This window comes from Meriones unguiculatus, chromosome 10 (genome assembly GCF_030254825.1).
Source record: "Meriones unguiculatus strain TT.TT164.6M chromosome 10, Bangor_MerUng_6.1, whole genome shotgun sequence".
Lineage (NCBI taxonomy): Eukaryota > Metazoa > Chordata > Mammalia > Rodentia > Muridae > Meriones > Meriones unguiculatus.
Genome location: NC_083358.1, coordinates 59496857 through 59557804, shown reverse-complemented (window position 1 = coordinate 59557804; position 60948 = coordinate 59496857). Strand labels below are relative to the sequence as shown.

Here is a 60948-nt window from a genome sequence, read left to right as displayed (position 1 = left end):
TTGACAGCCAAGTTGAGCGATTTGCCATAGGGTATCAATTTGCTCCTGCACGAGGTCAATCCTCTGATTGAACACCATCAAGCTTCCTTTTAGTTGAGCATTAATTCCTTTATGGACAACTAAGGCATGAGCTACATTGGCTAAATGATTGTTCAGGGTCTGAGCAGTCTGCCCAGTATGACTCATGGCTAGTGCCCCGGTGGTAGCTCCAACAGCCGCCAATGAGATGGTAGTAACAATGGTGGCTGTAGTTCCAAGATCCCTTTTCTGTCTGAAGAGAGTCATAGCGTGAGGGGCATCAATGGGCACAGGCACCCAGTGAGGCATGCGAGTAACCAGGGCATACCTAAATTTACTAGCATTCCAGCATTGGGCAAAAAAGCAAGTATCATCACCACAATTACTTGGCTCTATCTGGCTAATAATGAATAAAAATGGGGGATATAGACAAACAGGTGTGGGCTTATAGGAAATATTATGAGAAGCCTTAACAACCTCGTTGGAACTTCCTGCATCAGTTCTAGAACTAGCAGTGGTGGTGTCCGAGGTCTGAGTAGGTTCAGGAGACCATTGCCCCCAGGGGCAAGACGTGCTCCATGCCAATTGACTAACTCCATGTTTTCCTCCACTTTTGAAAGTCATTTAGGGTTCTTAAATTATTTTTTTTCCCTTTTTTTCTAAATTTTTCATAAATTACACTTTATTCATTCTGCATCCCCCCATAAGCCCCTCCCTCCTCCCCTCCCAATCCCACCCTCCCTCCTCCCTCTGCTTGCATGCCACTCCCCAAGTCCACTAATAGGGGAGGTTCTCCTCTCCTTTCTGATTTTAGTCTGTCAGTTCACATCAAAAGTGGCTGCATTGTCCTCTACTATGGCCTGGTAAGGCTGCTCCCCCCTCCGGGGGAGGTGATCAAAGAGCAGGCCAATCAGATTATGTCAGAGGCAGTCCCTCTTCACATTACTATGTAACCCAATTGGACTCTGAACTGCCCTGGGCTACATCTGTGCAGGGGTTCTGGGTTATCTCCATGAATAGTCCTTGGTTGGAGTATGAGTCTCTGGGAAGTTCCCTGTGTTCAAATTTTCCTGTTCTGTTGCTCTCCTTGTGGAGACCCTGTCCTCTCCAGCTCTTACTATTTCCCACTTCTTACATAAAATTCCATTCACTCTGCCCAACAGTTGCCCATCAGGCTCAGCATCTGCTTTGATAGTCTGAAGGGCAGAGGCTTTCAGAGGCCCTCTGTGGTAGGTTCCTAGGTTGTTTCCTGTTTTCTTCTTCTTCTGATGTCCATCCTCTTTGCCTTTCTGGATGGGGATTTGACATTTTAGTTAGGGTCCTCTCTCTTGCTTAGTTTCTTTAGATGCACAGGTTTTAGTGGGTTTGTCCTATGTTGTATGTCTATATGAGTGAGTATATACCATGTGTGTCTTTTTGCTTCTGGGACAACTCACTCAGGATGATCCTTTCCAGATCCCACCATTTACCTGCGAATTTCATGATTTCCTTATTTTTCATTGCTGAGTAATATTCCATTGTGTAGATGTACCACAATTTCTGCATCCATTCTTCAGTTGAGGGGCATCTGGGTTGTTTCCAGCTTCTGGCTATTACAAATAAAGCTGCTACAAACATGGTTGAGCAAATGTCCTTTTTGTGTACTTGAGCCTCTTTTGGATATATGCCCAGTAGTGGTATGGCTGGGTCTTGAGGAAGCGCTATTCCTAGTTGTCTGAGAAAGCGCCAGATTGATTTCCAGAGTGGTTGTACAAGTTTACATTCCCACCAGCAGTGGAGAAGGGTTCCCCTTTCTCCACAACCTCTCCAGCATGTGTTGTCACTTGAGTTTTTGATACTTGGCCATTCTCATGGGTGTAAGGTGAAATCTCAGGGTTGTTTTGATTTGCATTTCCCTAATGGCTAGTGAGGTTGAGCATTTCTTTAAGTGCTTCTCTGCCATTCGGTATTCCTCTCCAGAGAATTCTCTGTTTAGCTCTGTTCCCCATTTTTTAAGTGGATTACTTGGTTTGCTGCTTTTCAGCTTCTTTAGTTCTTTATATATACTGGATATGAGTCCTCTGTCAGATAAAGGGTTGGTGAAGATTCTTTCCCAATCTGTAGGTGGTCGCTTTGTTTTGATGACGGTGTCCTTTGCTTTGCAGAAGCTTTTCAGTTTCATGAGGTCCCATTTATTGACTGTTGCTCTTAGAGCCTGTGCTGTTGGTGTTCTGTTCGGGAAGTTTTCCCCTGTACCAATGAGTTCTAGGGTATTTCCCACTTTTTTTTCAAGCTGATTTAATGTGTCTGGTTTTATGTTGAGGTCTTTGATCCACTTGGACTTCAGTTTTGTGCAGGGTGATAAGTATGGATCTATTTTCATTTTTCTACATGTAGACATCCAGTTAGACCAGCACCATTTGTTGAAGATGCTATCTTTTTTCCATTGTATGGTTTTGGCGTCTTTGTCAAAGATCAGGTGTCCATAGGTGTGTGGGTTTATTTCTGGGTCCTCTGTTCGGTTCCATTGATCCACCATTCTGTTTCTATGCCAGTACCATGCAGTTTTTAAAACTGTTGCTCTATAGTACAACTTAAGATCAGGGATGGAGATACCTCCGGAAGATCTTTTATTGTAGAGGATTGTTTTAGCAATTCTGGGTTTCTTGTTATTCCAGATGAAGTTGAGAATTTTTCTTTCCAGGTCTGTAAAGAATTGTGTTGGTAATTTGATGGGCATTGCACTGAATCTGTAGATTGCTTTTGGTAAGATGGCCATTTTTACTATGTTAATCTTGCCAAGCCATGAGCATGGGAGATCTTTCCATCTTCTCATATCTTCTTCTAATTCTTTCTTCAGAGATTTGAATTTTTTTTTCATACAAGTCTTTGACTTCCTTGGTTAGGGTTACTCCGAGGTACCTTATGTCATTTGTGGCTATTGTGAAGGGTGTTGTTTCCCTAATTTCTTTCTCAGCCCTTTTGTCTTTTGTATACAGGAGGGCTACTGATTTTTTTGAGTTAATTTTGTATCCGGCCACTTTGCTGAAGGTGTTTATCAGCTGTAGGAGTTCCCTGGTAGAGTTTTTGGGGTCACTCACGTATACTATCATATCATCTGCAAATAGTGATAATTTGACTTCTTCCTTTCCCATTTGTATCCCTTTGATCTCCTTCAACTGTCTTATTGCTCTAGCAAGGACTTCCAGTACTATGTTGAAGAGATATGGAGAGAGTGGGCAGCCTTGTCTTGTCCCTGATTTCAGTGGGATTGCTTTAAGTTTCTCTCCATTCAGTTTGATGTTGGCTATAGGCTTGCTGTATATCGCCTTTACTATGTTTAGATATGTGCCTTGTATCCCTGATCTCTCCAATACTTTGAACAGGAATGGAAGGTTCTTATTTCATCTCACACATTACTCTCCATCATCAAGAGCAACCAAGGTAGGAACTCAAGGAAAGAACAGAAGCGAAGACTACAGAGAAACACTGCTCACTAGCTTGCTTTCCCTGCCTGGCTCAGTTACCTTTCTTGGCAGCACAGGCTTTCCTGCCCAGCGATAGCACAGCTCACAGAGGGCTGGGTCCTCCTACATGAATCAGCAATCAAGAAAATGTCACACAGACAAACCCATGTTCCAATTTGATGGAGACTATTCCTCAGCTGAGATCCCTCTTCCAGATGACTCTAGGTTGTGTGAAAGTATCACTAACAAGCACAGTTTAGTATTCAAAACTGTTCAGACTGGCCTAGAACTCCTGCCTCCACCTCCCAAGCAGCTGAGATTGCAGCCATGTTCCACCCTGCCAAGATGCTTCATTATTTTGTCTCTCTTCAGTGTGCAACTCATGAAAACAGTGGCAGAGTTCATGCGATCTTGACTGAAGTGCTAAGTGGTGGGAAGAAGAGCAGGATAAAGACAAACACACTCCCCATGCACATACGGAGAGTTTTGCTTAACTCTTGCTGACGAGCAATTGATTATGTGACCACACTTGTCTGTGGGGGAAACAAGGCAATGTGACCATAGTACTGTGTGAGACTGGGGATCAGAGGAAATGGATGCTAGCCTGGGAAATGAGCATGTTTCTCGAAAGGCTCTTCTCATTCTCAGTTCTACTTTTATCTAAGCATGTGTCCAGTAAATTTTCTTGCTTTGGCTACTCCTTCCTTTGACTCAAGAAAAGCCAAGAGTCTGGCTCAGTCAGATTTTAACTGAATGCAGACAAGGATAAGAAGGCAATACTGCGGTGCCCTGGAGGCATCGTGGCACATTGCTGCGGTACCATGCCACACTGTCTGGCCTAATCACCGCCCGTGTCATCATTTTCTGAGCCGTAAGACCTGGGAGCCCTTTTCCCCTAACCTCTCAAAGGTGTTCCCCAGTCTGCACCACCACAGGGCTGTCATAAACACTGAATGAGATGATATGCATATATGCCATTGTATGCATGACGGGCATGTTCCTGCACATCACTACAGCAAGCCAGAGCACACAGGGTCTGACACAGGCTTGGCCTTTAGTCTCTTGTAGGTGCCCTTTGCAAGAATAACATCCTGTCCTCGCTTTGCAAAGACATCTATGATGCCTTTGCCTAATGTCAAAGGCCAACCAATTCTTACCTTTATTCTTGGCGGCTTGCTCCACTGCGTGAGCAAGATTTTTATTCTTGCTGTCAACATGGACATTTTGTTTGCTTACCATCAGAACTACCTGCCAGAAACAAATGGCAGAAGTAAAATCCCACAGAGGAGTAAGGCCAGAGAAGGCGCTCAGCTGTGGGCTGCATCTGAATCCCAAGCTCACCTGTCACAGGTCAACAGTGCAGACAAGCTGCTAGTACTCATGCTTATCCACACAGCCTTATATAAACTCTAGAGCATGGACATGTATTAATGTTTCTTTCTACTTTTTAGCTTTTGAGGAAGCAGAGAGAAACACACTCAGTCGTTACTATGGCAGATGAAGCCTGCATAATAAATATAATATATACATATTGTATATGATAGACATACAGATATAAATCCTACTGTTTCATTGAAAGTTTTCAGTGTAGAAATAAGAAAAATAATATAGCTTGGCAGATGGCACAGTCCTGAATCCCCCACTGCTACTTGGGAGGCTGGTGCAGGACTGTGCCTTGATCCTAGGAGCTCCAGGCCATTTGGGTAACAAGTATAATAGTGTCTCAGAAGTCCAAAGAAACAAGCTACTCACTTCTGCCAACAGTGGTTGCTTCTGGTGCTGCTAGGCTCTTCCTCTCACTCAAAGGACCCACCTCCCTCCCCTCAGGCTCCCAAGCAGCGCAGGCTCCACTCCTAGTGTGAATGTCTCTGCCTCTGCACCCCAGATTCTCACTTCAGACCCTCAGCTGTTTCTGTCCTCAGCATGTGAGATGGGGGTTTTCCCTCTGGCTCTGTCTTCCTATCTAAGCATGATAAACAGTGGAAACTTTTATTTCCTTTGGGAAGAGGTTTTTTTTTTTTTTTTTTTTTTTTTTGCCCATCCTGGAGTACTGTCTGAATTTGATTGTCCTGACAAGACTATCGCAAAGTTTAGAGAACATTGCTCAGAAATCACTGTTGCAGCCTAAGTAATAACATGTGTGGGCTCCAAAACCCAGGCTAAATCCACTTCAGAGAAAGCACAGCTCCACATCTGTAAATGCTGGCATAGTTAGCTGTAGTAATATACAAAACACTTACAGTCTTGACCTACGACATGCAGACTTGTGTGATTTCACAGTTTTTTCCCCCTCGAATAAAAGCATGAGTTGGAACTGGGTTTATATCACTAATAGCCAAATTTCCTATTAATAGTATCAATCCTCTTGTTCTCAAAGTCTTGAGCTAAAAAAGAACTGAAAATTGTTAATCCCTCCCAAATAAATAGAAAAATAAAAAATTTGTTCCCAGGACACTAACTATACAAAAATATCTTGCCAATGTTTGCTTTTATGATAAATATTAAAACAATAGTCCATGTTTCTACTCGCTTTGCTCCAAAAATGTACATCCCATCACGTTTCATCAAGGACTTGTGGAGATAAAGATCACGATATTGCAAAAAATCAGGATTATATAAAAGATAAGAGCTACTTTAGCCACAAAAGACAGTCTGTAATGGAGTCTCCTTGCATCCAGGACAAAGAAAGGAACTATATTCCAGGTGTGAGATTAGACACACTGGCACTTCAGAAGAGCAAGGCTGTGTGCCAGTGTCCTCTATCAGCTGTTTCCCAGTGGAACCTTCTGTGAAGGCTGTGGGAGGCATGAGGGTAGGTAATGTCCTGAAGAGCAGGCCGAGGGAATTGATAGCAACACATTTCATCAACACGTTTCTTCTAAGAACTGAGAAACTGAAAGGCAAATTTGAGTAATTGGAAAGGCAGCTGGACTGAAGCAGGGCAGGGTCTTCTTGAAAGGAATCTTTGTCAGATGTCAGAATGTCCTTGGGCTTTGGGCCTGCTTCCTATGTATTGTTCCCGTTAGAAGTTACATGGTAATCTGCTGTTATGTAGAGGACAGAATAAGGGTCAGAGGAGTAACTGGGAGCTGAATGTGACAGTTAGAAATATGTTCAGTAAAAAGGGATTTTTTTTTTTACTTCTATCAATTACAGAGATGTGTATCACCATCTTAGTTAGGATTTTACTCTTGAAGATACACCATGGCCATGGAAACTGTTATAAAGGAAAACATTCAATTGGAGTTGCTTTACAGTTCAGAGGCTTAGTCTATTGACACCCTGGCAGAAAGCATGTAGGCATGCAGACAGACATGGTGCTGGAGAGGCGACTGAGAGTTCTCCATCCAGATCAGCAGGCAGCAGGAAGAGAGCCGCTCGGCATTTGAGACCCCAAAGCCCACTCCCAGTGACACACTTCTTCCAACGAGGCCATACCTCTCCATAGTGTCGCTTTCTGGTGGCCATGCATTAAAATCTATGAGCCTATGAGGGCATTTTTATTCAACCTACCACAATCACAAATTAAATATACTAAAGTGTCTTTCCAAGTTTTAAAATATACATTTAAATATTTATTTTCACGTGTGTGTATGTGTGTATGTGTGCATGCATAAATGCCATATGCATGCAGGTACCTTCATAGGCTGGAAGAGGGCACTGGATCTGACAGAAGCTGAAATTTTTAGGTAGTTGTGAGCTTCCAGACCTTAATGCTGGGAACTGGACTTTGGTCCTCTCGAAGAACAGCAAGCACTCTTAACTGTTGAGCCATCTCTCTGACAACTTTTCCTAATTTTTAAAATAAAAATAATATAAATACAAATCAGAATTTAATAAATAAAACTTACCCATAATGTTTGCCCTTTTGATCTTACTAATGCTAATCGGTGACTTTAAAGAATGTCTGTAATTTTCTGTCTCTTTGTTTATTTTTGTTTTTCAAGAAAGGGTTTCTCTGTGTAGCTCTGGTTATCCTGGAACTCATTTTGTAGACCAGGCTGGCCTCACATTCAGAGATATTTCTTCTGTTTCCTGGGTTCTGGAATTAAAGTCATGCACTACCACTGCCAGGCTATAAATTCTTATAAAATCCTCCTCTGGAAACTAATTCTCCTTTTCTTGAGTGAGAGCCATATTTGGGGAATCAATTTTAACAGTAGAATGTTCTGGAAATGAAAATACATGACTTCTTTGGTCCCAGGAAGATTTGTGGCTTTCTCCTTGTTCTGACGTGACCACACTCATGCAATCCGGCTGCCATCTTGCAACATGTGGCCCATGTGTCAAGGCAGTGGTGCTTCCTACCACAAGACAAGGAAGGGAGGCTTCTGCCACAGCTGTGGACATGAGCCTCTAACAGAAGCCAGTCCTGTGTTCCAACCGGCTCACACATGCATGGAGCTCAATTCGGCAGCTCCAGCATGGCCTCTGGACCCTCATCCAGTAATCCACTCCCACATCCCAGACTGCAGAAACTGAGGTTAAAATGATTACCACTTCAAGCTAAACTTTGGGAGGCAATTTAGTGACACAGTGACAGGTAGCTACCAAAATCAACATTGATGTCTTTTTGGTTTATTAAACTTTACTCCTTTCCTTTCTCCTCTGCTGCAGAGACAACTTTGTTGCTCTATAGGTCTGATGAAAAGTAAATCAGTGTGGCTCCCAACAGTTTTCACTTAATGTGGAGATACTAGATGACGTAGGAGAGACTGAAAGTGCAAACCGTGAAGCTGGATTATCCGGGTTTTGAATCCTCTCCGGGCAATGTAGAGTATGCCAGTTCCTCTGTGTTTAATTTTTCTCCTGTGTCCTGGGAACAGGATGGTATCACATGGGTTACTGTGAGGATTAAATGAGGATTTGTACACAAGAGGATTAACAGACTGTCCACTTCACAGTAAGCTCTGCAGAAGAGAAATTCCAATCACTACGCTACAAGACTGATGCAGCCACTTCTTTTTTTCTTTTATTATTATTATTATTAATTACACGTTATTAACTTTGTATCCCCCATAAGCCCCTCTCTCTTCCCCTCCCAATCCCACCCTTCCTCCCCTTTCTGCATGCATGCCCCTCCCCAGGTCCACTGATAGGGGAGGTCCTCCTCTCCTTCCTTCTGATCTTAGTCTATCAGATCACATCAGGAATGGCTGCATTGTCTTCTTCTGTGACCTGGTAAGGCTGCTCCCCCCTCAGGGGGAGGTGATCAAAGAGCAGGCCAATCAGATTATGTCAGAGGCAGTCCCTCTTCCCATTACTATGTAACCCACTTGGACACTGAACTGCCATGGGCTACATCTGTGCAGGGGTTCTAGGTTATCTCCATGAATAGTCCTTGGTTGGAGTATGAGTCTCTGGGAAGTTCCCTGTGTTCAAATTTTCTTGTTCTGTTGCTCTCCTTGTGGAGTTCCTGTCCTCTCCAGCTCTTGCTATTTCCCACTTCTTACATAAAATTCCATTCACTTCTAATGCTGACACCTGCGCCATTTATTCATCCTTCGATTCTTCATACAGGTTATCTTGACATTTTCCCATTGAAAACGAAACAGTGAGAAATATAATTGACCAACTATTATTTTTAAATAACCCTGATACGTAGACACAAATTAGCTCAACGATGCTCTTGAAACTGGAAAAGTCATGCTGTCAAGAATTCTGAAATTGGACTTCACACAGTCTACATTTGAGTTAATGGATGGCTTTAAAGCTTCAAGCGTATGTACATCATGTGTCTCTCTGTGAAGTTTTGAGTAACATTGGACATCTCATCTGGGTAGAGTCCTTCAGTGGGGACTTGGAGATGCCGCTGATTATCGGGTGACATTTGTTGCAGAATTTAACAGGTATCAGGGCCTGTGGGCCCATATATCCAAGGATTAGCACACCCAAGCTTCAACTCTGCTGTGTGTGGCCTTGAACTAGACTGCGACTCTTTTCCTAAAGTGAAAGTTGCAGGCTAGAGATTCTCTCCTTTATACAGGTACAGAGGAAACAGCTTCTGTTCAAGTACAAAGCAAGAATGTAAAGGTAGCTAGTCCCAGGACTGGAAGCCGCAGGACTGTGAGCCTGTTGGTTGCATCTCTTTTCTCCTAAATTAAGGTCATTGCAGTGTCAGGGTAGCGGTGTTTTATGGGTACCATGTAGCTTCAGGTTCTGGCTAGTGGTGCATAATAGACAATTAGGGGTAAGGGAGAGACATTTGACAGAAACGCCTCAGCAGTCCTTTGTTTCATGCAAGAACTACTGTCCGCTCCAGTGTCCACAGTTATCCTGAGAGAGGGCTTGGGGCACCTATTGGAACAGTGAAAACCCAAGGAAAAGGTTGAGTTTATGTGAGTGTCTCCTAGTTTCATGGCATCTTCCATCCTTCCCTCAGAGCTTTTTCTTTCTTTCTTTCTTTCTTTCTTCCATCCAAAAAGACAAGCAAACCTTCCAAGTATCAACTTGGGGCTATAGTCCAAAGTCTTTTCTTATCTGCAATTCATCGTGCACTTGCTAATAGTGGAGTCTCAGACAGCCCAGTAGGTATTTTTATAGTCAGCATTAAAAAAAATTGCTACACAACTAATAAAGTTTTCCTTATTGCTGTAACTGTTGGCAAAGGCGAGTGTCTAGGGAGATTGACTACTGGAAAAGCTTCATTATTTGCAAGAATACTTTTGATGTGATCTCAACAGCTCCTGACTGTCAACCTCACTGTGTGGCTTTTAAAAGTTCCTCCCTCATCCACTCCATTAACAGATCCTCAGACTCATAAAAGTGTTCAGGTCAGTTGTTGAGTACCAGTGACCTTCCAAGTAATTAGCAGGTAGAATTAGCAGGTAGCAGGAGGCGTTTGCTGGTAATCTGTCAATAGGAGCTGCAGTGGGGGAAATTTTCATATTGAGTGGCCTTGCAACTACATCTAAAGTGTCAATAGGGCTTATTTCTGTCTTTTGCTCCCACTGCCAGACTGCAAATTTTCCCTTTAGAAATCTTGTCTCAAAGTATGATAGCTGTTTAGAACCTGTGAACTTTAGCCACCACAAACCATGAAAAAACACACAGGCCTCATTTCTTTATCCTGTGATGTGCTTGCATTCTTTACAACAGCTGGTATAGCCCAGGCATCCTTTCTAAGTCCAAGCAAGATTAGGCAGCCCTTTCCTAAGCAGTGAGGTCACGCTGTGCCAGCTGGACTCGGGGTGACAGTGGAAGGAGGGGGCTTCTGAAGCCTCCTTGGTGGTTCCTGGAATTGGATGCCGGAGGCCCAAACGCTAACTCGCAGATGACTTCCCCCTTGCCATCTGAACCTTTCAGGTCATCTCTTATTTTTCATTCTGTTAAAAAGCACTGTAAGAGGACATTGGTGCCACATAGTGTCCAGTGAATTCTTCAGGTCCAGCAACTGCTTGCAGTTGAATCACGGTTGTGATGGAGAAACAAATGAGGTTAACTTGGACTTGTTTTCCTAAAGATCTATTTCAAATTGAAGCCTAAAGGGCTGTGGATGCGATAGCTTGTATCCAACATTAGTTTTGAATGTTCATCTTATCAAGAAAAACAGATTTTTCTTTCCAGGCAAAAGAGACCTTAGGATAGAGAGTAAGACTGACTGTATTTATAGCCAATACATCCTGGCAGCACATTTCAATTTGATATTAAGTGGCTTTTTCTTGGGGAGTACACTGAAGAATGAGCAGAAAAGGGTGTGTTTTCAACATTGCACCGTGTTGTCATTCAGTATCAGTTTGGCTTTATAAGGTCATCACATAAAAGGATAATCAAGTTTGAGAAAGAAAAGCCCACTAGAAGTTTCCCTCTAAGACATTCAGATTTTACGATGTGTTCTCTGGCTCAGTTCCTTGTACTAGACAGCTATTAGTAAATACACAGGTGATCCTTGCAACCTTAGGCACGAAGAATAGGTCCTGGGCTGTAAGCCTATCCATGGTATAATGGAACCCCATTGCATCAGTCCCACTGCAATGGGGTATTTTTGACAAATTCTGTTAAAACCTGACAGATGTGTCATAGTGCCTAATCCCTTTAAGCTTCCACAGCTCCTGGAAAGTAGATGTTTTTAAAGAACAGACCGGAAAGCAAATGGTTCTTGTATTGAACCTTTTCCTTCCATGTCTGGGAAGTTCCTCAATCTTTTCTTTCTGGCCCAGAAAAAGGATGGGCAAGATGTAAATCTGGGCACTGGAACAATGATAGGAAAGCAGGCACTCGGTGAAAACAGGTAAACTCACAGGAGCTTGCGTTTCCCCAGACGAGACCCACGGCACTGCCTACCAATTGCATCAGAACACTGTGCCAGGTGAACAGCACAGCATGGCAGCAGGCGTGTCTGACTTCAGGAGGCATGTTCCAGATCAGGCTCTCAAAAGGCGAGAAAGGGAGAACGGAAAACTTCTCCTAACGAAGAAGTAATTGCTGCCCCTCCCTAACCTGCCCTGTGCCTTTGAGCTCAGGCCTGCATTTCTTAACTGCACAAATCCACACTTGGTGTGTGGCATGGAGCCAGGCTCAGTGGAGGCCGAGAGGTGATTTCATGGCACGCTGACACCCTTGGAATTGTACACAGTTGTGGGGCCTGCTTCTCAGACATTTGGACAACTGCCCTGAGGAAAGGAGGGAGGAAATTGGGCCAGTTTTGCATTCTGTTACAGACCAGCCTTTTGGATGACAGAATTCTTTCCAATCAAAATGCCATGGATTACTCCCTGCTGTGAGCTAATAGGGTGCTAATTAGCATATTTCATTTATTTACTTAACCGGGATAGAACCCACTGGGCACGTGGCCCACTTAGAATGGTTTCCTGGGAGAAGCCATGAGATGCTCTGAGCACCACCTCCCTATGAATTGCGGAAACCAGTTCACAGAAGTACAAAGTCCCCCCCCTTCTCTTCATTCCTTCACACCTCTTTTTCCAACACACACACACACACACACACACGCACGCACGGAGGCTGGAGTCTATTCCGGTTTTGCTTCAATAAGAATCTGCAACGAAAAGTGAAACTGACCTGCCATTTCCCGCTGTTCATCCACATTGATGCCTTATTGCCAGTGGTCTGCACCTCTCCGGACTTGCCTTTCACTTGTAATGACTCTAGGTGACCAGCAGATCTGCAGACCTCAGTATCTCAATATCACACATTCTCTCTTGCAGACTCTGAATGCACTCTCATAGCAATGAGAAGGTTGCTGGATTCCTTGGCCCTCTCTGGGCTACTTCCTGGGCATGTTAAAACCCGTTTTGCCATCATTTCCCCCTCACTTGGGTAAAGAAAGCACGTTGAAATTCTCATATTGCCCTTGAGTACTCTTAGATTCTCTGGATTTCCATGGCTGTTAATCTCCCTAATGGTGTATTTTCAGTTTGTTCAGGGACAAATCATTAACAGTGTACAGTGAAAACAAAGCAGCCAGAACCCACTAAGCAAAGAGAAATGGATCCTGGTCCCAAGATGCTTCCTGTGATGCCTAGCCCATGTGTGAAGCAGCAGTAGCAAAACCAAAGGGCAGAAAAACAGGCAGTAGCTGTTCTACCAAAATCCTGCCTGAATGGGTAGGAAATGTGTGCGAGTGTGTGCGCACGCACACTTACACACATGCAATCAACCTCACACACTAAGACAATTCCTATAATTTTACAGAAATAAAGGTGTGTAAGGTTCTTTTCTTACCTACTCAGCCAATGGCACCACAGTCCTCTTAGTTATTCGCTGCTGAGATCCTTGGAGAAAGCATGACAGTTTCACCTTACCCTGATTGGCCACCGAGCCCTATCGTTTGTACCACTTGATGCTGTCCAACCTGGACTTCTGTCCTTTTTACATTGTCTAGACGAGCTTCTTCAGCTAGCCAATCAGACCCTGGCCCTTCAAAATGAGCTCCATAGCTTTAGTATAGCCTGGTTCCTGGTAGAAACTCAGGGATGTGATGAACCGCAGGACAAATCAGAATATGCTTAGATAGACACCCAGACGATTTTTCTGTGTATTACAGTCCAAGGGCACTGAAGGGACAGCATAGCCTGCCTCCTAGCACGCTTCTCTCATCTTTTTCTTCTCTATCAGTGTCCTCCACAAACCTCTCCTCAGATCTGATTGTTACTGTACAGCCTGTGTGCTGGGACATTCTGCCTGTTGCAGCCTACAATGTGGAACACCGTAGTGCATGTGGTATTGTCAGTCTACGTTGTCAGACAGCCTCAAGATACTACCTCATCCCCTGCAGCGTGGGTCCTGGAAATCTGACGGGGGTAGTAAGGGATTGAAGAAAGGACAGACACACAGACACATCATGCAGCATACAGAGAACCTGTTGTCAGGGGGGCTGTGTGTGCTCCGATGGAATGGCACGATCTATGCAACAAACCACCTCAGCACATGTATTATAAAGAGCACAGGGCCTGGAGTTAGCTGGTGTAGGTGGGAGGTCCCTGTAGGGGAGCAGCCTCAGAGGAAGCTGCATTTGTGAATTTTTACGCACATGGATTCATGAACTTTCACACTCGCCTCACACTGCCAATGTTTACAGAAGAAGGCTTTGCCAACCCCAAGCCTGACCTGTATGGGAAAGGCTTTGACATTCTCATGGGTCTGAGGCATCAGTCCTTGTCATGGATGCACCCATATCAAAGGACACATAGCACTCAGGGCTTCATCCATTCCTCACATACTTAAATAAACTTAATTTTTACACACTAGGTGTTCTCTCCACCCCTCAAAAACACTGTTAGTTTTCCATGCAGAATATTTCTTCTGTGTCAAGTCAAAATTTTTTCTAGTGTGGTCTATGGCACCAGTCTCCTCATGTTATCTCAGACATTTCGAGTCTGACTAAGTTGATCATGACTTGTTGTCCATTGCTTTTTGGTGGCCAGTGACACTGATATTCGGAAAGCATAGTTTCATGGTGTCACTTAGAGCTATTTGCTATACACGTATGTTTGCTCGTGTAGGAGCAGGTTTTCAGGTACTAACACCCCTAACATGCTGGTGGGTATTCAATTCCAACAGTTACTCTCTCTGCCACCTTGGCATATTGTCCTTCTCGGCGGTAGTCTAGAAGTCCCTTTAGAGCCGGCAGGCTTGTTCTCTTTTGTTAAGTTATGGATCCATCTGGGCAAGACGGAAAGGCTTGAGTGTCTCTGCAGGCGGCAGAGGTGTTGGGGCACTGCCCAAGTCTTGGAATTGGACCCCACCCTCTGGCTCCCACCTTCGAGATTCTGAATCTGGGTCCTTGAGGACCACCTATATCTCACTATTCCTTCTTCTCACTCCTTCTGACACCCTTGATTTTCACCATGTTTTACTAAATGGAACATAACTCCCCTTGTTGCTGAATCAATCTGACCTCCTCTTTGAAAAAAAAAATTGCCATGTTTACTTTTTTTTCTGTTTTCCCGATCAGATGAGACATTCTTGTCACAACAGGAGCAGCAGAGTTCTTTCGTAGCCCACATCAGACCATCCAATAAATACCAACTAATAATTCGAGTTTTGTTAAATTGACATACCAAAGCATTCTGGGTTTTAAATGCTTTTTAACTCTTATTAACCATTTGCCATTCTAGTTTTCTCTCTCATCATAAGATTTGATTTCCTGCAGGGAACAGAGTGAAGACTCTGAGTACATTAGTGGTGCAGGCTTCTGCTTCTCTGGAATTTATCCTAAACATTGAGTCCCCTACAAAAACCAGTGTGTTATTAAAAAAAAATGTCAGAAGAAAAGAAACAGAACCGACTGATTGATTATTGGTTGACTTTTGTTTGGTGACAGACTGCTGTGCCTTAAAAGTGATGAAGAGACCTTATAAGTCAATTAAAATTATTGTTCACCTACTAATACAATTAGAGTTGGGCCCTGACCTTTTGGTTTTAATATTCTGATTGAGGAAGGAGAGAACTGCATGTGTAATGGGGGCATTGCAGACAGTTCCCTGCTAAGGTGAGCGCCCTTCTGTGGTCTGCAGTTGATTATTGTGCTGTGCGAGAGTTCAGGGAAACAAACATAGTCATTGAAGAGGACTTGCTATGGGAGGTCTTTGGAGAAAAAGTACATGAAGTCCCTTTCATATTCTGCTGTCCAAACATGGGGTCTTTGTCTTCATTTGTAGGATGCCTATTCCTCATAAATTGAGAAAAGAAAAGCATAATCAAATGTTTTCCTCTCCTCTAACATTTCAGGACAATCTCCCTTACAATGAATAAGCTATGAAGCAACAGGGTATTTGCAGGGCTCTATTTCCAAAGAGAGAAAGAAAACTTTGTTTGGCTGCAGTGCTTTCTAGTATAGTTCTCTGGTCTATGTCATCAAACTGGAGATGTATAAAATTTGGAGTCAAGACAAAGCAATGATTCTACGAAGCTGAAGTGATTTGTCAGCCAACCAGTAGACATAACACTGTTGGAGGAAGCTTGCAAAACCAAGAAGAGTAGCATGGATAGAAGACAGTACCCAAGAACCACAGAGTGAGTGGTCAGCTTGGTTGTTTGAGACCGCTTACTCAACAGGTGGTGACATTTTGATAGAACCCATCCTAAAACTTTTGGATGGACAGTGTGTGTAGTAGAAATTTTGGTTTCTATGAAAACTCAGTTCTGTTATGTAAACAGGTTTATGTTTTAATCCCAAGTGTGGGATATGGAGCTGCTTTTAGTTTGTCCACAGCTGATAATTGTTAGAAAGGGGTGTGGTCTTTGCCAGTTGGAGGTAGTTTAACTCTGAGGATGCGGTTAAAATAACAGAGCAAAAGAGCAACAATCGATAAATGGGACCTCATGAAGCTGAAAAGCTTCTGTAAAGCAAAGGACATAGTCACCAAAACAAAATGATAGCCTACAGACTGGGAAAGGATCTTCACCAACCCTATATCTGACAGAGGGCTGATATCCAGAATATATAAAGAACTAAAGAAGTTAAAAAGCAGCAAATCAATCAATCCGATTAAAAAATGGGGTACAGAGATAAACAGAGAATTCTCAGTAGAGGAATACAGAATGGCAGAGAAACACTTAAAGAAATGCTCAACGTCCTTAGCATTCAGAGATGCAAATCAAAACAACCCTGAGATTTCACCTGACACCCACCAGAATGGCTAAGAACAAAAACTCAAGTGAAAACACATGCTGGAGAGGTTATGGAGAAAGGGGAACCCTCTTCTATTGCTGGTGGGAATGCAAACTTGTATAACCACTTTGGAAATCAATCTGGCGCTTTCTCAGACAATAAGGAATAGTGCTTCCTCAAGATCCAGCTATACCACTCCTAGGCATATATCCAAAAGAGTACACAACAAGGACACAACAAGGACATTTGCTCAACCATGTTTGTAGCAGCTTTATTTGTAATAGCCAGAACCTGGAAACAACCCAGATGTCCCTCAGTTGAGGAATGGATACAGAAATTGTGGTACTTTTACACAATGGAATACTACTCAGGAATTAAAGTGAGGAAATCATGAAATTTGTAGGCAAATGGTGGGACCTAGAAATGATCATCCTGAGTGAGGTATCCCAAAAGCAGAAAGACACACATGGTATATACTCACTTATATAGATCTATAAGACAGGATAAATATACTGAAATCTATCCACCTAAAGAAGATAAACAAGAAAGAGGACCCAGGGTACGATGATCAGTCCGCACTTAGAAAGACAAATGGGATGGACATTGTATTAGGAGCAAACAAGTAACAGGACAGGAGCCTACCACAGAGGGCCGCTGAAAGACTACCTAGCAGTGTATCAAAGCAGATATTAAGACTCATAACCAACACCCCCCGGCAGAATGCAGGGAATAAAAAAAAAAGGGGGGGAGTTAATATGACCAGGAGAAGATAGGAGTTCCTCAAGGACCAAATATATCTGGGCACAGGGGTCTTTTATGAGACTGTTTCTCCAAACAAGAACCATGTATGGATGCAACCTAGAGCCCCTGCTCAGATGTAGCCCTTGTAGCTCAGTATCCAAGTGGGTACCCTAATAAGGGGAACAGGGACTGTTTCTGACATGAACTCGATGGCCAGCTCTTTGACCTACCCCCCCCCCCGGGAGGAGCAGCCTTGCTAGGCCACAGAGGAGGACTTTGCAGCTCGTCCTGAAGACACCTGATAAACCAGTATCAGATATAAGGGGAGGAGGTTCTCCCTTATCAGTGGACTTGGAAAGGGCAGGGAGGAGATCAGGGTGGGAGGGTGTGATTGGGAGGGAAAGAGGGAGTGGGATACAACAGGGATACAAAGTTAACAAACTGTGACTAATATTATAATAATAATAAAAAATAACAGAGCCAAGAGAGGAAGGGTGGCACTTCAAGGAGATGGTCAGAGAGAAAAGAAGGCTGCTGCTTGCTCAACCTGCTACCGCTTTTGCTGTGTTTGCTCGTCTGTTGGTTAGCTGGACTGCTGGACATCCTGACTAAGAAGATTGGAATTGCCCCCAAGGGACTAACTGTCAAAAAGTCTATGTCCCCTATCCATTCTAACCTTCTTTCTGTCCTACCTAAGATCAGGAGCTTGGGAAGGAGGTAGAGTCTTAAGGGATCCCAAATGAAATAGAGTTTTAAAAATAGTGCCCAAAAGTATGTTCCTTGGATGGTTCAGATATTTCTTAGGATTTGATGGTAACTGATGGGAATTTCATCTTATTTGACTCCAGCTAAGCATATGTCCATACATCATCAGAAAAGCAATGTATCCTTGGTTTGACTGTCATAAGAGATGCTATTTACCAGGAATGGGAAACTTTGAAAGTCGCCTTTTATGCTTCACTAAATACAGATGACATTATAGGCCTTCTGCAAATCTATTTTGTGAATATATACCCAAATAGAACTAGTAGGTAAGTAGAAACTAGTGATATTTTCAATCAGGTAATGTTTACATTGCTAGGTATGGGTTTCTATAAAGTTCACTGTTCTTACTCTAGGCGATCTCTAGAGGAAGTTAGAGTCTAATGACTCCTTGCTGTGAGCTGCTGTTTTTGGACTTTTGGAATATTTTGGCTTTGGAAATAGATAAAGCCATTAAACTCATATTACTTGTATAATTGTATTCATAATGCGGGGCAACTCTTCACATTTATTGCTGAGCAAACTTCAAGAGCTGGCATTAGGTCAGGGACGACTGAAGTTCATGAGGAGAATTAGAAAATATTGTGAACAGCTGAGATCAAGATAAAGCCTGGGGACAGAGAGATGAATTGGTTAATAGATAAATTGCTTGCTGTACAAGCACGAGGACCTGTGAAAAGCTGAGTGCAATGGCACATGTTTTAACCCAAGTGCTGGGGACATAGAGACAGGTGGGTTCCTAGGCCTGTTGGCCAGGTTGCCCTGGTGAGTTGACAAACTTCAGGTTCAGTGAGTGACCCTGTCTCAAAAATTACAGTGGCTAGTGAGTGCAAAATATCTGGATTTTGGACTCTGACCTTAATACCATGTGCATATGTGTGAGGTACAACAGACTCAAATACACATGCATGTACACACACACATAGGTACACACACATACATGCACACACACAGAGGAGGAAAGAGGGAAGAAGAAGAGGAGGAGGAGGAGGAGAAGAAGAAGAGGAAGAAGAAGAAGAAGAAGAAGAAGAAGAAGAAGAAGAAGAAGAAGAAGAAGAAGAAGAAGAAGAAGAAGAAGAAAAATATTCATCTAAGTCTTCAACAATGAAACTCTGACTAATATGAACTATAAAGAGCATTGTGGATAGAAGATGGTGAAAAAGGCTGGTTATTTGTCAGGCTATGATCCATCAGAGGAGGTTCTTAAGTTAATGTCACCTCATGGAAGAAGACATGGACTTAGAATAGGGTTGGAGGATGGTGAATTGTCTTTGAAATTTCCTTACAGAACTCTTGAACCTTGACACTCTGACCTTTCTCTGTTGCATGACCAGTCCATTGAATATTCTGTGTGTCATCACATCATATCTACATGTGACTAAAGACTGCAGTGCACTGAAGATTGGACACAGTGGCTTCCTGTTAAGAGAGTGGGGCTTCCCTGAAGAGGTCATCTAGGGATGCTGGTAGCCTTCCTAAAGAAGAGAATGAACAGACACACAAGCTTGTCTCATCCTGCAGCTTCAGTGGCTGACAAGTCTGAGCAGCAGTGGATTCCCATGGGTAGACTGAGATGTGGTCCGTTTGAATATGGTCACTGGTTTGAATAAGGATAATGTGCATCAACCATTCAGATGTTAAAAGCTTGAACTCCCAAAAGGAGCTCCTGGGACATATGTCACTGAGTATTTTTAGGAGATGGATTCTAACGATGAGTCATTAGGTCATTGGGGGGTGTGCTTTGAAAGAAGACCATGGGACCTTGACAACTTCCTTTCTTACCTCATCCTGATTCTTGGCTAATGAAGTTAGAGATTTGTGCCACCCTATGTTCTCACCATAATATTCTGCTCTGCTGGAGACCCAATGTGAGGAGGGCTTTCACTGAGCACTGGAATCTGGAATGTTGTGGAGCAGTTTTTTTTTTTTTTTTCTTCCTTATAAATGAGCCTGAGAATACATTGATTTACTTGGGTTTTCTGTGATTTTTTTTTTTAATATTTATATTCTGTGAGGCAAGAAAAAGAGAATTCACATGAGAGGTGGGGGAGGATTTCTCGTTTTCTTGGGTCTTGTCGGTATATCTATTATCAGCTCTCTTTGTAGGCGGGTCATGGGATTCATTGTTTGGTAATGCTCTGTGTCACTGGTCTTTGGCCAGAGAGAAGTCCCCTTTCCTTTCTCTGCATCATGAACAGAGAACAAAGTCAACATAGCGAAGCTGTTAGGGACATTTATGGATCCACTGAGATTATAAGGAAGCATGTAGGCTCCATTTAAAAGATGTTGCATACAATAGATCAACAACTTTACTAGACATCTGTTTTGTTTTGTAATACCCCCCCCCCCCAACTGCTATGTTGGTTTTAGCCCAAAGCTGGCAGTCTTAACATGGCTTTGAACAGTGCCTCGGGTGTCTCACTTTTTATTCACACTGATCAGGAAGTGAAAACATCTTTCCTTTCTCAGAAGCCTTAGACATCACTCCCTTTTGTCTCATTGGCTCAAACTGGATTATATACCTATTATTGAACCAATGAATATTAAACCTGGGAAATGAATTTCACTGATAAGATTAAATTAATCAGGGTCCTTTATAGATGTTTAAATCAACAATTACTGCTGATATTTTTGATAAAATTCAAGTCCAAGTTTAAACAGCACCACAACTTCTGGAAGAGAAGTTTTACTGTAAACTAGAATGTGTAAGAAGTCTTGGCATACTATTAGTTCAACAAGGAACTAGATAAGGTGTGAGGTTTGCCAATCTGGTAAACATTAAAAATATGTTGTGGGTCTGGATGTAGCTCCAACCCAAGGAGAGATAAGAAGAGAAGAAAGGGAGAAGGAGGAAAAGGAAGAGAAAAAAAAAATGTATACAGCTGAAAGCACAGCTCTTAAAGGTTTGGAAACAGCTTGCTTTCAAACAGAAGCCTGGTCTTCCCTGTCTGGTTTATGTGAAATCTTTGTTTGATACAGGGGATGGAACAGATAAAGGCAGGAAGATCCTTTTGTCTCTGTAATACTAGGAAAATGCCCTGGAAAGAAGCCATATTCTTCCTATCACAAAGAAAATAAAGCTACACACTTGAAAACCCCGTTCTCTCCTAGTGGATGGTTTAGTAACATCATCTGAGAAGGTGGGAGCCGCAGGGATGGGAAGTGGAGGAGGCTCTACTCTCCCACACAGAAAGATCTTATCATGGTCCAGCTGTTTCACAGGTCTAAGCCCTCCTCATATGGAAATGGTAGAAGATAAGGCTGTCTCTCTATCTTCTGACTTAGCCTGAGGATGACATAAAATCATACACCCGGATTGCTCATTACATGATGAAAGCCTTCTTGAATGGGAGGCGTTGTTACTGTTTCCATTTGTTGGCACACCCTAAATAATTTATGGTCTTGGCTGAGAGAGTTAATGTCTCAAATTATTTTTGTTCTAAAATGAGATAGTAAATCTGCTGTTCTTTGATATCCCTTCTAGAAAATCTGCGGGGTCATCAAATCTCATTTTTTTATCAAGATGCTAAGAGATTGTTTACATATGGAGAGAGAGTTGAGGGACAAAGATTCTCAAGGGTTAGATGTTGTCAGTGGTGCTAGGATAAAATTCCACTGTGTTTCATTTCCTCTGGACTCTAACGGCAGAAATTGTAACCTAATATATAACTTTTGCTCATTGTCTTTGGTTTACATTTTGTATTTAGATGGTATGTGTCAGGCCATTAGTTTGTAGACATGTTTATTAAGAAGGAATGTGCACACTTCTAAGATACAGTGAGGTATCCAAGGATATATGTTTTTGTATTGACAACTTTAGGAATACAAGTCACAAAAGTTGATCTTGATCGGAGATTTGCAATGATAATATTGAGTTTTAAAGGAATAACTGATTTGGTGAGTAAATGGCTTAAATAACGGGATTTGGTTTTGATGGTGAGCGATTGTGAATTACTTCCTAAATGGATAAAGGAAAGCTCAGAGAATTAGGAGTTCGTAACAGGGAATTATGAAGTTTGTAATAAGTAGGGCTTGTAAAAAGTAGGGTTATTTGAGAATCTTCCCCATGCTTATTCTAGCCAGGGCTTTTATCTGTTAATATTTTGAGACCCTAAGTGTGAGTTCCTTTAAAAAAGATGATGACAATGATGATAGCCACACAGCATTGACAATAATAGCTGTTGTTCATAACATGCTGTCTCTCTGCAGGGCCCTGATGTCAGTGCTTGCATGTAGTCTTCCGTTGCATCCTAACTACAACTCTGTCATTCTATTCTCTCTCTATGGAGGAGTAAACTCAGGCATATGCTTGTTAATCGATTTACTAAAATCAGCACTGGGTAAGGGGTTATGCTGGAAGTCAAACTTCTGTAAACCTAAGGCTAAATTTCCCTCACTAAATATAACTCTTCACATATCACCACAACCGTTAAATTAATTCTGCTCCCCTGTTTGCATTGCAAAGCAAATCATCTGTTAACTTTCTTATCTTTGTAAGAATCTTATGCAACAGCTATTAGTGCCGTTGCCATGTCATAGATGTGAAATCCAGAGACCAGAGGGCTAGCTCCAGTCAGTGTGTGCTGTTAGCTATTACATTATTATAGAAATAGAGGATTTGATTATGGAAAATACTAAGAATAATAGCAAGTAGTTCTTGCTATTATTCTTAATAACAGCAAGACACATAAAACAATTGCAAAATGTTTTGTGCACATTTTTTTTTTACTATAATTACATTAGAAGTGAATAGGTTTATCATTGTTCATGGGTTGGAACTGAGACTCAGAAAGCCTAGGAAAGTTAGTCCAAATCTCAAAAATGATAATGGGACCTTAGACATAGATTTTGGGTATGACCAATAAGACCCGTGATGCTAACAGCACTGTTTAGCACGATAGTCGATCAAATTTAGAAGATGAGATTATGAAATGTTGGCTCTTTGTGCCCATAACATTATTTCACTCAGTCATTCAATACATATTTGTTAACACCTACATATCATGTAAAAAGTAACATGTCTCCATGTTTTCCCAGGCATGTTCTTCAGTATTAGAAAACCTAGAAGTAAATGGTGGCAGAGATGTTTAAACAAATGCAAGCACAGTTTGATGGTGACAATTCCACGATTATTCTAAATACTTATCTAAACTGGCTCTGTTTTAAAACAGAATCTTGTTTGACTAGGAGCAGTGACAACCCACAAACGTATACATCACGCCCACATACACATGGAGACTGCTCTATCAAGGGTAATCTGAAAGGGCTTTCCATTTTGTCGCAGCAGAGTGGAGCTTCAATGGCTTTGCTCAGCTTGGTCTTCTTCGTGACCCACTACTGCTTGCTTGTTAAATGATTTTTTTGCTACTTTATTTGCAAAGCGGGTGTGGATTAAGTGACCCATGCTCTAAGGGTGGAATTGTTGCTGGGAGCATTGAGTGACAGTAATGATAAAGCCAGCCACAGTGTGGCGAGGAGAGATCACCAGACAGCCTCGGCAAGGGTCTCTGTGTGAGTGACAGGCTTGGCACGCTTTTCCTTCTGAGACTGTCTACTTATTTTGATGCACTGAACTTCTCATTGCAAGGAAATTAGAGGCAAAAGTTAACGGTTGTTGCTGCTTTCTTTCCCATGAGTTTGAAAAGCAAGAATACAAGTTTCATTGTATATGCTCTGGGAACGGAAGATCATTTATTTATCAATTCATTCATTCATTAATTTATTAATTTGAGGTAGTCCTCCTTTCTGGCCATCAACTCTCTGTGTAATAGAGGATCACCTTGAACTGTTGATCATACTGCCCCCACGTCCCAAGCCCCATCGCTAGGGATTTTATTATACCACCAAATGCAGTTGTTTTTTATATTTAAGCCTTGCTGGAAGAAAAGGAGGTCTCTGGTTTAGAACACCTGTATACCTCCCTTCAATTTCAATAATACAGCACGTCACAGCGTAACATGGTAACTTCCAAGTTGTAAATCTTAAAGATAGGTTTGTTAGAATGGAACTTGAAATTTTTGTTTAGCCATTATTTTGTTGATAGACATCCCAGTTATCTCCAGATCTGAGCCCATTAACAATGTGATAGCGTGTTTTTGTGGGTGACACTCATCTTGGATAATTTCCAAGAACAGAATTACAGGTTTATAGAGCATGTATCTTTGCAGGGTAAATTTAACTACAAGAAATTGCTGTGGCCCACAGAGATGGCTCAGTTAGGATGGGTGTTTGCTGCCAAGGCTGGCAGTCTGAGTTTGACTCCTGGAACTCCCTCTTTCTCTCTCTCTGTCTGTGTCTCTGTCTCTCTCTCTTTCTCTCTGTGTATGTATGTGTGAGGGGGAGTGGAGATCTGGTTATACAACCAAATATTTTTCCACTTTGTGTTTTGCTTATTCATTTTTATAATGGTGGTTTTTGTTTTTTTGTTTTGTTTTGTTTTGTTTGTTTGTTTGTTTTGAGACACGGTTTCTCTGTGAAGCCGTGGTTGCCCTGGAACCAGAGTGGCCTCGAAGTCACAGAGATTTGCCTGCCTCTGCCTCCAGATTGCTGGATTAAAGGCGTGCCACTGCCCCTGGCATAAGGGTGTGTTTTGAAAAGCAGGAAATATAATTTGTGATGAATTCCAGTTTTTTCTTGGAATTTTAAAAAAGCAAATGTTAAAAAAATGTTGTTACTTCTTTGTATTGTGTCCAAGGAATCTTTGCCTCCTCCAGTGTTGCAAATCTATTCTCTTGTGTCCTATATTTTTCTTTTAGATGTTTTGTGGCTCTGGACTTGTATAGTTTGGAAGTAAGTTTAACTTTTGCGAACTATGTGAAGTCAGGACTAAAGTTTATTCCTTTGTTTCCATAGAGAGAACTAGTTGTTCATGCACAGTTAATTGAAAAGACATCATCTCCTTATTAACATCATACCGTAGTTTTTTTTTTTTCTTTTTTTTTTTAAATGACCTTACACAACAGGGCCAGTTTCTTAGATCCTCATTGTTTCCTTCTTTTACATCAGTACCACTTTGTCCTGTTTATTGGGCTTTAGGAGTCTTGAATTCAAGTCCTGTTACTCCTCCAAAACTTTTTCAAGTTGTTTAGGCAATTCTATATATTTTTTATTTATTTGAAAGCTTAGCAATGATTTGAATTTTTTAAAACTCTGCTGTAATTTCGAAGGGATTGCATTTTAGCTATTGATGACTTTTTTTGTATAGTAACAAGATTATGTCATAGTAACAAGATTATGTCACCATCTAGGCCATTCCATCTGGAAAAATCTATTAATTTTTCTCAGACATATTTTTGAAATATTTAATTTTGAGTTCATCCACATTTTTATCAAGTTTTAAACCAGATATTAGATGGTTTAAAAACCATTATAAACTCTATATAAAGCAATGGAATGAAAATAGGTAAATCAGGGCCTCTGAAAGACTTTACCCAGCAGGGTATCAAAACATATGCTGAGATGCATAAGCAAACTTTTTGCAGAATGCAGGGAATCTTATGAAAGAAGGGGGAGATAGAACTGGAGGGGACTGGAGCTCCACAGGAGAGCAACAGAACCAAAAAATTCTGGGCACAGGGGTCTTTTCTGAGACTGATACTCCAACCAAGGACCATTGATGGAGATAACTTATAAGCCCTGCACAGAAGTAGCCCTTGGCAGCTCAGTGTCTAAGAGGGTTCCCCAATAATAGGAACAGGGACTATCTCTGACATGAACTCATGGGCTGGCTCTTTGGTCACCTCTCCCTGAGGAGGGAGCAGCCTTACCAGTCCACAGAGGAAGACAAAGAAGCCAGTCTTGATGAGACCTGATAGACTAGGGTCAGATGGAAGGGGAGGAAGACCTACCCTATCATTGAGCTGGTGGGGGGGGGAGGAGGGGATAGGAGAAGAAGAGGGAGGGAGGGAGGGTGGAATTGGGAGGTGATGGGGAGGGGGCTATAGCTGGGATACAAAGTGAATAAACTGTAATTAATAAAATTAAAATTAAAAAAAAAGAAAATAGTTAAATCAACCACTCTGGGACAGGCCTCATGTTCAGGACTAGTTGACCAAAATATTGTGGACTTCACAGGTTTTTTATGTGCTTTTATTTGGTTAGAGTTTGGTGGAGGTTTTGTTGTTCTTTTGGGTTCTTTGGTTTTGTTTTGTTTTCTTTTGAATGTTGTTTTATTTTGTTTTTTTTTGGGTTTTTTTTTTTTGTTTGCAGGAATTTTATAGTTGTTGTTTTTAACTTAAGTTTTCTTTAAAATTTTTATTTATCCTTCTCCCATGTACTACTTCCTAATGGCAGCTCTTCCTTCTTGCACTCCTTCCTATCTTCCCTCTACCTTCCCTCTTCCCCAAATCCATCCTCCTCCAAGAACAGGGAGGGGATCTGTTAGGACTTGGGGGAAAGGAAGAATATGATTAAAATCTATTTAAATTTAAAATTTGTTTTAAATAAAAATTTCACATTCTAAGGATCATACTAGTTAAAAATCAGAAATAAAAACCTTGTTTTTGAATAATGAATTGTGTTTTGTAACCTGACTAAATCATTTAGCAGTTATAGGTATCCTTTCTGGGTGGATATCATATGATTTACTATGTATTTTATCATCTTGTTAGCGAATAGTTATAAGTTTGCTACAGTCGATATTTTTCTTTTAAGTATTTAATCTTCATTTGCTGCGACTTCCAATGAAATGTGAGAAATCAGCAAAGTTAGATGTTTTTACCCTGATTTCAGTCTGAACTTTTAATGATTAAATATGGTGCTGCTAGTGTTCCTTATTCTCTGTCGATTTTGGTCCGATGTGTTCCTCAAAATATTCCATTGAGTTGTGTAACTTATTGCTATATAATCACTCAAAGGATTCCTTTTAGTCTCTTTTAAAATGTTTGTTAGATGATGCCGATTTTTTATTAATGATATTAATGATTTTTATACTTTGTGATATTTTTCTTCGTCAGCCTTACCAGTGGTTGATTAATCATAGAACTCTTTCAAAGGAAATGATTTTCTATTTTGATTGTTTTGTAGTTTGTTTCCTAGATGGAATCTTAGATCATTGACTTAAAACCTTTTTTTTTTCTATGTTAATAACAATCTTTATGATAGTCTGACTGTGGGGATATGTCCAGATCCCCTCTCAGGGCTCTGGGAAGAGCTCTTCATCACATTTCCTAGAAACCCGCCCCTTGAATTTCTTGCATTTATATTTGGTTCTTACTTTAATGCACCTGAAGCGGGGCATGTCCTAACAACTTCCCCAGAGGCAGAGGCAGGGTCAGACCACCCTTGTCATAGCTTAGATGTGTGCATCTCAGTGGTGGATGCTCACATCGTCATCATTTACTGAGTTCTGCACACTTTTTGGCACCTATGTTGAAGTGTAAAAACATTGTGAAATGTCTACCGGATGATTCAGCACTGAAACCAAATGATAGTATATATTCATCAAGGCAAGAAAAGAGCACAGTCTTGCTCAGTGGAGCAACTGGTACAGGAGGAAGGGTCATAATTTAATGCCTTTTTCAGAACAAGCACCAATTTATTTCATTTATATTTCGTTTTTATGTGTACATAAATAGTAATATAGAAACAAAACTTTCTCTAAATCACAGCCGTGCTGAAAACTTTAAGTGATGAAAAAGCATTGAGTCATAATTTTATTGGCAGTGTTTTCTGTTTCCTGATGTGTCTTGCAGTTGACGGCGCCATCTCTTTCACAAAATACAAGCACATCTTTTAATTCTCACTCAGATACCATGCAGTTGCAAACTGTTATTGCTCACTTTGAGAAAGGAAAACATGGACGCACAGGAGGTTAAGTTGTCAAATGTCACATAGCTTGTCGATGACAGAGCTGGAGAGGGTACAGAAGAATCTGAATCGAGTCTGTGCTTTCTGCCATACTGTGTTCCCTTAGTACATGAGGGCACATGGGAGCAGTTTATCTTCTAAGTGTCTCATCATCTAGTGTTAGATCTTCCAGATGACCTTTGGCCTTGTCCCACTCCTGCTGAACTTCTTTTGTCAGCTCTCTATTGCCAATAGATAAGGTCAAAGCTCCATCTCAGGTCTCAGCCAATTCTGAGCTTTGCCCATTTCATGCAACAGCGAGTGCCATCCATACCGCGCTGCTGCCTCCTGTCACCACAGCTACAGGTACACATCAGGACATCCAAGTTCATGTTTCTTCTTCTACCATAATATCTAGTCTGTTCTCCAAAGAATACCAGTTCAGATAATGTAGTCACATTCACAAAGGTGGGTAAGCTTGGCTTCCCTCAGGGTATTCATGCCAAGCCCTACACAGTACAATGCCTTACTATGTGTTTTTTCCTTGGCTGATTTTACCTTGCATTCTTACTATTATAAAGTGTAGCTGTGGGTCATGTAGAGTCTGGTAAAACATAGTAAAACTTCAAGCTTGGGGATAGCCTGGAGACTCCAGCATGTATCACTTACAGGTATCTTCTCCAAAGCTCTTCCTTTCGTTTTTCACCAATAAAAATTTTCAGAAAGCAGCCTCTAATCCCCCTCACCAACTTCCTCCTGTGTTTAATAGTTTTATTTTTGAAGCCATTATAATATAGTGAAGTAGTCGCTTTTATAATATTCATCACATTATTTTACATTTACAGAGCTGTGGTTTTCTTCTGCAGTAAATTGTAAGCTTCCTTAGGGTGAACATTCTGTTATATTCATCTTTGTATGTGTGTAGTCACCACTTAATTTTTGTTGAATAAATTATCAATTTGTCAATTCCAAAATATCCTTTTGATGGCTAATGGCATCTAAACTTGAGAACTATAGTAAGGAGTGGAATTTAAGATTTAAGAACAATCTTTCATACATACTTACTGACTTATAAAATTATCTTATCATTTAACAGACAGTTACAAGCATCAACTGTGATTATTTGTTAGTCAGATCCTTGAGGAAAAGACAAGAGCACTGGCTTGATGTAAGAAAAACAGGGAATGAAATACAGGGCTGCTGTTTTGTCGTTCTGTATAGTGGACAAGACCCACTTTTCTTAGTTTATAGTTACAGAAAGAAATAACACACTTCAGGAAGATGTTTTGAAATAAGGTTCTGGGTAGGTGCCAGCATTGTCTGAGGATTGTCAGCTTCACTAATCCCAAAGAAAATTAATTGATTTTCTTTTTGAGATTATTCATTAAGTAAAAACTCACACTTTTGTTCTGATAAAATCCATTTCCTCATGCATTCATGAAGATGGTATTTAGAGTATTTTTTCCTTCACTCATGTGCTTGCTAATGCCTTTTTTCCCCTCCCACAGTTGTTCAATCAGCTTGCTATTTTTAATACTGCTTTTCTGACAGAAGCAAGTCTAAGCTGTAAGAGATACATTTCATATCTTGCAAGTTGCCTCAATGATTCACTCTGCTAGGAACTGAATACATTATATATCTTTTTGATTGTTCCTCCTCTTAAAAAAAAAGAAGAATATTGGGTTTCCTGAGATGTGATTTTTTCAAGTTAAAATTAGGACTAGGAAAAGAGAGTCTCCATCTAGCAGGGGTAGGGTTTTATACATCGAGGAGTGGATTGTTAGTAATTCCGGTTAAAAATAGTCCAAGCTAAATTCCGCCAATGTCATAATTATATCCTATATTTTCACTCATGGAGCAAATGGGTATGTGCAAATGAGTGGTGTAGCTGACTTGGCCAGTGTGTGCATCATTCAGTTTCTGAGGAGTTAGGCAGGTGTTGCACAGTTCAAAAAATCATTTTATATCCATGCCTTTAGCACTACTAATAACCCTCGTCTAATGAGAAAATAGTGGATGAACCTGTTTTTGACTACATTGGAGTTTGGAGGGGCATGGCAATAAGAGCTTGAGCATGCTCCAGCAATTATCTAGATAACACATATTGGAATTTTTTCCTATGTCTTTATTCTTATTTTCATTTTTACTTTCTTAGGGGGGAGGTTCCTAAGAAAGAAAAATGTTGCAGGGGTTGATGGGTCAGACATGGGGGCGCTGGGAAGTGACTGTGATTGAGGTGCATGATGTGAAATTCTCAGAGAACCAATAAAAATACTATGTTAAAAAAAAGAATCACAGAATTAATCCTGTGTAGAAAATCATTTAGCTTTTCTTTTCTTTTTGGGGTTCTATACCCATTTTTCCTGAATCACACACAATTTTAAAAATTACATATGATCCAAGGGGATACTTTAGAATCCTAATTTTAATGCTAACCAATCACATCTATTAGAAGTGGAAGGCCCAGACTTGAAGCTGAATAATTCACAAACCTTGTGTGGAAATTCTTGAGACAATCTTATTTAAAAAACATTATGCAAATTTTCACATTGCTCAAGCCTCATTTACTTTTTACCAAGATAAAAATTTATGTCTTAATCAAGTCCATGATGTAGTTGATGAAGGCAAAATCCACAGAGCTCTGGCTGGATAATAAGGCTGCTGTGCAGAGATCAGCGAATGGACACTCGCCTAAATGATGCTGTGCTTCCCTTTAGCTCTCCTCTCTCACACCGAAAGCTCACTGTGGAAACCTAGGCTTTCTGTTTTCTAATCATAGGTCCACTGGTTGCTTAAAAACACAAAGTCAGCAGATTTTGAGCAACGCTTTGATTTTACAATTTAAGATGGTTTACAGTTTTTGTTCTTTAGTTAGACCTATGCCCTGGCCCACATTTTGCTTTTATGATTCAACCTCAAGCAATTGGAATATGTGGGTATGTATTATAGCCTTCTCCAATCCTTTCCAGAAATATTTCTTTGGATACCATTTTCATTGCTATTTTATTCATTATTATTCCTACCTTCCAGATGTTGGCTTCCTAACAGCTTCCTAAAATTCTGATATTGCAACATAAAAATACAGTTTTTACATCACAACAAGAACTAAGCCAGACTTACAAATTGTGTGCTGCAGAGAGGGAAGCATGAGAGCCGAAGGAAGTCTCCACTCTGCTTCCTTACCCCTGCCTTATTGTTTCTTTCACATTGCTATCACTCAACTCCGGAAAAGAAAGGCGAACAAAGACCTATTCTATCAGCGTAGTCTCTCTTTGACAGGAAAACAGCTTAACACTCAGCATCTTAGTGTGAAATAACTGTTGGAAGACAAAAGAATCAAGACGAGGCTCTCCAACTCATACTGAAGCGATATTTTTGCAACTAAGTTCAAACTGCATTATTAATAGGAAGCTGGTTGGTTTCTGCTCCTAAACACTGGTCTCTGAACTAATAAACAGCATCCTAATTGTTACTGCCTCCAGTTCTAAGATTTCCCATGCTTAGCCCTTACATTTCGGATTTCTTATCAGAATTGCAATCCTCTGAGGCCAAGCGTGGGCACTGACAGCCCTGGGAAGCTGGGCAGCCTCTGAACACACGGTGATTGATTCTTGCTTTAATTGAGATAGCCTTGAATGAAAAGTGACCGAATAAGAAGGATTACTTATTTTAAAACAACCACCCAAATAGTCATACTGTCAAGAACAATCTGGCTAGGTAATCATCATCTTTCTACTATGGCAATATATTGGTAAGTGTTGAAAAATAAAAAGACACCATCAGTCAGAGATTAGTTGAAATGTAAAGATGTGCATCTCCTGTAAGGATAGAAAGTTTATTATTTTTCACCGCTTGTTTTATTAATGCACGTCTTAGGTTCCTTGTTGCTTTAATCTCCTTTATTAGGACTAGCTGAAAGTCTTGTCATTATTTGCCATTTCGGTACCTCGGGTTTTCCGTTTTGTTCTGAATTTTCTTTGCCAACTTATTTTGACATGAAAGTGAAGTGTTGTTTGGGTTAGATGTGCGAGTGGGTCTATGGTGGGTGTTTTATATGAAAACAATCACAGAAAATCAGTTGTGTGAGCAAATTCTATCTTCAGGCAAAATTCTGCTTTGGCTGCAAATGCTATCCCACTGTAAATGTTCTCTTATCATAGCTTTCTCTGGGCTAATGTGGTCCTTTCTCATTGCTCCCCTCCCTTTCATGCCCCCCAACTCCAATAAAACTAGAAGTGCTATTGTGCAAATGGAGGAAGGCACACAGTTCTCCTTTCCAGAGGTGATTTCATGGGAAAGGGAATATACCACAGACTGTTTTAGTACTTGGACTCAGCTTCTGTAAAGAAGAAAGGGTTAACTCCTTCGGTCTGCAGCTGATCCGTGCTCATGCTCAAGCAGTTCACTGGGGCATCATGGTTATAAACGGGCGAGAAATATCCCAGGAGCCTGGCATGATTTTCTACTATTTTTAATAAATAAGTAAAAATGCATCCGAAGGCATTCGCACTTCCTGAGGAGTGCACAATTAAAAAATGCAGAGCGTGAGAGCCGAGTGGAACTTTGGCTCCAGCCCTGCAGAGGCAAATTCATTCTGCTTTTCTTTTTTCTTTTAATTTTATTTATTTATTTATTTTGCTTTCCTCAGTCCTCTGATTGAGTAATGACAATGGTTCGGCAGGAAAGCACACAGAAAGAAAATAATGCCCTGGAGCACATCAGTAGTAAAAGTAATTAGTTCATTGCTAGCATTAGGGTGCTGTTAACAAGCGCACAGGCCCCTCTCTGACTAAGCTGCTGCGTCGGTAGTCGACTCCAAAATAAATAAATAAAAAAATAACAAAATGATTTTATGCAGTAGAATGGAGAGTGGGGATTATGAGATTGAGAAGGACTGAATTTGGAAATGGGGGATATTTTTCAAAAGCATTTCAGAATCTGCAAATGCTGCCCTTGCCTCCCAGATCCAGCCGTTATGCACCACATGTATTTCCAAAGCATGTGTGCTTATGAGCAGCAGAAGCAGCAGACACACACACACACACACGCGCGTGCTCACTGAGAGAGAGAGAGAGAGAGAGAGAGAGAGAGAGAGAGGAAGTAAAGCAGTAAGCCAGCAAGTGTGGGAGACCAAGAAAAACATTATTCTACGAGGCACCCAGGGAACACAAGGACTAATTGGAGAATCAATAACTGAAGCCCCATTTTAAATATTCTGCTCTATTAATTCTTCAGGTTAATAAAAGCTGCCTGCGTGGTGATATTTTGGGGATATAGATATTCAGAGTTGTATCACTTTTGACAAGAGCGTAAGGAATCTATTCAAAGCTGATTTTCCCCCCTTTTGTTCACCGAGGACCTGCAGAATCTAAGATAAAAATGGCAGTTGTCCTGAGGGCACCTCGAGGCATGTCATTAAAATCGGAATTTGATCCTCTTTTCATGGTTACTTGGGACAATCAGGCACATGAAACCTGAAAACTCATCAGTTTTCCAAAATATGACATGCCCTTGACTTTGCCATGCAGCAAGCCCCGGCTATTTCAAAATCCCTTTAGATGTCACTCTGTCTTCAAGAATGCAAGCTGCAGTCCCCAGCAAGAAGTGAGAGGAGCCCCAGAGCATCTTGTTCCCACCCTTGCTGGGTTGCAGCACTTGCCTCTGTATTTCCCATAAGGCAAAGTCCATCACAGTCTTCCAGTAAAAGGCTCGTATGTTTTCAAAGAGACCAAGCATTTACTAATTGTAATTAACGTCAATCTGAGAAGTGTTTTCAATCTACTTGTTCAAGCATTCCAGGTAATGGGTTCTTTCGAGTTTTAAAGCTGATGGAGCTGCAGAGAATCTGGGAGATAATGTGTTACCATATAAAATGATTCAGTTGGCTTTCTTTCTTTCTTTCTTTCTTTCTTTCTTTCTTTCTTTCTTTCTTTCTTTCTTTCTCTCTTTCTTTCTCCCTCCATTCTTCCTCCCTCTTTCCTTCCTTTCATCCTTCCTTCCTAAAATTTCTATTAATAAAGCTTTCTCTATTTTATTGCTGCTGTTATCCAAAGACAGCATTTGTAATTGTAGAAGTATGCCCGTGTTGAGGGGCTTTGGGAATGAAATGTGTATTTTACAAGGTAATCCCTAGGAACCAAAGTTTTCTTTTAATAATAAATTCCTAAATGAATTTGTGAATCAAGGTCTCGTGCTCCCCCCCACACACACTTATTTTTCAAGATGAATGGCAGACAAAGTCTCCCTCTCTGAGCCCTTCTGTTTTCCCTGACCTGGAAGATATTTGAATATTCCCAGCAGTGAGAATAGCTTTTCATGAAGAAAGGGCGATACTCTAACCCCAGGGTAAACAGGAAGCTTTTCCAAGGAGGAAGCTCTTTCTCCAAATGCCTTAAAACTAACTTTCCTTTCTATAAAAGAGAAAATAAGAAAAAAAAAAAAAAGATTTGGCTCCGGAACTTTACCTGCCCGCTAAAGCCAGCTGCGTTTTGATAGATGTTGCCATTGCCAGGACTGTCAGTTCAAGACTGTGCGAGAGGCAGCCATGTGACTAGCCAGTATGTACTGTAGAATGAAAGTCATTTAGCATCACTGGCAGGTCCAGAAATTCTTGGGCTTGGGTTCTTATACACGAGATAGTCCTGTGCTTGTGTGTAGAGTGTTACTTCATGGAGTTTGGTTGGTTAAAGCTGTTGTTCAACAACACAAACTTTCTTTTGAATTGGTTTTTAATGTATGACCTGTCACATAATAAAATTTCTCCCTGGCAGAGGCACATGGTCGAATTTATTTCCTCAAATCGTCTTTCTATAGGAATAGCATTTGAGAACTTTCTTTGTCTTGCTCTATTTTTCGTTGTCAGGTTTCATAATGTGAACAACCAAAGGAATAACCTAGAGTAAGCAAGGCCTCGTGCAATTTCTTATATATATTTATTGTTGGTATTTACTAACAGAACTGTTTCTTTTTTAACGTTTTTTTCAGAGCTATTCCTTATAAGCTGGTAAATGTATCTTTCGTTGGCTCTGTCCTATGGTTTTGTGCATGATTTCTGTCCTAAATGGATGTGTTTTTTTTTTCCCTCTGTCTCTACCTCTAACTGCTCTACTCTGTTTTATTCCACTTGCAAAAGAGGCTCCTTGCTCTGTAGCTTTCAATTATTATCAACTTAGCAAGATATTTTCAAGAGTGTTGCTTTACACTCCCTTTTGACAAAATGGTCATTATTGCAGAAACTTGAATAGATCATGCATTATCAAATGTGCCCACCAACCTCTAAGGAATATCCTGGAATAGTTCCTGTTATCAGAGAGAACAGTGCCTATGAATGGGTTGCAGTGGACAATTAGCCCTTTTGGATGTGGTAGGGCCCTTTATTGTATGGGTATGCTCTTCAGGGTACCATTTTTCTTTCTGTTCTCCAGGGTACATAACACAGTATCTAGTATACAACTCAGTTAAGTTTTTGCACTTCAGCAAAGTGGTATTGTGTGTTAATTATGCACAAGACACTACAAGTAATATAATTATGCAACTCTTCTAAAGAAATATGATGTCTATAAAGATCTAGTATCTACTGGTTCATGCTCAAGGGTTGGTAAAATAGACAGACTTTGGGCCTAAGTCAGCCTGCCATCTACTTTTGTAAATAAAGTCTTACTGATTACACAGTTAAGATCATTCATGTACATATTATCTGTCTGACATTGTGTTATAAGTTTAGAATATAGTAGTTTGGGCAGAGATCCTATGACTCACAGGAACAAATTTCTTTACTATATGGACCTTTAGACAAAAAGCCATCTGACCTTTGACCTAATTTTTATAATGGGTCACAACAAGAAGCCAATCACCTAACCAAGGGACAGCCACAATTCAATGAGAATCAGCCCTGATAAACTGATAATGGACTCATGTCTCAAATGTATAGGGGGCAGTGATTCTAGAAGTAGCCCCTTCCTAAAAATAATTATATGAGAACTTCCTCTTTCAGTGAGGAGAAATATATCGGTGCTAAGAGAACTGCAATTATCATTCTTCCAATTGATGTAGAACTTCATACTTAACAAGTGCTATTTATACAATCGTCCAAGAGATACTGATTTCATTTATTTATTCAACAAATATTTGCTGAGGACTTGCTATCTTTCAGGAGTTCATGCAGGGGATTCGTTGGTAAGCTAGACTGGAAGTAGATATTTAGATGTTTGTTCCCTATATCAAACTGAATGTTCAGAGTAAGTGGCACAGTCATGGTGAGCAGGGCACACACATTCCGGATTGATGTCTAGTGTACACAAATGGGTCATTGGTATGGGAAACACAGGCTAGAAAATAATTATACTTCTCTAATTGTATGCTTATAATTGTGATAATCTATTTCACCCCATATGTTTTCACATATAATATTAGTTAGAGGGAAATTTTAATAGGACTTGGTAGTGACATTTGCAAGCTTTGTGGAAACAGTCTTTTCCAACTTTGATTTTTTTCATCTTTAAAGTGGGGACAAATAGTATGTAACCTTTAGCTTATGAATGGCAATTGGATATGCCAAAACAACAATAGTAATAATAACAACAACAAAAGCCAGAATCCTAAAACAAACAAACAAACAAACAAAACAAAAAACCAACTTAGTCTTATAGGACTTCTCTAAACCCCATGCTTAGAGAATCTTCATCCGGCGTCACCAAGCATGTCTGATTATTTGATACCCTCAACATATAGCATCCTCAAAGTTCATGCTTGAGAACTGAACGACTGAGTCAGATACCCAATTGCCATGTTTTAAGGACACTCATGACCACATTTCTACCTTTTCTGGGCACATGTAGACATGCCTTTGAAAATCGCTTTAGAGATGGACACATACACTCATTACGAAGATTTGTGGCCAACTTTTTGTATAGCCCACCTGGAACTCCCATCTTTTAGTTTGTGACCTCATTTGCTTAACTCTGATTCACTTCATCATTGGGAAAATGAAGAGAAACAGCACTAGTGTAACAAAATGGTTGGAGACAGATGCTATGTGCAAGAATGAGCTCACTTTCTACTAGACACCATGTTGCTGGTCTCATCTCTTTTGTCATACCTTCTTAATAAGGCTTCAGTCAGGGTCCTGCTGCCTCAACACTGTTCAGTGGGTGGACACTGAGGAAAATGGCAGGACCTCCAAACGATGAACTCCTGTTGGCACATCCTACTAGAAAATTCTGTTGCTCTGCCTTGTCATGAAATCTAAAGACAGAAAAGACTCCTTTTTATCACATTAGTAGCCAGGAGCTATTGCACAAATTACACACAAAAATACTATTTAAGGGTCAGGTAATTATCCTTGCAACTTGGGGGAACTAACTCCTAACAGAAGAAACGTCTCCTCTCTCCTCTTGATTCTGAGGTCTAAACTTCTGTGGTGCCAGGCTGCTTTCAAACTGGATGACACTGCTGCTGCCTGTCATCCCATGATGGGAGAGGAAGTGCTGAGCATTTAATGAATTCAAGGGGTGTTCCCAGTGATGAGAAGAGCTGTCTTGTGTTAACTGTGTCAGTGTGAGGAAAACTTGAAGGCACAAAAGACTATGTTTATGTAGGTGTTCTTTCATGTCGGGCGCTACACTTACTGCTTTTGATTAAGACGTATGATTGAGTTACTGAAAATGACATTTGTTGCGAGATGGAAGATTATCATGGGTGAACTGCAAGAGAGTAAGAACGAGGTGGTGGGTGAAGTGTGAATGAGAGGTTACATACATTGAAGTCTTGTTTATTTGATTTAGGAGTTTGAGATAGAATTCATCCATTTCATATTTTAGTACAGTAGAAGAAACATCTTAAAAATAATCACCCAGTACAAAATCAAAATCTATCAAATTAGGTTTTGACAGGTAACTTAAAGTGAGTTTTAGTTAGGTAAGTATATGCTGAGAGTGAAGATGGGTACTGCAGAGTCTTGTAGGGGAGCTTATACTGTATTCACAAATATTATTCTATTAACATTTCTAACGTTCCAGTGTTGATAGGTAAAGTGAGATATTTTTCCTGGAGTTTAAATGTTTTCAGGGAACAAAACCTCCCCCCCCCTTTCTTTTTCCTGAAACACTACGGATGAGAACAGAATCCATCATCTCTAAGCACAGAAATTAAAGAATGAAATGGACTATGAACTGAAGCTGAACAATCTAATTTCACTCTTGCAGTTAATATGGTGAGAAAAACCTCAAAACCACGAATGTTTAAAGGGCAGAAAAATCGTGCAATGTTTGAGGTTGGGTTCTCTAAATAGCACCTGTAGTTGGGCAGTCAAAAGTGATCCTAAAATCCACTATGCAGAACGGAATCTCTCCCAGAAGGAATCACGCTCCAGGCGTGCTCAGCATCCTCTTTGATTGTTAGCTGGTCTTCTGCTTTGCCGAGCGGCCATCGTGGCATGTTATTTCATTTTGTAGATGAAGGCTAAGGGAAAGGGAAGGCTCTAAATGGCACTGGCTCAGGAAGTGAGGCCTCACTGCACCCAGAAATGGATACCTGGATCTTCTCGTTTCCTGACCGGAACCCTAATCCCAGCTCCTCCTCGGCTCTCAGCTCCATTCTCATTTGATTTCATCTACATAATGAAGCCACAGTATCTGCAGTGTCCTTTACTGCCTCTCCTCAGATTGGTCTGTGTTAGCATCAAGTGCAGCAAGCGCTGACTTCAGCTTCCGTGGGTGTTACTCTGCCACTGCCTGCTTGCTTGTCAGATCTCTCCACACAAGACAGCCTGCCCAGAGGTTTTACACTCAGCGTTCATTTGAGAGCATTTTACAAAATGGTCCAGTCTTTACAATTAAATTTAAAAGAAACTTCTAAATTGGAATTTATTGTTGCCAACTTTGAAAGCAGTAGGACTCTGTTGTAGAGAAATATGGAAATATTCAGGAAAAAAAATCCCAAAGTTTGCCGGAGAGTATTAATCCCTGTGAAGAGCTGAACACACGTTTTATTCTCTCTTTTAATGAGTGCAGGCAGCTTTCTTCCTTGGCTATGAGGGTGTGGAGTGTTTTATTGTATATTTGTATTTGTGTGTCTTTGTGTATCAGTCTTTATTATCTACCTTTATATAGAAAGTCAATGGAAATATTTGGTTTTTGCTTTCCATTTTGATGACTTTTCATAGCTGTGTTTGGTGGCTTATATCTGTAATCCCCTCAGGAGGTAAGGACAGATGGGTCAGGTCTGCAATGTCATCTTAGTCTATATAAAGGGGTTTGAGGCCAGCCTCGGCTACATGAGACACTGTTTCAATGACAATAACAACAAACTTCTCTGTTAAATCTCATGGCAGAGACACAGGCCTTATAAGAAAAAAAAAATCATTTTTTCTTCTTTGCACACAAGATAATTCAAATTTGCATTCATTTAAGAATTTGTCCCTCCATCCCCCAAAAGAACGCAACTGTCTTTTAGTATAGTCTGGAATTTAGCAATGAGCCTTGCTCAACTGATTGCCTGGCTCAGGAGCTGATCAAGTGCTGGCCAGCAAGGAGGGGTGGAATCAGATCTGAAGTTAGGAGCTAGGTGCCAATTCTTCAGATCTGTCCTTGGGAGCAAAAGAAACATTTAACTCACAAATGTCTGGACTGTTATTTTATTTAATTTGAGGCAGGGTTCCTGGTAGCCTGGGCTAGGTTGCAACTAACTATATAGCTCAAGATGGCTTTAAACTCCTGATTCTCCTGCCTTTACCTCCCTTGTTCTAAGACTATAGATATTTGCTACCACACCCAGCTTTGGATTTTTTTTATTAGATTTTTTTTTTGGTCAATAAGAAAAATATACTAGTTTTGGTTATCAAAAATTCTTTTCTGTGATTTTTTTTTAAAGGAGTATGGGTCCAGTTTTTTCTTTATGGTGTCAATAAACTAGTAGACATGGTAGCAAATAAATCCCAGAGAAAGTAGTTAGAAAGGATCAAACACAACCTTCCCTGCTGACACAGGGGTGCCCTTTCGTCACTCAGAAACCGATTCTGATGTGAAGATGCCCTGTCTGACAGTCAATATGTTTTTTTTTTTCCCTTTGCCCCAATATTTACACAAAAATAAACTGTCCTACTTAAATCACACAAAGATGTTTCATTAGCTGAGTTTTTGCCAGGTAGCATTATAGAATTATAAACAACACTTGATAGTAAACTTGAAGAAGAATATTAAGAACTGATTAATGTTTAATAAGGGAGGCTGCCAGGAACGTTTTAAGGGTAGTTTTTTCTATCCTTCATTCAGCTGAATTATGTTAATAAATCACATATCTATCTGACTCTGATATTTGGGTGGTCATTTCCTTTCTCAAAGCCATAGACAGATATAAAGACATGTAATGATGACTATTCTTTGAAGTAGGGTTCGTTTACCTTTCCTTTAAACACACACAGAATGAATTTTCCACTCAACTTGCTTTTGACTTTGAAATCTCTGAATGTTTACACTTTATCTGCAACATTACATTATTATTCCAACTAGAGTTTTCCTGACCAGAATGACTCGGTATCTTGGCGGGGGATGTTTCCATGAGGAGCTTGATGCTTACATGGCAATTGGGTAATGAGGGGCCTGTAAATGGAGTCAGAGCATGTAATTCTCTTCCTAGGTTGCTCTCCAGCTAGATTTTTATGACTTTAAGTACTTCATGATCAGTAAATAATAAATTCAATTTACCAGATAGAAGTTTTGTCACTTAGAAACACTCACTTGGAATATATATTTCTTAATTGGCATCAGTGGCACATTTCCCAGGAAGCATAACAAAATGGATCATTTAATAGATGCCCAATCTCTCCATCCATCCATCTATCAGTGCGGTACATGATGTTTTGACTTTAATATGGTAATTATCTCAGGCTGACTTCAGAGCAGGAAGCTGCCTCCCACACAGCAGTGCTTAATTACTTTAGACTTTAGCTTGCCAAGTGAAAAATTGACTGTTTTTTGCACATTGCATGGAATCGAAATGATTTCATTGTCATTTCAGTTGAAATACAGCCTGACATCTGCATAGAATCATGGCAAAGATAATGCAAAATTTCTCTGAAATTCTAAAATGGTCTGAAAGCTGCCTTATTTTATTTGATTATTATTTTTTTATGAAGCTGCATTTCGTTTTCAGAATGTTAATGAAGATCCACTTCATATCCAGAGACGCAAACTTTCAGGAATTGTCTTCCGCAGATGCCCTGAGTGGCAAGTCAATAGCCTGTGTTAGCTACAGTCCAATGCCTGCTCTCACAATTAGGGGGCAGAAGAGCGATTGGAATTGGCGTGGACTGTAATTAGCAATGAAAATGGTTAGCCTGGGTGTTTAATCAAATGAAAGTCAAAAATTTAGGGAACTGCATCTTTGTGTAGATTTTGAAGCTAGACATTCTTGAGATGAAATTGTCAAATAAACCCAGTCTGGCTTTGTGTTGAAATTCATCAAAAATTGCTTTGTTTGCCTTCCCTTCAGACTGCAACTGTCAATCACATGCCCTTAATTGAATAATTTGCGCGATACCAAGAGCAGATTTTGTGAACAAAATGTCCACGAAACATGCTATTGGATAGAGCAAAGAAGTAAAATTACAAGGGAAGGCGTTGGGGTAGTGGAGCAAATCACAGCCATGCTTTCCCTTTGGCCAGAAGCGCTCCACGAGTAGCAACGACACCTTTGCCATGTAAACCGCAGGGGAAAGTAATTAAATTTAACAGAAGCTGCCCTTGATTTAAAGCCACAGGGGAAGTAATTAAATTTAATAGAAGCCACTACTTCTAAACAAAGATATATGGTATTTCTATCACCAAATGCTACCTCTGCTACACATGCCTGTAGAGTCTAGTGGTCTGCCTTGAAAACCAGGTCCAGAACACCCACTGGGCATGTTATCAAAGATTATGAGCCAAATTTCTAGGAATGAAGCTCAGTTGGTGAAGTGCTTGCCTAGTATTTGTGAAGACTGGGATTTGATCTCAGAAATTCAAGGTCCTCCTCGACTACATAATGAGTTAGAAGCCAAAATGGGAAACATGAGACTCAGTCTTTTTTTTTTTCTAATTTTATTTATTTATTTATTTATTTATTTATTTATTCACTTTTACATCCTGACCATAGCCCCTCTCTCCTTTTATGCTGGTCTTACCTACCCACCCCAACTCAGAAAGTCAATCAGGATTGAGCTTTTCCTCTTCTCCTGTGGCCTGCAGAGGCAGCTCTGACAGGGGAGGAAGTGATCAAAAAGCAGGCAAAGAGTCCATGTCAGAGGCAGCCCCCCGCTCCCCTTCCCACATGAACCCTGAGCTGCTCATTGGCTAAATCTGTGTAGTGGGCCTCAGTCCAGTCCATGCATGGTCCTTGGTTGGTGCTGCAGCCTCCAAAAGCCCCTCTGGGCCCTGGTTACTTGGCTCTGTTGATCTTCTCGTGGCGCTCCTGTCATGTCCAGGTCATTCTATCCTTCTCCACACTTTTTCACAAGATTCCCTGCACTTAGCCCAATGTTTGACTGTGAGTATCAGCATCTGTTTCAATACACCGCTGGTTGGAGCCTCTCAGAGGACAGTTAAGCTAGGCTCCTGTCTGTGAGAATAGCAGAATACTGTTAACCGTGTCAGTGGTTGGTTCTCCCTCATAGGGTGAGTCTTGGCTGGGCATATCCTCAATCTCTGCTCCATCTTTATCCCTGCACATCTTGTAGGCATGGTAATTTGGGGTCGAAGTTTTTGTGGGTGGGTTGGAGCAAAACCAAATCTAATCAAAGGGTTAGATGGATCATTGTTCTAGTGCCAGCACATCCAAACTACGGTTCAATAATTGGTGCTACCCTCCCTGGAAACCTCATCATACGATTGGGCCAGTTACTTCCCTGTAACATGGAGTTCTTACGTGTGAAGTAGCTATGACAACAGCATCTGGCATGTGCAGTTGGAAAAAGTATCAAATTGTTAAGTTGGTTCACATATAGAAGTGACTAGAAGTATACCTGAGTGCTGTCAAACGTTGCTTCAGTGTTGACTCATTGCTTGCTACGTAGGTTGACTTATTGATAACAATTCCACACGTTACCCCTTACACTCTAAATCTACCCACACGATTTTATTTTGGTTGCACCCCCATCAACATTGAAAACACTGATTACCATGTGCTATATTCAGAGAAAAAACTCTGCAGCCACAATAAGATTGGAGAGTGGCAGTGAGCCATTCATTCAGATGGGAAGTTGTTGTTGTTGTGTCTGTGTGTGTTGTTCTGGGATAGCACTGAAGTGATAGAAAACGTCAGCAGGCACTGTTGCTGTGAGAAGCCTACCTCAGCACATGATGTTGAATCTCTGACTTTGGAAGTCGTGTGTTCTACTTGCTCTCGTGGTTAGCCCAGGACGGGAGCTGAAATAAGTGAAATCGGTTGCTGCTCCATCCAGGACTAAACACACAGTCACAACACATTTGTTGGTTATATATTTTCCTGTCAAGTAGTTGTTGGATAGAAAACCAGCAAAGAAAGTATTTTTCTTTGTCACATAAACTTTTCACCATGGAAAAGGCTTCCGAAATAAATCTAGTGGCACTGGGGAGTTTACAAATACTAGCATATTAATATACAGCTAAAATAATAATAAAAAAACACCATGCTGCTAAAGATGTTTAGTATTATCAGCTCACTGCAGGAGTTTATTAGAAACTCCTGCTTTCTTTTATTAAAATTTCAATTGGCTTGGTGAATGAGATCCTATGTTAGTGTCATAAAGTGAGAAGCCAGGAGAAGAGATTGGCAACTAAGTGCAGATTTCATTTTAAAAACACTTTACATTATAAAGAGAAGGTTTCATACTGTAAATATCACATGTCATCTAGTGTCATTAAAGTAGACTCAGTAATTCTTAAAAATTCATCAAATTGTCATTGTCTATGATGATATCTGGCACATTTCATATTTCTGCAGTAAAGTTTTAAATTTATCCCAAGATGTTTTTAGTTATAACCACCAAACATGATTTCTTAAAAGTTTTCATAAGATAGTCCTAAAGTGTAATGCAATGGGGATCCTCTTTGGCAGTGCAGCATGTAACGACTGCTTAGTTTCATAACCAGCTGATTATTTTTTTTTTCTACATTTTGGAAGCTTCTGCTAAACCAACACAATTTAGGTGGGCGGCTAGAGAGATTACCCCTCTTATTCTCTGGTTGGATGTTTGGGTTTGCAGCGTGGATGTGAATTCTGTGGAGCACCTTCTTCAGGGAGGACGCACTTTTCTCTCCTGTTCGTGTCCCTGAGTCCTTACCTGGAGTAACACTGCGTGAGGTGGCGACGGCAAGGATCTGAGGAGCAATAGCAGAGGAGCTGTGAGCAGAGCCCCACCTCCCCCTCCAACATCTGGAGACCTCAAGGAAGTGAGATGTGTTCGTGTTGCAGCTGCGGCCCCTTTCACAAGTTCGGTAAATGTTACACATGGTTGCTTAGAGAATGCCCTCCAGACTGAACATGTTTATGGCATTGGCATCTGAAGCTAAAGTCCTTCCTTCCTGGCTAGAAGAGAGAGCACTAGTACACTGCATTCTGACTTTATGGGGGGTTGGATGGAAAACTGGCAACAGGTCACTTCAAGTTTTCAAACAAATCAAAATGCACTTTGATCGCTTGTCCAAATTTCCTTAAAAGCAATTAATAATAATAATAATAATAATAATAAATTAGCCAAACATATCTGTTTTTCTCTAAAATATGGATACTTTAATGTAATCTTTTTATTCTGTTCTAGATTCGACTAGCATATTTAATCCATCTTAGTCACAGCATCTATTTTCTGAGGAGGGACATTAACTTAGTAAATTAGGAGGGGAGGGTGTGTGTTTATGTGTGTGTGTGTGCATGCATGTGTATGAGCACTCATGCATGTGCGAGTATGTGTGTGTGTTTGTATATCTGACTGCACTTCTGTCTGTCTGCATGGATTTATTTTCACAATTTAAGTCACAACACAATACCTGAGAATGTTTATTTATAAAATAAAGGCAGCATTTATTTTTACATAGATTTTCCTGACTTAAAGATTAGATTTTATTTATAAGTCATTAGGTGTGCTGGGTGTTGTCACAGCAAGCAGAAGATATTTGGGCAAAGAGATTCATTAAAAACAAAGAGACTGTGCGCTCAAATCTTTCAGTGATTAAAAATCCAAAATTGGAAATATAATTTAATGAATAAATTTTGTCATGGTATCAGTTGTTTAGCATTAACTTGGACATAACTTTTAAATAAAATGAGAAATAATTACTTTTAATTGACTCAGTTTTCATTTCTGTTCATACATAAATGCTCCATTGACTGTCGAAATGCCCTGGGGTTGCTAACAGTCATTCAGATAACACCGAACAGTTAACCGGCTGCATCTCCAAATTTAAGTCTTATTACTTTTAACTGGATTTACTGGCAGCTGGATACATAATCCTGAGAATTTTCTATCAGTTACAATCTTTTTATTTTTATTTTTTAAAATTTATTTATTTATTTATTCGGCTGCATCTCCAAATTTAAGTCTTATTACTTTTAACTGGATTTACTGGCAGCTGGATACATAATCCTGAGAATTTTCTATCAGTTACAATCTTTTTATTTTTATTTTTTAAAATTTATTTATTTATTTATTTTTAGTTACAATCTTAAATTCAATATCTTTCCTTCATGCTTTAAGGCAAGCGTGCCTCATATCCCATTGAAAAGCCTTTTAAACAATGGACTTTAGATATGACATTTTAAATACAAGACAGTCACCTTTGCTTACTCCAAATGCCTTGCCACTGTGACCGAAATGCACTCGGCAGGCATCAGTATTGTACCTAGGATTTGGAAAGGACACATAGTTAATTCTCGAGCTGAGTTACCTCACTCTCCTTCCCTCCCAACAAACAAATGCTGGATATATGCTCTGAGCGCCTTTTACCTAGCTTAGGAAGGACCTATGTGAGCCAACAAATGGTTTGCATTGATTCTGATCTTTAGATACATGTAATAATATTTTAGCAAGTTTGTAAAAGAATAAAGTACTTCAAAAGCCAAATCTGTGTGTGATTAATTGCAGAGTCAAACGTTTTAATTTCAACCCAGGGGAAAGGCGAGAACAAATGAAAGCATACAAAACCCATAATGAAGGGCAGTAAAATAATCTAAGTGAATCATTTTATTAAAATGGTTGTTTCACTATAAATAAGGAACCATAAAAAGAGCAATTTGTATATTCTCTTACGAAAAGCCTCACTCTAGGCAGCCAGCACTAAAATTTTATATGGAAACACACCAATGTGCTCACCCTAAGGAACATGCAGATATCTGCTGTTCTTTTTAACAGAGATGGAGATGCTGATAAAAGCGCTTAGCAGAGACTTCTAAAAATAACCCCTCCCTGCATCCCCTGCCCCCGCCACTGCGCACCGTGTAGGTGCTAACATCCTTCCCTCCCCGCGCCAGCCCGCCAGCCGCCTTGCTCCACTCCAGCTGGAAGAGCTTGTCCGCTTTGGCAGGCTTTGCGTGGCAGTCGCTAATCCCTTTCCTCGTAGGCATCTCTCTTCGAGAGGGGCCGCGAACAGTGTCGAGGCCGCACCATCTCGCCGAGGTGGGGAACAAACAAGTCTCCTCATTTGATGGTTTAACGGTAACTGGTCAAGCTAAAAATAGAATAAGTGGCAAGGTCAGGCAGCATGTGTGGGGTACAACCCTGCTGAGGAACCCACAGATGCGAATGATATTTTATTATTTGTAACAGCTGCCGTGTGGCTTCAGACACGTGTCCCCCATCGTTCCTCCCCCAGATTGTTCCCGAACAACATCCCACCAGTGTGGCATATCCTTTCATGCTCTCCCCAAGCAAAGCTGTCTTGGCCATTTACCTTGCTGCAGGTAACCTGGGGAAATACAGCGGACTTGTATCATTCCAGGAGTCTGCGGAGTTATTTGGCTGCTAATTGATTCTCAAAGGAAGCTGGCTGCTGCTCTCACCACAATACTAGGTTAAGAATTCTTCCACTTAGGCGTGCTTATTTCAAGGAAATTGAAAGTTCTGGCAGAATGGATACTGGACCGGAAATAGAGTTTTTAAAGAAAAAGTTGTAACAACTACTGTCTTCAGGAGTCGGGAAAGGGAACTGCTAGTTTTTAATATTTAGAAGCACTTTCATATTTTAAATTTTTTACCCTACTCTTGACTGTTGATGCAATTGACATATTGCATGATAAAAATGAAAGCTAGAGGGTTTAAACTTGTGATTTAAGGGGACCAGTGCCCTGGAATAAAAATCTTAGAGGGATCTTAGATGTTAGAACCTGTTTGAAAGTGGTTCTAACCTCCCCCTCCCCCAGCCTTTTCCAAGTAGCTGTGTTTATCATCAGTGCACGGTAAAACTTGCTGTAGCAGTGGAGAAACTTGCGCATCGAAGCATCCTTGCTTTAAAAGCACAGCATGGCGGAGACTAAAATAATGCTAAAGGTGCAGTATTGCTATGAATGGGTTTATCAGCAGTACAACAACATTACAAGACAAGCTAAGCCATAAAAAGGATTAAGTGGCGCTGTGTAATACTGATTAAGTAACAGAGCAATACAAGCGAATTGTGAGGATAACTAGGACTGCCAAGTCTTCGGAAACAACACAGCCGTAAAAGTTTACTTTCCTTGTAGAACCAACGTTCTCCACTGGGATCTTCCCAAACAATATCCAAACATCAGCTCTCCTGCAGTCACTAAATCCTGCCTGCATGCAAGCGGTCATCAACAAGCCAAACCGATTTTCAGTCATCCTATTTCAATAGGCATCTGTGATGTACAGTCCTGACTTGTCTTGAATCCCGCCTCTGCCGCTTGCTGGCTGGCTGAGAGTGTGTGGTAAACATCTGTACTCTTTATCTGTAAAACGTGGGGAAGACCTAAATGACTGTAGGAGAGTCAGAAGAGAAACTGCATGCACAGTGCCAATTACGCTTCCTCGCTCACTTGAAGCACCACAGACAACGGCTGCTATTAAAAGGGATAATTGTACATTTTTTTCCCGTCCAGTGTTTGAGAGACAAACATCCTTTTTTTTAATGCATAGTGAGATCCCAGTTTAATTCATTTATTTTTGTAACAATTACTTATTTTTATTTTCTAAATGGTGGAGGATGGCCCAGCATTTTATGATGTTATACCCTAGCAAGGAGTACCACAAGTATCATTGATTTAGACTGCATGAAATTGAATAGATTTGCATTATTTGACAAATATAAAAATATTCACCAAATGAAGTTTTCTCACCTGCTGGCTGCTTGTGGAAAGGTTTTCCCTCTTCAAGCTTTATGTGAGAAATTAGTTTCAGGAGATAATTTCATCCATATCTCTTAAAATGCTTTTCATATGGACTATGGAGTGTTATAAATTCTGATTTAATATGAGGCAAAGAGGGGAATAAAGACTGTGGATTTCACACATGGAATCCATTCCACATTGTTTTTGCTAGATTTTCTGAGACCCCAGGGGATCTGATAACAGTAGGTTCTATGGAGCACAATTAGAAGCACGATGCAGAAGCAAGATCAGTGCAAATGTTGGCACCTCCAGGCTGGGCAGCTTTGCTTGCATTTGCACACAATGTCTGAGAGGCGCTGAGAAGACCTCAGTATACTGATCTTGAGTTGCTTTCGATACTTCAAGAATGTTTTCAGATAGCGGAAAAAAAAAAACAACAACAACAAACATCCATCAGAGAGACTTTAGAAATCTCACCTCAAAACTGTGCTATTCTGCAACGCAGGAAAATATCAGTTACACAATTGCATCCGAAATTTGAGTCCTTGATTTTAAACATTTATCTTTAATTGCATGGGCTACCTTGCTATTGAACTGAAATGGGGTGTTGCAAGGTGTGTGTGGCTGGGCTGGAGACCAGCAGGGGATTAAGATGAAGAGCACTGAAGGATGCTGGGACATTAGACGCCAAGGCTGCGGATGGCTTAGCAAAACGGTCTTGATTTGGGAAGAACTTCTGTGCCTGAGCTGGGAAAAGCAAAGGAAGAACGGTGCCTGTTGGGAGCAGACAAGGTAAGGGGGGACTGGGTGTGAGTGAAGGCTGACAAATGAGCCTTGCAACTGGGAGCAGCAGAAGCAACTGAGGAGAGAGTGGGGCAAGAGAGACACACCGTTTTGTAACAGCTTTGTGGAAACCCCTCCCCAGCTTTTGTGAAAACAGCAGTCAAGGGGACTAACCCCAAAGGATATCTTCAGCCTAAGTGACTCTGAGTTGGGGCGGTACATTTTATTTTTATTTATTATCACAACACACACTATAAATTTTAAAAACCTACTTGAGTAATTTCCCCTGAGGAGAAAATCTGACCCCAGCCCCATAGCTATCCCACTCTCAAAGCGCTAGGTGTGCCACAAAACATTTGGACGGCTTCCTTTAAAGTTCCAGATCATTCTTCTATTCTTGTGGCTGCAAGGCTAGCTCACCAGGCCCTGCTGGTCCTTCAGCTTATTTATTTACGAGTACAGGGGTGGGGGCGTTGAAGAAGGAGACAGCTGCAGGTCTGCCCTGTGCTCCTGGAGATTTGTGGCCATTGGAGTTGGAGGGGGAGATAATGACCATTCAGAGATATCCTATTGGAGCAACTGTTTGTTATATAATAAAAATGACTCAGTGGCTCTGAGCATGAACTCTCCCAGGGAGGGTGCTGCTGGAAGCGTTTGGAGACTTTTTTTTTAACCAAACGAGCGCAAACAGGAGCTCAGGGCTTTGTTGTGAGAAGAGGCAGCTTTGCAGCCTTCCCTCTTCCCTCTTGGCCTCATTTGCTTGTCAGATTACCCCAGAGGAACTCCTGCCTGCTCCTGAGGCCACCACTGCCACTGAGTAGGCAGGTTTTGGAATGGGTTGACAGAACCCAGAAGCATCAGGGAGGGATGAGCAGGGCACAGGTTTGCGAAGTACATTACAGTGTACTTGACTTTCTCTTTTACACTATATGTATTCTCATAAAATGGAAGTCGATATGACTCTCACTGAACTGCGTCAGGTGACAAGAGGGATTTCCAGAGTGTGAGATCCTCTGGAGAAGCATCTCGGGGCTTCATTAGGGAAGAACCCACCAGCTGGTAGCTGCAGATGCCTCACCTAGACTGTACTCTCAGGATTCTCCAGATCTGTGCAGCAGCAGAGATGGGACTCCAAGAAAACACCAGTATCTGGGTATGTCTATATACATGTGTATGCTGGGGAATTTTGAGGTCACAAACCTTGAACTCTGCCCTCTGTGTGTGTGCGTGTTTGTTCATATGCATGTAGGTGTGTGTGTGTGTGTGTGTGTGTTCATGAGTGTATTCCTCAAGAGCCATCCACCTTTAGTTTTGATTCAGGATCTCTCATTGTCCAGGAATTGGCAGATTGAGTAAGACTGGCTAGTCAGAAACCCCGGGATCCTCCTGTCTCTGCCCCCCAAGTACTGGGAATACAAGTACTTCAAACCACAGCCTACTTTTTACATGAGTTCTGGGGGAAATCAAGCTCAGGTCCTCATGCTTGTTTGGCAAATACATTGCCACCGGAACTATCTCCCCAGCCCCTTGAAGGATGCTTAGTGAATGCCATTTGCCTCTTTCTGGGGGAAGAATCAACAGAGGAGAAGGGGTGGTGAGGAGAGCCACAGAAGTCCTGACTCTAAGACAATAGGTTGATTATCCCAGCTTTGCAAAGCTTCTGCTCAGCAAGTGTTCCTTCATGCCTCTATACCAAACAAAAGACAGTGTGGTCTACAAGTGGGGTCCTGAGGATTGCAGAATCTCGATCTGGCTGCTGAGACAAGTTGGGAAGGATCTATGCTCTTCACCATGCCTGGAGCTGCCAATTGGGGATGCCGCCTGTTTCCAAGCATGGGGAGCTTATAATTAGAGGACTTAGCTTCCACGACTCTTCTCTTAGAAGCCTATTCCTGGCTCTCAGATGCTTCCTACTGAAGAGAGAGTGGGAGGTTTCTTCAGCTACTCCTGATAGCTATTTACTCTGCTTTGTATTACCTCCATGGCATTTGAATGTGCCCAGGTTGCAGTTAATATATCTTTATTCTCCAGGACCAGGAGCCTCAGCAAGTCACTGAAGTTTAAGGAGGTGAATGACAGGGCAGCACTAGGGAAGGTTCATGATCGGTACGTTGCTAAGTTATTTAATGTGGGGGATTTGGTGCGGTATATATTGTAAGGAGAAAGCAAAGTGACAATGTAAGAGCCTCTCATGAAATACAAAAATGTGCAGTCAACATAGGATTGCCAATTATTAGAAAGTAAATATGATGCCAGGTTTTCTGGAAGAGCAGCATCAGGGAAAACTCCTCCAGCCTTGGGTGCTGTCCATGGCTGCAGCCAACTCCTGAGGACGCTGCTTCTGGAGCTGGGATTAAACTCCCTTAGCAGCAGCATTATTAGGCTAGCTTACAGTATGACTCCTTTGCATATGAAAAACAGAGAGAACTTCCTTTTTAATCTTTGTTTTTATGGCTGCAAACATGATTACATAGAGGAAAATCAATCCCAATGGAACACAATGGATAATACAATGTAATTGATTGGCCTTTATCATTTTCCGTTATGATATTAAAATATCAGTGTAATATCAAGTAGCAGCCACTGATACATAAAGGGAAACAGGAGTGATGATGTCTAAGGGTAATCAGGTCAGGGAAGTGTGAAGGTAAGATAAATGAGGTAAATGCAAAAGAAATAGAAAAAGGCTTTTAAAGGAGCAGAGAGGGAGTCGGTGACAAGGAGGCTTCGTAATAGAAGGAGCAGAGCTTTGGAATGTCATTAAGCAGGAAGCCACGAGAGACAGTCCATTGCAGCTACGTGATGGCAGTATGTCTCGGTTGGTGTCCCAAGCCGTGGGGGCAGAAGCTGGAGTGGCTTTAACATCTCAGGAAGTGCAATAATCCTTTCAAAACACAATGCCTGCAGCCTGACTGCTACCCAACTATGAAGCTTAGAAAATGAAATCGAGGAGGCATTTTGGTACTGGTGTTTCCCAGGCTTGGAAGCTACCAGCATGGCTTTGCAGACAACTTTCCTAGCCATCAGAGACTATTTTGGTTTTTTTCAGACCCCAGAAAACCATGGTTTGTGTCCCTTGGGAAGCCACTGAACTAGACTCATTGAGAAAATTGCATAAATAGAATGCCAAGATACTCTATCGGGTGATCTTATTTTACCTTTTCATGAACACACTTATTATCTCTTTTAATATGTATTCTTGAATACTCATCAATTCATAAATGTCACTAATTATGCCACTTGATGGAAAGTCCAACAACAATCCTTAATTTTAACCCTTATCAGTCTTCTTTGCTAATGTTTCATGAATGAAAATATACATGTATGCTTTGTATGTGATCAAGAAATGACATATATATGTATATGTAGCAATTCAGTAAAGACTACATGGTATTTATCTTAGGCTGTACATTACTAAATGCTTCTAATTTAGATTTCTCCTGCAGTGTCATGCATGTGTTAAATGACTGTCACAAACAACCCCGTCGTGGCTATACACCAGACTTTCCCATTCACACTTCAAATACAGTAGAAAAATGTCATGCCCAGCAGAATGATCTGGCCCTGTGGATAAGCGGTAATCAGGAAAATCGCTTGAGGTGACGAAGGTGACCACTGTCTGGGCGGCAGCATTAGCAGACTGGTGAGCTGTGATAGCCTGAAGACATGTGGGAGGCAGTCCTCGGCAGAAGGAGTCTAGATATTACAGGATTTATTTCTAACTTTTCAAATCCTAGAGGATTTGACTAATTTCTTCATTTATTTTGTGATTCTGCAAACGACAATTAATATCTATCACATTATTGAAGTTACAGAGATAGATTTCAGGGGTACCTTGTTCGTCAGCCTCGCTGAGAAACAAGGTTCAGGAACCAGATTCACATGTCTGAGGGCAGGAGAAGACGGAGGTCTCTGTTCCATGTGGGTTCCCAACAGATTGGATGGAGCCCACTGATGACAGCAAATGCTGCTTAGTCTAGTGACCTCAAGGCTAATCACTGTAGGAAACAACTTCATGAAATAATCAGGAATAATGACCCACCAGTTACTTTATCATTCTTTGATCAAAGTTCACTGACAATATTGGCTATCACAGGTACATAGGCTACTGAGGAAGACTGAGGCATATACGGAAATAAATAAAAATCTTCTCATAGGTACAACACAGATGCTAGGAAACTCAGAAGGAAAGGAAGTAAGAGGTAAAGATGGGTAGAAAACAGGTATTTCTGATAGATTGAAGGGAAAGCCCTTGTGGGAGTTAATGCTACTTGTCAGCTTTCTGAGATCCAGAGTCACTTAGGAGAAAAACTGCGGTCATGTCTGTGAGAGATTTTCTGGTTTGGGTTAATCAAGATGAAAGACCTACTCTAAACAGGGCTGCAGCATTGTGTAAATTGTGGTCCTGAACTGAATATCATGGAGAAAGCAGGAACATACCCGCATTTACCTCTCTACTTTCTGATTGCAGAGGCAATGTGGAGATGCCCCTGCTCCTCCTGGCATGCCTTCTCTGCTAAGATGGACAGTCCCCTGAAACTAGGGGCCCAAATTATTCCTTCCTTTCCTCAGCTGTTTTTATCAGTCATTTTATCACATCAGTGAGAAAATAACGTAGGAATTACAGGCAAAGCAACCTTCCCATGTGTAGTCTAAGGGATACAAAGAAGGCTGATGTACTGTGACAATGAAGGAAACAATGCTTCATGTCCCAGATGCATGGGATAGGGATGAGGGAGGCTGATGGGATTGTAAGACACACAAGATTTCATAAGGCTCTTCCCTATCATAGAAGAGATAGTCCTCCACAAAAACTAGGAAGCTTGTGGAGGTGTTTAAGCAGAGGGATAGTCTAACAGGCTTATTCGGGAATGGTAGTGCTTTAGTATGGGGTAGATAATAGGTAGGAGTTCAGTGACTCAACTGAGCCTTAGTACGCCAGCTGTCATAAGTAGTGGAGTAATCACAACTCAACAGCTCTGTCTTTGTTTTCAAGCGCTTCTGAAAGCAAACAGCAGAAAACTGGCCTAAGCAATACTGGACTTCTATGAAGTTTATTTTGAAGATGAGTTGTCCCCCACAGGTTCATTTGTTGAGGAACTGTTCACCAGCCAATGGGCTTCAGGAAATTGGCTGGATTCCAAGGCTTTGATCTAATCAAAGGTGTAATTATTTGTTCATTGTATGATGCCATTATTGGGAGGTAGAGCTTAGATGGACCAAGAAAGTCACTGGGAGAGTGTCAGGGAAGATGTGTCTTGTCTGCTTCTTGCTATGAAGTGAGCTGCTTTGCTCAGCCACCTGATCCCCTGCATGATGTTTGACTTTGCCTCAGTTGCAAATCAGGGCAACCAGCTGACTATGCACCAGACCCTATGAACCCATGAACCACGAAAGAAAAATCCTTTCTCCACTCCAATTGTTCATTTAGACATTTATCACAGAGGTAATAGGGTCAATCAGGGATCCAACTCCATGTCTCAGCTAATATCGCAGCTATTCCTCTTCTCTGTGTTAAATTAATCTATAGGCTACTGTGGCGATTCTAGTAATTCCACCCAGGCACTCAGGACCCAGAGAAAGATGGGGAGGATTATCTTTTTTTCTTTCCTTTTATAATGTTCCTTTGTTAGAAATGACAATGCCCACATCCAGATTGCAACCAGATTTCTGGGCACATAAGTCAGTTTTGAATACAATATTCCTTCCATTGTTATCCATCACTCTCATCAGGAACCAAAACAAAAGATCTACCTCATCAGGGGCTGGAACATCCAAAAACATAAGTGCAAACAAGCCTTTGCTCTTGCAAGTTTGTTATCTCAATGTTTTATTATAATTACAGTAAGATTAATGATGAAATGAGTATGTGTCCCTTTATTTAATGATAACCTTTCTGGGTATGTCTGAACTTCACCCTTTTCCCAGACCTTGAGAATCCATATGTCTGATCTTACTGTCTAGGGAGACAGAAAATATATAGTGTAAAGTTCATTCAGTTCTTCCTAGTGAACCCAGATACAGCCAAAGTTAGTAAATTGTCCATTTGTCTATCCTACAGTATCAAGTGTTCTTCAGTGTCCTGACAGAACACATCTGGGAATTCCAGGAGGAAACATGGAGGTTTGGAGCTAGCCCAAGCCCCAAACGGTCTCTTAGAGAAAGTCAGACTTTGTTTCCAAATTCCAAAAGATTTCATATTCTCTCTTCCCTTTTCCTTGCTCTTCAAGCTCTGAGATAACGGTTCTTTTCATGTGCTTGTTCTTGGAATGATGATCAGGTTGATTAATTTGCACCATCTAGGAACCCCTGTCAATCCTGATTAAAGTGATGCTCTTACCAGGGTTATTTAACATGTAACGGAAGACACTGTAGATCCCAGATGAATCAATCTGTAACAGCATAATTGCTGGCAACAGAGACATATAGTTATTGTTAGATTGCCGAACCTTTACCATACAGGTTCCGATCACACCTCTGCAGACCTTTAATGTAGCATACCTAATTGTCCGTTGAAAGGGCTGTCTTCCCTACAGGGCAGTGTTCTTTGAGAAGACCTTAACCTTACTTATTACTTGGTTCTCAGATCCTAGTAAAATTCCTGTTGCAGAGCTGCTTATTATGGTTTTGTTGTTGTTTCTTTGATATATTTTTAATTATTTTTAACAATGATACTGGTACATCGACTTCTGGGAGGGGGGATAAAGGAAAAAGAAAGAAAAGGAAGCTGTAACTTTCACTTTTCTGTCCACTAAATTCTCTGTACTTTTCTGATCTTTTTCAGGCTTTATAAGCTGTAAACCAGATCTCTGAGCATATAAGTGTGCTCCTTGTGTACCTGTTGGCATGACCTCACAAGTCCCTTAAAAAAGCACAGCTGGGATACAAAGTGAATAAATTGTAATAAATAATTAACTACAAAAATTTGAAAAACGTGAACAAAAAGTAAAGCTGTAGCTGAAGGGTTGGTATGTGGATGTTTACCCGACTGGGGAAGACGTTCTTCTAGTTGGAGTGTACCTGGCTTGGCCTTGTACATGGGACTTAGGCATAACTCACTTATAACCTCCTGTGGAGGTCCAAGTGTGCCTACAGAGACTCCTTCCCAGGTAAGTTTTCTCTAAATTCCTTGTGTCATTTCTTTACAGTGTTGAAAGCCCTTGTTTCAATCTGAGCCTGTGCTTCTCTTTGCCTTTGGTTTGATCTGTTCCCTTTGAGCTGAATTAAGATTGGAAATACAGGAAGACACAATGGATAATCCTCACTTGACTCTTGCTGATAGGGAATAACGGGCAGTAAGGATGGTCACACTCAACACATTCTCCTGCCCCAGCTCACATTGCAGAAATGCACATCATATCTGACCTTTTCTCATTAAACTAAGTATCTCTTGTGCTGTTTATTAAGCCTTTTTTCTTTCAGAAATTGTTACTTCCAAACTGATAGAGATGCTGTTTGAAAACAGGTGTCTCTCTTGCCATGATGGTGAGCATGTAATTCGTTTTTGGCTAATCAGGTAAACTATCTCTGCTCTTCAAAGAACATACATGATTTAGCCAGAGTCATCCTCAGGAACTTTGCAGAATATATTTGGAAAATGCCCCTCTCATCTCTGTGCCATGAATTGCTATAAAGACGACAAGCTTTGAATCCTGGGGACTATTTTTTGTTGTATGGGCAGTGTGAATGCTGAACCAAGATACTGATGGGCAAAGGGAAGGAGGCTGAGGACAGGAGAGAACTTGGATGATAGCGTGCAAGGACCCGGGTCCAGCAGATTCTGAAAACTGGATAATTGTTATTTCGTTCAAACTAATTCGAATTGGTTTCTGTAAACTTGTTTGTAACTAAACAAACAAGCGTGTCCCCAGTTTGTTTATACTCTATAAGATAAAGATGTATATTTTTAGTCATTTCAAAATTGCATTTTGAAGCCAGCAATCAAAATTCATTGAACTGGGCAATGTTAAATATTAATTCTGAATAAACTAAAAGAAGAGCAATGAAAGACTAGTACGTGCTCTGTGCTATGAAGTGTGCACTACCTGACCAGAACGGTCAGCCTCTGATGAAAGGAACATCTCAGTTGACATCCAGTGAGTTAGGCCATTCTACTAAATCGTGGTTAATAGTAAAAGCAATTAAGAAGGATTGGGACAGTGAAAAATTGGCTTTGAACTAAAATTAAGAGTATATTATGAGGATGAGACCGGATAAGCTAGGATCAGTGGAAGGGGAGGAGGACCTTCCCTATCTGTGGACTTGGAGAGGGACAGGGAAAAGATGAGGGAAGGAGGGTGGGCTTGGGAAAGGAGGGGGCTATCGCTGGGATACAAAGTGAATAAACTAATTAATATAAAAATTTAAAAAGGATTACATTTTGAGACAATATTAATAGGTAGTAGGGTGAGGAAGAAAGAGAGGGTTGGGAAGGGCAAGAAAGCAACATTTTAGGATCAACTTATAGAGAGAACAATGTGGTTGATTTTCATCCACAGCGTGGAGGATTTCCATTTCTTCTGAGAAACCCTCCTTCACAGCACCTGGTGCTTCATCCTCACACATTGACTGCATCACACTGGAATGGTAGTATTTCATCCCTAACCACATCCCTGTAGTGCCTAACTACAGGGTGGATATTTTGAGCATAAAGGAGTGTCTTGTTTGTTCTCAGGTCCACACTGTACAAAGTGGCCAGGCACTAAAGGCTCCGATTCAGCTCATCCTCCTAACTGCCTTAGGAAGATTGTTGCCACTCCACACTTGATCAAATAAGGCCCCAAGCAACCTCTTGGGTAGAAAGCTTTCTCTGAGGGAGGTTGGACACGATTCTCCTTCTCTTCCCAAATCATGGCTTCTTAGAAAGTGTGTTTAGAAAAGTCACGTTGGCCTACGAGTTATTTCCAGGAGATGACAAAGCAATCTATTCAGAGTTACATAGCCCTTGACTGAAAGCAATGTGTTACCAAATGAACTCAATTACAATCATCTCTCAATCATCAGCAATAAAATTTTTGTGAGGAGAGCAGGTTACTAGCAAATTTTATGTGGCTAAAACTCATCAATAATATGTGAATAACTCAAAGCTGCCATCCAGCCCTTCCCCCACACCAGCTATAAAAGGGACTGTTTATAAGCACGATGTGATGAGTATCATGTTAGGTCAATTTACTCTTCTAAGTTTATGGCAAATAATTATTTAGCAGATGGAATTTTCTGTAGGAGATTTCATTTACTTGGCTTCTATAAGGTTGCTTGTACTTGAAAATAACTTTTGGGATACTATTTGAGAGGGAAACACAGACTTACTTTATTCTAGAGGGAAAACAGAATATTGTCTAAACATCAGCTTAATTCATTCAATGTAGCAGGGGTGAGGGGGGCTATGTCTGTCCTCCACAAGGAAATCCGGGGGAGCAGAATAAATATTCAGTGTGGCAACTCCAGAAGGGACCTCTGTTGTAAAGTCTGAATTATGAGGTGTTCTCAGGAAACACGTATTTTATCCCAGGCCAAGGCCAGCTGAGGTGGAAAAGTCAGTCTCCAGCGACTAGCCATCTCCCTGAACCTGGAGGAAATGCGTACAGTCTGAGAGGGGAGTGAGCTCCAGGTTGACAGCTTACGTCTATTTTCAAGGCACCATTGCCCTTACCAAGTGATGAAACACTGTACGTTTTGACACGACCAAAAGTTGAAATTACTCAAAAGGGTCTTACTCTCGTGGGCTGAGAATTCTACAGCTGCACTCTCAGAACGCCCTTCCAGATCCTCACCTAATGAATCCTGACACAATCACAGTCATGACTGCACACACGTGTGCTCAGGTGCACATACACTCATGTCACAGCCATTTACATGTCCTGGTTTTTAATTTAGAGGGGCTTTCTCTGTGCAGCCCTGGCTGTCCCAAAACTCATTCTGTTCACTAAACTGGCCTTGAACTCAGAGATTCACCAGTTTCTGCCTCCCAAGTGGTGGGATTAAAGGCGTGCACTGCCACCGCTCACGGGTGTTGACATCTTAACTTTGCACCTTAAAAAGAGTCTTTTCAGCCAAGCATGGTAGTGCATGCTTTTAATCCCAGCACGCAGGAAGCAGAGGCAAGTGGATCTCTGAGTATAAGGCTAGCCTGGTCTACAAAACTAGTTCCAGGACAACCAAGGCTGTTAGCACAGAAAAACCCTATTTCTGAAAACAAAAACAAAACAAAAACTAGAGAAGTCTTTCAATTTTAGTGACTGATAAAAAGGATAATATTTATAAAACAATGAAAAGGGTATTTTACTGTCCCAGTAATCTTACTCCTCTCAAGCCGTCTACCTCCACTACTAAGCATGAGGTACCATTTTAACATATGACATCTGAGAAAGTATGCATTGGAGGATGTGCTTTCAGAACAAAGAAAAAAAATTATCATTATTACTTACTGACTGTTTTCCCCAGAACTCATGTGTTGACAATTTAACTTCTAACATGGGATTCTGAAATGTGGTCCTTGAAAATCAAGTATGTCATGGGGGTAGAGTTATTGTGATAGACTTATTGTCTTGTAAAAAAGTATAAGAGGAATGCTGCATCCTTTCTCTCTCTTTTTCTTTTTTGCCCTCTCTGTCTCTATTCCTCTCTCCCTCTCTGGTTTCTTTCCTTCTTCAGTTTCTTCTCTCTCCCATAAGAAAATGCAATGAGAATATAGGTATAAGAAAACACAAGAGAGAAAGTCTTCATCAGGAACAGCATTGACTCGATTTTAGACTTCTCAGCTTTTCGGACTAAAAAAAAAATACATTATTCTGGTCTATGGCAATTCTATGAAAGGAATAGCCTACTGATTGAGGAGACAAAGACAAACATACCTTCTGTTCCACAGGATGGTAAGAAGGAGAAAAGTTGACATTAGGGTAGAAGGTTGGAAGACATGCTCTGAGCTCTGGTCTAAGCAAAACAAAACATTGGGAGACTTCCAAACTAAGGCTGTAGACTTCAGGAAAATTAGTGATATACAAGGTTAGAGTTAAGTCATTTGGGAGATGAGCTGGCCCTCCAAGAACTATGACAAGTATATGTGCTCATTTCAAAGATGAATACAACAGTGCATTCAGAGGGAGGAAATGTTACAAACCAGGCCAGTTGTCTACTGTGGACAGCTGACTAGGTGCTGGCATGAGATTCAGCTTGTCCCCAACACCAAATCATGACGTCTATGTTTATCTGTTCTACTGAAACATCATTTGTTGCAAGAAGAATGAGAAGAGAGAAGCAGGTCCTTTAGCAAAATTTGCTAAAAAATACCCCAAAAAGGATATTTTACTCCAAGTGGCTGAACATTAATAGCCCACTCCTCCCTATGTCCTAACCCCAGGGGCCACCCAGCAGGGTGGAGGCTTGTGACAAAGATTCTACCATTTATTGAAAATAAAGAAGGTCCCTTTTCTCTGCACATCTGGTGTGTTAATTGCAGCCCTCCCAACATAAGTTACACCTGCATCACTATTTTAGAGACCCTGCTGGGACAAATGCCACTTTCAAGGGCCTGTCATTCTCTGGATTCAGGAAAAGCACCATTAAGTAGAACTGTCAATGCAACCTCACGTCTCTCTTTTTGAACAGCAGCAGCCTCCCAGGTTTGGTTGGTGCATGTTCTGAAAATGAAAAATGCATCTTGGCCCAAGTATTCCAATGCAGCTGAAGAGCTCAGTGGTCTCATGAGATGCTGGTACATAAATCTCTATCTGGTTCTCACAATATTACACCTTCAATTGAGGCTCTAAACATATTGCCTCCTCTTTTTCCTGCTGACAGAGCAGATGAAGGCTTTACACAAAAATGGGAAAGACAGACGATGGGATTCAAGTCAACACGGATGCTAGGATTTCACTCAGAAATCAGAACAGTTTCCAAACCCATCCAGAAGGTGGGCTGAAACATCTAGAAAAATCCCTCTGTGATGCAGCACATGATTCAGAACAAGTAAAGAGGAAGTCTTTGTGTCTTTACTATTTTCTGATCACAGGAGTTAAGCCAACAGCCTTTGAACCCTGCCCAGGTCCTTGTTAA

General features: G+C 41.0%; 1 long non-coding RNA gene across 1 annotated transcript; it reads right to left on the bottom strand.

Annotated features, from left to right (window-relative positions):
* Window positions 1-7108: 7108 nt before the first annotated feature.
* On the bottom strand, window positions 7109-46830 carry LOC132657037 (uncharacterized). Its single transcript, XR_009594878.1, has 3 exons — window positions 46722-46830; window positions 45610-45674; window positions 7109-7256 (listed from the first exon to the last, which is right to left on the bottom strand). It is a non-coding gene; the product is annotated as an uncharacterized LOC132657037 (long non-coding RNA).
* Between the last annotated feature and the right edge of the window lie 14118 nt (window positions 46831-60948).